Below are 72,089 nucleotides of genomic sequence, written 5' to 3'. Positions count from 1 at the left end.
CTCAGGTTTAAGAATGGAACGCAATACTAAGGCAATGAAAAACTTAGCCCAGACAGTGGGAAAATTATATATACTTCTGTATCAAATGTTACGTCTGGTTGGATCAGGTCCTCTTGCCCAATCCATTGATAACCTATATGGGCAGGCAGGTCGGGTTGGGTTAACCCAAGACTGATCCATTCACTTCAAGTGTCCCATTTCTAGATTTCTAGGTTGGCCTGAACCCACCTCAAAAGGCAGGTAGGGCTATTTGACCTGTGGGTTGACAACCTCCGTATCAGATTCTTGTCCCTAAAGCAGATCCTTCTTCCACATAATCACAATTTTATAAGTTATGAAAGAGTAAACAGCCAACATTTGATATTAGGTGTCAGAAAGAACAGCTTACTGACACAAATCGACTAGAGAGTTGGGTGCCTACCAAAATCAGAATTAAGTTTAATACACAAATGGACTGCGAGTAACACACCATGAGCGTCTCAAAGTGAGATCTAATCCATCCATCGGGTGAGCCCGACCATTTAAATGCTTTAATTTGTCCCAAACCTGACTCAAAACCTCAACCCAAAGACCCGGGGGGTACCTGAAACTGATTGGATCTGGGTCCAGGTCTTCAAGATCTAGACCCAGAGCGAAAAGGATCTGAACCTGGTTAGACTGGGTATGGGTGCTATAGGACCCAACCCAAACCCAACCCATTGACAGTCCTAAATCCTAGTTCTACTAGGTCTCTTACCAAATAAAGCTTTTAAAAAATAGATGAAACATTTCAACATGAATGATCCACATTCACTGGAGAAAAGGTCACACAAAACCAATGGCTAGGATCTTCTAGTAAGAGGCCAACTAAGCATTTGCCATCAACAGTACAATCCATCATAACAACCATATGCATCGTTAAACTATGGCCCCACTTGTGCAAAATGAAAATCCAAGCATTCTGTGCAAATTGGTGATGTAGAGTATGAAACCTAAAAAGTAAAAGAAATTGCTTCCACTTTCAATTTTCAACTAGCGCACACATTACATACAAACATGAATACAGGAAACAAATAAAACATTACATAAATTGTTTGTGTAATTTGAAGTACAAAATGTATCATAATGAATATTACACATTGTACCATATATAACGGTTGGTTGGAAAAGATACAAATATCCTCAAGCTAGAAAATATCATCCAAACATCTCATCACTGTCAAATCATCATTCCACCTCCACATCTGTCTAGTGGTCATCACAGTATTTCCTAAATCAAATTTGTAAGTAAAACCTGAAAGTCAAATGCTATAATTTGTTTGCTTGAATCTATAGTAGTGGAAGCATATAGTTATTTCAAGTGTCCATTTGGATGCCTATAACTTTCTAAGTTGCAAATAAGTTCCACCTGAAAGTGAGCTCATGCTATATTGTAACTGACAGTGAAATTTCTTATCCAAACACCTGTAGACCCTTTACAACTAATAAAACTTACAGGCATCCAAATGACCCCTAAAACTAATCATGGAGAAAATATGAGTTCATAGTGCATTGGGTTGAAGTGTATGCACGTTACAATTTACAAGTAGGGCCAGCAATTGTGAGATACAAACTTTAATTGATAAGCTCTGCCATAGGTGGAAGATGGGCCAAAAACCCTACAGAACCAAGCTTCTAATCTGCCGGTCAATGTCCTACAAAATATGGAGAGGAAAAGAATATAAATATCAATTGTCTAGGGAAAAAATGGCAAGGAACTTCCGATTAGATATGGTTGGGTTATAACAAAAAGAGAACTTGTAAAATTGTAGAAATATTACTAACACCATCCAAATTTAAGCTTGGGATGTGAGATTACTATTATCATCTGACATGGGTTTCGAATGGATTGACTGCAAGCAAATCCAAATGTACTTGCTCCTCGTTGAGTTCCCTGCCGACAACAAAAATTACACTACTGCAGTTAAAGAGTTACGCATGCAATATAGGCAAATATCATATACAAGGACCAACCAAATCAATACCAAATTAAGTAAATCTGAAACAGTTGTTTGCTAAGCCCACAGGTGTGTGGAGCTGTGCACATCCACATATAGCTGCACATGCCAATATGGAAGATGTATATGAGATCCCAGCTTTCCATAATTCCATTACATGAACCAGATTGATTAGATGTTCTTGCGCAAAAAAATCAGGAAGTTTTGCTTCTCAGGTTGGAGACTATACAAAAGAAATGGATTGGCTGATATAGTTTTCTTCTAGACATCCATTTGTTTTGTACACACTGGTCCATCTGATGAAAAAGCTCTTACCTCACATGCTTATGCTATTTTGGTGCATGCGATTGGTAAGGCTCCATACAAGTGTGGTCAGCATTTAATGTAAATGTGTGGCCATTAGATGAGTGGACAGACCTGAATTCCACACAACGAAAGCCATATTGTGGTTGCACTTTGATGAACAGCTTTGATCATGCATCCATGCAAGCATTGTGGACACTCGAGCCTACCCTCTAAATAGTTGCTCAAGTCAAACATTATGGGAACTCTTTGTTATATTGAAGCACTAAAGATTGGTAAGGAAAAAAAAAATCCAAACATTCTCATTCTACAGTTTGAAAACATCATCCAATTATCTCACGCTATTCATAAATGAGGAAGCCAGAATAAGAACCATAAAATGGAACAAACTTCCACTGGATTTCTCCTTGAATACAGTTATTAATTCCCTTTCTGCAATCGCAAAGTAACAATGTTTTGAAAATCAAAACATGAACAAATCAAGTCTTCTCATTTACCTTTGTCACTCGAAAACAAACATATAATCAAAACTTATAATGCAAAAGACACGGGCAACATAAACGTTGCTATTTAGATGATAGTCTTGGCCCACTATGTAGGATCCATGTCCTTGCTGTTCACTTCAAGGCATCAGATGCTGCAATTCCAATAGATAACACACCAGAAATGAAAAAGGAAATTAACAGAAGAAGATCCAAGAAATTTTCTCAGAGTAAAATTTTCCACAGAAAGTGTGTACTTCTTCCAATGTCCTATCAAATGGGAGGCCAAGGAACTGAATTAAATTTATTTGAGATACAACAGAAATGTGATACCACTTACCTTTAGTCTGAGATACAACAGTTTGTTAAGCCATATATATGATGTGCTTAGAAAAGAACTCAAAATAGGTCTAGCTGCACAGAATTCCTAGGGCATGGGGCCCTTTTGGTGATCCTTCCATGGAGTGGACTCGCCTGGATTTTGGGCTATGGCATCAAGAAGTGGGGACCCACCTGATGGACAGCTTGGATTTTGCGCGTCTTCCATCCAGGCCTGTGTTGGCTTGCAAGGGAGCTGGGTTGCACAAGCTTGAGACTTTCCAACCTCAATGCGTCTTTATAAGCATTCAATATAAGGATTAGTGGTTGACGTCCATTTCTTGGCTCTAACAATTATGAACAAATCAAGCACACATGGTTGCATATTTTGATGATCCGGACCATCCCTTTAGAGGGACCTTTTATGGCTGGATGGTCTAAAAATCACATTGGCAATTTCATCCTTATCATCCAAATGGTGTCCCTCAAATGCGGCTAAAAGAAGAAGAAGAAGAAGAAAAAAAAAAAGGTCAATTATCAAATCCATATAGTCTAAAAACACATGATGATGAAAGAAAAGTTTCAAAGGTCAGACAAGTGCAACTTTTATCCAATGGGGCATCAATGGTATGGTCTTCCAACCATACAGCCATGTGGACTGATTCATCAATAGATAAATAATGTGCCCACACACAAAATGTTCTTTTTTGAGGTAATTCATCCAACGGTTAGCATGCATGATGTATAACAGGTATTATATGATGCTCTGTCCGAAGGATTACAGAGTACTATTTCGGTTTTCATTTTGTACAAGTGGGCCCATTGTTCAGTGACCAAAATGCTGACATTGTGTTTCCCACTATCAATAGGGCACCAAAAAGATGAAAAGGTGGCCCTATTGTACAAACTGAAAAATAAGGAAAATAGCATAGCAATAATGTAAACTAGAAGTCAAAACAGCTATGATTATAGTTGACAGTATCAATAAAGAGGAGAGATTAAAAAGCAAGTAAATCTCACCTGCTTTGCTTTGGAGAGATCATGAACTGTGTGCAGTAAACAAGGAAAGCTCGTCTTTGATTGCTAGTCACAACAACACCATATTCACATCTAATTCATGTATGTTAATGAAGGGTACATGTTGACTCTTATGCCAATCCTCTCCCGCTCTTCTTCTCGAAGCCTCACTTTCAATTGTTGAGGCATTTCCAGTGGTGTCAATTTTCAATGTAGGTCATCCAACCATACTGCTACATGAAGCCTCGCTTTCAATTGTTGAGGCATGTCCTGCAGCATCAATTTTCAATGTAGGTCATCCAACCATACCGCTACCTGGGCTAACTCATCAATAAAGAAGAAAAATGGGACTCAAATATGATCCACTCAAAACATTCATTGTTCAGCCATTTCATCCATCAGTTAACATGCATGACATTCAGGAGGTACTACGCATTGGGGTTTTCAGCTTTTGGAAGTGCTGCCATCGTTCAGGACCTAAAATGCTGATATTATGGTCCATGCACTAAAAATCTGAAAAAGGGGCCCAACTTGTACAAACTGGAAAAAAAAAATAATAAAATAAAATAGCATAGCAATAAAGAAACTCGGAATTTAAAATCGGCTATGATTGTAGTTGAAAGTATGAATGGAAAGGAGAGAAATAAGATGAAAGAAGTAAATCTCACCGGCTTTACTAGGGAGATAACCTGAATCAGTCTTCAACAAAGAATGAAAGCCTGTCTTTGATCGCCAGTCATGACAACAACAACAAATTCCACATCTCAATATTTATCTTAAGAAATAGCTTCAGCATATTTTGGTGGAAGGTGCTCCTGAGGATTTAATGGCTTGGACCAATGTGGATGGACGGTATGTGTTGAATCTTATACCAATCCTCTCCCTCATCTCTTCGAAGCCTATTTGTGAAACTATAAGACATACCAGATGTCTCCAATTTCTTGAGGGTAGTCACATGCTGCAATCCTTCTGGAAGCATCTCTAATTTTCTGGCTGAATGCATCACTAACCATAGAAGACTCGGCATCGCTCCTTCCTCAACTCTCCACTCCTCTAAATTATCCAACATTCCAATCAACAAGTACTCAAGGCGAGGAAACCCTTGCTGAGAGCAGACCATTTCCATTCCCAAGTATGAATGATACTCCAATCTGAGAACCCGTAGGTTTTTTAGTTTCTCCAGTATCATCATAGGGTCTTGCTCTAACGCAGACCCCAACAAGGTAAGCTTGGTGAGATTTGGTGAGAATTCATGAGATTCGGGTAGGTTCCCTAACCTTCCCTCCAAATGCAGCTTAAACAAATGCAACAAATTTAAAATTGGCGGAAATGGGATTAGATCTTCACCTGTTAGCCTCAGAGACTGGAGGTGGTCCAATTTGGGAATAGAGTTGATCAGTCCCTCTCCATGCCTACTTGAATCTACTTTGTCTATTTTTAGTGTCCTAAGATTAATGAGCTTTTGCGAGTAATTCTTTATCCAGTCGCCTGCCGGAATATCTATTAGAGTTTGTAGGTTGCTTGGAAGGCTGAGTTCATCCGCAGTCTGCTCGCCTAGTGTAGACCCTTCACATGTAAATGCCCCCCACCTTACACGTACATGCCTTAGCTGTTGCATGTTCCAAATATCAATAGGAATGTGGACTGGATATCGGCCGCCAATATAAAAATGTACAAATAGTGTTTGCAAGTTGCATAGATTAGCCATCGACGATGGTAGGCTTTGTTCTGTTTCATTCACCACTAGCGCCATTTCAAGGTATCTCAAGTGGATAAGTGTACCTATTTCCTGTGGAACGTTTTCTGCCTTTATCCATGTGCCACGACTGAGATATAACACCCTAAGCAATTGAAAGCCTCCAAAAATTAACTTCCGTTGATTTTGTGGAAGAAATTGCTCTGAGCTGAACCAAATAATAGAACGAATGTTCTGAGGGAAGTGATTTAAAGAAGAATTCACGGAGTCGCCATGATGCATAGCAATTCGACGTGCTTTACAAGGAGAGAGATATCTTGCGCCCCCAGTGTTGACGTTGAGAAAATTTTCTTCCTTGGCTTTTAAGAGTGAGAGATCTCGAAGAAGATCGTGGATGCCACAACTTTTAATTCCCCCGATGGAACCGCTTTCCACCATCTGAATTAGGCTTCTCTAGATGAGCTCCTCTAGGCAATCTTCTCCTACTTCCTCCAATGTTTTGGCCCCTTTTGAATGTACAAATCCTTTTGCAACCCATAACCGAATAAACTCCTAAATAGAGAAAGCATGGCTTCAAGTAATAGGGTAGATCTTCATAGCTTAAAGCTAATATCCTTGAAATTTGTGCTTGGCCTTCAACAGATGGCTAACAAAGGCTTTTCAATACCTTCTCCCACTGACTTGGGAGCCTTGCTTTCCTCGATAAGAGCCCTCCAACGACCACAACTGCGAGAGGTAGACCGTGACATTTTACCACAATCTCCTTTCTCAGACCGTCTAAATCTTGGGGGCAACTGCTATTGTGAGACCCGACCTGAGTTCGCATGTGTGCATGTGTGTGTGTGAGTATACATTTCGTTTATTTGGGTCCCGCGGTCCTACCGGTCAAATTCCAGCGACCTGCGACCTTCGGGTAGTGTTTGCGGTCATCCTTAAGTTCGGTCACATAGACCCGACTCGGATCGACCCGAAAACTATGTCATTGTGATCGCATCGTCGTTGCGGTTGCAACGACACGTCTTATGTGTCCATCCGATGTATAAATCATAAGTTGTGTATATCTCATGTTATAATATATATCAAAGATGCCAAATCAAGGATGGATTAGATTATCCAATCAGTGTGGTATTTGATACTTTGGCTGTGTATGATGCTCGATACCTAACATTTGAAAATGGTACATGTGGCAAATTTTAACATAATCTAAACCGTGTTTTCGCTTCATCAAGATCTGTGTAACCTAATCAAGAGGTTGGATGGCAAGAAAAAAAAAAAAAACCATTACAATGGCCCTATGAAGTTTTTAATGGTGAGCATTTAATCGCCACTGTTTCCTTTAGTGTGGTCCACCTGAGATGCAGTCATGCAGATCTGTCTCATTTTAGACTCATGCCTTAAAATTATCTATCAAAATAAATGGACAACATTAATAAAATATTTATCATTATGATGGCCCCACATAACATTGACCCATCAATCTACAGATACAAACAAGTGACACGTGCGCACCCTATAAATCAGTACGCTTATCACTGTGTGGGGCCCATTGTGATTTATGTATTTTATCCTCCCCATCCATCCATTTTACAAGATAATTTTAAGGCTTGATCCCAAAGATGAAGCATATCCAATGCTCAAATGGACCACACCACAGGAAACAATGTGAATTGAACATGCTTACCATTGAAAATTTATTAGGGGCCACAAAAGTTTTGGATCCATATCATTTTTGTATCTTACCTTCATCCATCCCCGTGTGATCTTATGAACAACTTGGATGACAAATAAACACCACTGTGGGCCATGGTGCCTAGGAAGGTTTCAACGGTAGGAATCATTGTCCCCATTGCCTTGGCAGTGTGGTCCACCCTAGCTTTGGATCTACCTCATTTTTGGGTTCACTACCTAAAATGGTCTCGCTAATTGGATGGACCATGTGGATATAACACATACATCATGGTGGGGTCCACAGAACTTGGTGACGTCCACACACCAATTATGTTAAAAGGAAGAGCGGATTGTGTACCGAGTAACTCAATAGGTTAAGCGTGCTGTGTAAACTCTGTGGGTCCACCATAATTTATGTATTTTATGCACTCCGTCCAACCATTTTAATAGATAAATTTTGGGCTTGAGCGTAGAAATGAACCATATCCAAACCTCAAGTGGAACACATAATGGGAAATAGTGTGAATTGAACATCTACTGTTGAAAATTTCTTGGGGGCCACGGAAGTTTTGGATCAAGCTTGTATTTGTGTTTTCCCTTCATCCATGTCTGTATGATCTCATGAACAGGTTGGATGACAAATAAACATCACTGTGGGCCCAAGAAATGTTTCAATGGTGGAAGTTATTATTCCAACTGTTTCCAATGGTATGGTCCACTTGATCTTTGGGTATGCTTAAATTTTGGTCTCAACCCCTAAAATAATATGAAAAAACGGATGGACGGCGTGGATGGACTAGATGCATTCACGGTGGGCCTACTAGAGTTTACTCTATACGATTAGAGCGTATAACTCAGTAGGCAATGTGCTTTCCGCGTAAAAACCGGACGCGGATTAGATACTGCCGTAGGGACACTCGCTACACGTCATCAAGTTCTGTGGACCCTACTAGGATGTACATGTTGTATCCACAACGTCCATTCATTTGGAGATATTATTTTAAGGCATTACCTAGAGAATGAGGCAGATCCAAAGCTTTAGTGGACCCCACCACACAAAACTGCGGGAAGATTGATGTACACCGTTGAAACCTTCCTAGGGACCACCGTAACGTTTATTTTCCATCCAATCTGTTCATAATGTCACAAAGACATGAATGAAGAGGAAAAACAAATTTCATATTGATCCAAAACTTCTGTGACCCAAAAACGTGTTTTAATGGTAGACGTTCAATTTCCCACTGCTTTTTGCAGTGTGGTCCACTTGATAGTTAGATCTGTCTTATTTTTCTTCTAACTCCTTACGACGAGCTCGCCAAATGGATTAACAGTCTGGATATAACACATACCTCATCATCAGACCCACTTAACTTGCTGACGTCAAGACAGCAAGTATACAGCTGGTGTAAGGTACACCAGCCAACCACGTCCTCATATCAAGCCCAAAAAAAAAAGAAAAAAAAAAAGAGGAAGAAAACCCTGAAATGTCGTTCGCGAGGGATTCTTGCCGAAGAAAGGGGGTTTTTGAGGGAGGGTTTCGAAACCCTATATTATTCCCAAATCGCGAGGAAATTCCTAAAATCGCTGATTTTTCGCCAAAATTTCAAGCTTCAAATGGAAAAGGGAAAGGGGATTTTGCAGTTTTTCTTACCTCTTTGCAATGTTCGAAAATCGACAGGAGGCATTCTTCGGAGCTGTGAGTTTCGATTAACCAAGTACGCTATCACTCTCACGTATTTACAAAAACAGTGAAATCAAAGCGATTTTTTTATTTTTTCCCCCTTATTTTTACCTATTTATCGAAAAAATGGGTTGTTGGCTGCGTGGTTGGTGGTTACGGTCGATATTCTCGGTGATAATCCAAAATTATCGACAATATCTCCGATTTTTCGCCGATAATAGGGAGAAATGAAAAATTGGGGTTTCGGTATCGCTAGACTAGCGACACCGATATTATCGCCGATAATATCGACATTTCGTCGACAATTTGAACACTGGTCCTTGATCATGATCGCATGGCCCACCTAGGAGTGGTGTGCATGTTTTCCTAGATGGTCTCATCCCTGATGCACAAGTTTCAACACACACTGCCCAACACCACCCAAAATTCCATAACCTACACTACCCACCACCCACATGCCTACTAACCTATTAAACCTACAACTTTGGTTATAACTCCCTACTTGCAATCATCTCCCCTCTCTAACCAAGGTAAGAAAGTAATGATTACTTAGCTTAAAAGAGGTTTCTCTCTCTTTCTCTCTCATTTCTCTCTCTCTTCTCTTCTTCCCTAGCAACTTCCCTCCATTATTCCAGCCCTATTTCCTCTCTAATCCTCTAAATCTAACCATCTAAATCCAATCTCACCCATTCATATGGATCCCTTGGTGCACTAGGAGCTAGGAGGTCCAAGTTTGGAGCAATCTAAGGTGGGTGTACTCCTAGGATTTAGGATTTCTATTTTCATGTTCTTAGATATCTTTTTTATGGGAAGTGTATGACTCACCAATCAATGATGGAGATCCTACATCATCCCTTTGTTGTTGACCTATTTGATGCATGCATGCCCATGCATGGGGTTTTCCCTCTATGGGCCCCCATTATGGAGGATTACTTGGATTCCATGGCATGACAGGTCATCTAGACCTTAGAATCATGGTTGGGATAGCATCCCAACCATTGATCTTGAATCTAGGACATGCATGTGGTGGATCTTTGTTGTAACATATGAATAGAAGGAATGTATGGTGTGATTGATGAAGGGGAGGGCCTCAATGTGGCGGAGCCCCTTTTCTTGTGGCCGATTCTTTATTTTTTTTTTTAATGATAGAAGTCTGATCTTGCATGTGTGGCCCACCTGCAGGCCAACAAAAATCCAGACCAACCATGGAGCTTGGATGCCCATAGCAGTCCATCCTTAGACATGTGGTCCCAAAATCCGCCAAAACGGGACACATGCAAGGGGTATTTGATGATGGGGAAGGTCTGGATATTTGTGGGGCTCACTGGGGTGGTCCACCACACAAATTCCTAGGGTTAAATCCCATTGAAAACAATGTTTATATTTTAATTCTTTCTATTACTTGTTGCTGTCCAAATCTGTCTGGACAGATTTTTGGGCCGACTTGAGGCCAGGATTTGGGGCTTTTGGTGGGGAATTGTATACCAAGTAAAATAGAATTTTTTAATATGGGTATTCCACCTATAAGCATGCCAAATTCTAGCCCCAATTGACCTCATTTGGGTCCCCAAAAGGGTGGGCTAATATGGATACTTGCTAGGTTTTCTGCTGTAATTCCAGCAAAGTTGTAATTTGGAAATGTAAAATTTTAAAATAGTTTCTAATCAGGTGGGCCACTTTGGTGGACCTCACCTTATACTACATATATGAGAGAATATTTAAATTTAATTTCCTCAATTTTTGGACATCCAGGGCCGACCCCATTGGATGCTCAACCATAATCTATCCAGAATTATGCACTTAGTAGAAATTCTGCACAGATTGTAATTCTGAATTTAAATAAAATACTTATACTACCTCAAAAATTCTAAAATTTTGCAGAGATGTGACCCACCCATGGTAAGACCTACCTGCAAAATTTTAGGGCCAATGAACCCAATTTTGGCATCCAAAAGGGTGGGCCAACATAGTGGGTTGCCAGAAATTCCTGCTGTGCAGTCCAGCAGCATAGTTCTATAAAAACAAAATTTAAAAAATATTTTCTCAGAACGTGGGTCATATTTCTAGGTCACACCTTTTGTAATCTTGATGATGGACCTTGCGCCCAAATTTCAGGAATTTTAGAGGCCTAGAACCCACCCATTTGGATGACCCAAATTCAGGACAGTGGACAGCTATTTTTCCAGCAACATTCCACCCTGGACAAGTTGGAATTCTGAAATTTATTAAAATACTTTTGGGTGTCTAAAAATTATGAAAATTTACAAAGAGGTGCCCTACCCATGGTGAGACCCAACTACAAATATTTGGATCCATTAGACCCCTATGCACACCGTGGTAAGGGCCGGACTGTCCCACCATGTTGGGACGTCCAGGTCAATCCGATTTTCTGGATAGACCGTTTTATTTAAATTAATTAAAACAAATATAGGTATCTAAAAATCCTAAAATTTTGTGGGGGCATGTCCCACCCATGAAAGTGTCACCCTATAAAATTTCAAAGCTATCAGGCCCTTGTACTGTTGGTGGTGCGGCCTGGAGTGGCTCATCAGGCAGGGACGCCCAGGCTGGGGCGTCCAGCCTACCTTGTGGGCCCACCTAGATGTGTTGTATAACCCACCATATTGTAAGGATTTTGTAGGATAATTCATGCCTTTACACTCAAAATTTTGGATTTGATTAATGCATCATTGAGGCTCACCTTGTTTGGGCTATATGGGTATTTATATGTAACTAGATTTTGGACTCCTTGTAAGCCCAAATGGGCTGGAACCCTTTAGATAGGCCCAGTGGATTCTTGGGCTGTATTCTCCATGAAATTCTGTTGGGCTAGTGGGCTGGAATGTATGAGTGGTTGGGCCCTTGGTTGCCCACCAAAATAACTAAATTCTTGGGCTAGGTTGTAAGGCGCAACTTGCTTACCTTGAATATGATTCTCGCCCATGTGTTGGAGTAATGGGCTGCCCACTATGCCCACCACAATGTATGGACTTGGTGGCCCTTAAGTTTAGGCCCTAACCTTCCTTATGGGACCATATTATTGCATGTGGATTTGGCTGTATATTACCCCTATTGGGCCTATGAATTATGTGTAGCCTTGGGCCACTTTATCGAAGCCCAACATGTGATGTATCTATATGTATATAGCTGCCCATCTCTTTCTTATGGTGATGCTCGGGCCACGGGCCTTGATCCTTGGCAGATTATTATTAGGCCGCCTTCAGGGGACAATGGTAGTTGAATGCCCACCTTGATATGCCCCTCTAGGCCCTTGTTAAGCCCATTCTTACTTCTATGGGTGGTTAAAGGTCCACCATAAACTATTGCTAGGCCCATTCTTATTATTTAGGCCTATGCCATTATCTATCTAGTCTCGTGGGCTACCCCAGGCTATTGGGCCCCCATTGAGGTTGCATTCCTTTTGAGAAATGGTCTAAGTACCTAGACCCTATTAGTGAGGAGGGGAGAACATCTTCATTGCATTGGCATTTCTTGTTCATCTTCATGGCCCACTCCCATACGCATCATATGCATGCTTGGCTGAGATGTGATTGGTCATGGTTATGCCATTGGGCAGGATATTGTGAGGGATGGAGTTTTCCCCTCTTGAGCACGTTGGTGTTTAGGTATGATGCATGGCTGTTTGTGTGATTTGTGCATCTGACATTGTATAGTATGATCGACATTCGCCCTCGCTTCATCAGGACATTGCCTCCATAGGGATATTCGTGGATGGCTGGATGTGTGGACACTGGAAATGATGATTAAGCATACCGGGTGCATAGGATGCCCATGGGTGAAATTTCTAAAACTTTCATGGTACCAAGGATCTGCTCCAACACCGTGACTGGGTGGAAACATGAGTGCACGAGGGCCTTACACTTGTAAGCGGTGACTCCCACTGTCGTGTAGTCGGTTGGATAGGGATGTGGCCTTATCCGCCTGTGAGGGAGGGCATTATTAGGCTGAGTCTAACCAGCTCGTGAAATGGGTCTGCTACCGTCAGGCCTTGTTGGTGATTGGCTGTCCACAGGCATGTAGTGAGGTCTCTTACGCTCATTTGCCTATGCGGGTCTGTAGAGCGGTAGTCATTCGACAGTGTAATGGACCCCGGTGATTTCCTTATGACTGGAAATGTATTTAATATGTGGATTGGATATGAGCACTGGCATTACTTACATCGCATTAACATTGGCTGTGTAAGCCCCCTTCATGCACTGCCTTGGTATGGCGTCCAGTATTCATGATAAGCCTTGGTAAGGCTAGTGATATTCTCATTGAGCATGTTCTTTCCTTGTACCTCCTACTATTCTTCTGTGCACCATTAACACACACTTTCACCACCCTCTAAGCTTCTATAAGCTTATGTACGATTGATGTGTGCAGGTGATCCTACGCAGGTGTCATGGAGCTGCAGATCGTAGATTAGAGCTTAGCTTGAAGACCCAGTGTTGCTGACTTTTCTCTCTTTTCCTATTATCTGATGTTTGTCCTTTTGGGCCTGATATAAACTTGTAAAAATTTAAATTCTTAGTGGATTTTGTGATGTGTGCCCTTTGTTATTCTCAGATATACTTGCTATGATATTGGGTATGCTCGTATTAAAATGATTATACTGTTATGAAAATCCTCCTTGTAGGATCTCAGGATCGGAACCTGCCTCAGGAGCTGAGAATGGGGTACTACGGAGGCTGTTGCGGCCAGAACCGGCCATCGGGTTCCTTGTGAGTCCGGTTACCGAGTCTGGGGCATGACAAGAGTTGGTATTAGAGTATAGCAAGTAATTCTGAAATGACTCAGGATAACATCACATATCTGCCAAGAACATAGGATAAGTAGTGTTCTGAGATTCTTCCCTTCACTCCGTATTGAGCCTATAATTGTCCTGATTCCTTGCATCGTCATTATTTTGTAGACGATGTCACGTGGACGCGCCCGTGGTCGTGGTGCCCGTGGACGAGGCACCCGAGGTACTCATCCTACTCGAGCACATCCTACTCCTGTTGTTGAGGATCCGATTCCAAAGGTCCCGATCCAGCCTGTTCCTCCAGTTGCTCTGGTTCCCCCACCTATTCCTCCGCCTCAGCCTGCTGCTCTGGTTACAGAGGCTCCAGTTGTTCTGGTTCCCCCACCTATTCCCCCTCCTCAGCCTGCTGTTCCAGTTATTGGGGCTCCTACTCAGCCGGCCGCAGCCGTGCCTCCGCCCGAGGCGATTGACACCCCTACCTTTCTGACAGTACCTATAGGAGTGGAGCATTTTCAGCAGTTGATACAGCTTGTTGCCACTGCATTGCAGGCCGGTCAGCATGCTACTGCCCAGGTTTCTGAGCAGTCTGATTTACCACGTGCTAGTGCGATAGCTTGAGAGTTTCGGAAGCATGATCCCCTGAGTTTTAGTGGTGACCCTGACCCCTCTGCCGCTGAGGCTTGGTGCACTGAGGTTGCGAGGATTTTTGACACTATACAGTGTCCTACGAGCCAGAAAGTATCCCTTGTGACCTATCTCCTTCAGGGTGAAGCCCGTCATTGGTGGTCATCCGTATCCAGGATGGTCGGGCCTCAGTTCGTTTGGACATGGGAGGAGTTCGTGGTCCATTTCGACCATAAGTTCATCCCTGAGCACGTTTAGATCTAGGGAGCGATCGAGTTCGAGACCCTAGTGCAGGGTGATTTGTCTGTCTCTCAGTATGAGGCCCGTTTCTTGGCCTTGTCTCAATTTACTCCTCATCTCACCAGCGATGAGAAGATGAGGGCCCGTCATTTTGTGACTAGGTTGCGTCCTGCCCTTCGTAGCCGTGTGGTAGGGCATTGTTTGAAGACGTTCGACCAGGTCACTCATCGAGCACTGGTTTATGAGGAGGACTGGGCTATGACCCAGAGATCGAGAGAGCAGAGTTCCGGTGGAGACCGGAAGAGGAGGGCACCAGCCGATAGTTCCATGCAGCACCGTCAGCAAAGGAGGGGCAGATCAGGGTTTCGGCAGCCCACGGTTCAAACAGTAGTTTCTTCCTCGTCATCAGCACCGCCAGCCGCTTCATCTTCTGGCCCCTTTTCTGGTGTTTGCTTCGGTTGTAGACAGGCTGGACATCGAAGGCGTGAGTGGCCTCTCCCCATTCAACAGCAGAGGCCACCGCAGTTGCATCCTCCTTAGCAGCAGTAGAGAGCGCAACTTCCACCCGCAGCTCCTTGGGCTCCTCCTCAGCAGCAGAGGCAGCCACGCAGACCTCCTCAGCAGAGACAGTAGCAGAAGAGACAGTAGCAGCCGTAACACCAGCAGAGAGGATATCCCTATGTCCGGTCCCTGAGTCCAGTATGTATCGCAACCCAGTAGACATAGACTCAGGACTCTCAATCTTCCGATTTGCTTCCCCTACCAGCTCACGGCCATTTTTATTCTGCGCAGCAGGCGTCAGGTCAGGACCTGTAGCCGTCTACCGGTGAAGTCGTTGAGGGTATTCTTGTGTCTGCTTACATTGCTCATGTCTTGTTTGATTCCGGCGCTTCCAATTCATTTATGGCCGAGCAGTTTTGCCGATTGACCGATATTCCATTAGAGTCGGTGTCTGAGGCCTTGGCCGTTTTGACTCCCATGGGGAAGTCTGTGGTATTGACCCGTCGCTGCCCTTCTTGCCCGGTGTTGATGGCCGAGATGTTCCTTCCTGCTGATCTGTTTGTGATGTCGATGACAAGATTCAATGTTAGTCTGGGTATGGAGTGACTTGCAGAGTATGGTACCGTCTTAGACTATGCTGCAAGGACAGTTACATTTCATATTCCAGGCTTGACAGTATTCCAGTTCGTCGCCGAGCCCAGAGTGGAGCCGTTATCTAGTCTCTTGGCTTTGGTCGTTGAAGATTCTGTGGCAGAGAGTATCGAGCAGCTGTCAGTTGTTTGTGAGTACCCGGATGTATTTCAGGAGATCTCGGGTTTGCCTCCACGTCGACAGGTGGAGTTCCAGATTGATTTGGTGCCCAACACCGTGCCTATCTCAAAGGCCCCCTGTCGGATGGCACCGTTGGAGTTGAGGGAAATGCAGGAGCAGTTGGATGAGATCTGGGAGTTAGGTTTTATTCGTCCCAGCAGTTCACCTTGGGGAGCCCTGGTATTGTTTGTGAAGAAGAAGGATGGTTCGTTGGGGCTCTGTGTGGATTATCGCGAGCTCAACAGAGTCACCATCAAGAACCGATACCCGCTTCCCTGTATTGATGATCTGTTCGATCAGTTGCAGGGTGCAAAGTATTTTTCCAAGATAGACTTGCGTTCTGGTTACCATCAAATTCGAGTCCGAGAGGAAGACATTCCGAAGACGGCTTTCCGGACACGTTATGGTCACTTTGAGTTTCTGGTCATGTCGTTCAGAGTGACTAATGCGCCCACCATATTCATGCAGCTGATGAATGAGGCTTTCTGGCCGTTCCTCGATCAGTTCGTGGTGGTATTCATTGAAGATATTCTTGTATATTCGAGGACCCGAGAGGACCATGCTGAGCACCTGCGGATTGTGCTTGAGATCCTCTGTGCCCACCAGCTGTATGCGAAGCTGGAGAAGTGCGAGTTTTGGCAGGAGGAGATGAAGTTCCTTGGTCACGTGGTGATGAGGGAGGGTGTCGCTGTGGACCCCTCGAAGGTTGATGCAGTGCGTCAGTGGAGCCAGCCCATGAACGCGTCTGAGATTCGCAGCTTCCTTGGTCTAACGGGATATTATCGACGATTTATCGAGGGTTTCTCCCGTATTGCAGCACCATTAACCCGGTTGACGCGGAAGGGCGTCGAGTTCGTCTAGAGTGACGCCTGCGAGAAGGCATTTACGGAGTTAAAGTACCACCTCACGTCCACTCATGTTCTCACTCTTCCTGACGAGAGTGAGGGTTTTGTTGTTTTCACCGATGCCTTCAGAGTTGGCTTAGGTGCTGTACTGATGCAGCACGGGAAGCCAGTGGCGTATGCCTCGCGCCAGCTCAAGGTCCATGAGCTGAACTACCCCACCCATGATTTAGAGCTCGCAACAGTTGTTTTCGCACTGAAGGTGTGGAGGCATTATCTATATGGGGTCAGGTTCGAGCTATTCTCGGATCATAAGAGCTTGAAGTATCTATTTTCGCAGTCCAAGTTGAACCTGCGACAGAGATGATGGATGGAGCTGTTGAATGACAGTGATTTTGATCTTTAACACCACCTGGGCAAGGCAAATGTGGTGGTGGACGTGCTCAGCCGTCAGCCACTGGGCCTGGTGGCACATATAATGGTTTGACAGTGGCGGATGCTCGAGAATGTTTCAGAGTTTGACTTTGAGTTAAGTCTACAGTCTTCCATTGTTCAGCTTTCGAGCTTGTCGATTCAACCCTCTTTGGTGGCTAGGGTGATCGAAGCTCAGCAGACGGACGAGTCACTTCAGGAGTACCGAGCGGAGGCCGCATCTGTGGAGCAGTAAGATTGGCAGATTCGTTCCAATGGTGGGTTGCACTTCAAAGGCTGATTGTGTGTCCCGGACGTGCCAGAGTTGCGTCATGATATAATGACCGAGGCACACCGATCGAGACTTACTATTCACCCGGGTTCTACGAAGATGTATCGTGATATGAGGAGGCAGTACTTCTGGCAGGGGATGAAGCGTCAGATTGCGAGTTTTGTAGCCAAGTGTGACACATGTCAACATGTCAAGGCCAATCATCAGAGACCCCCTGGTCCCTTATGGCCGTTGAGCGTTCCAGAGTGGAAGTGGGAGCACGTATCGATGGACTTCATTGCAGGTTTGCCGAGTACTCAGCGCAGTCACGATACCATCTGGGTTATCGTTGATCGACTGACGAAGTCGGCTCATTTCATTACAGTGCGTGCTTCCTGGTCGATGGACCGGCTTGCAAAGGTGTTCATTGAAGAGATTGTGAGATTGCACGACGTCCCAGTTTCGATCGTTTCAGACCGAGACTCCAAATTTACGTCTCAGTTTTGGAGGAGTTTTCAGTAGGCGCTGGGGGTCACTTTGCATCTCAGCACCGCTTATCATCCGCAGATGGATGGGCAGACCGAAAGGGTCAACCAGATCCTTGAGGATATGCTCAGGGCTTGTGTGATCGACTTTGTGGGCAGTTAGGATGATCATATGCACCTCGCCGAGTTCGCGTACAACAACAGCTATCAGGCAACTATTAGCATGACTCCTTTTAAGGCACTTTATGGTAGACCATGCAGATCTCCTAGTTGTTGGACTGAGGTTGGAGAGCGTTGTCTCTTAGATCCCGAGCTTGTGCTGCAGACGTCAAAGGCTATTGATGTTATCAGGCAGAGGATGCGCATAGCTCAAAGCCAGCAGAAGTGTTATGCTGATCGTCGGCGTCGACCCCTCGAGTTCGCAGCGGGGACATGATATATCTCAAAGTCTCGCCTATGAAGGGCGTGGTTCATTTTAGTGTGAAGGGCAAGCTTGCCCCGAGATTTATTGGACCTTTTAAGATTACCGAGCGCATAGGCGCTGTGGCCTATAGGCTTGCCTTACCTCTTGAGTTGTCCGTGATCCACGACGTGTTCCATGTTTCTATGTTGCGGAAGTGTGGGTCGGACACTATTCTTGTGATGGATTGGCAGCCACTTGAGGTCCGTGGGGATGTTTCTTACATTGAGCAGCCGATTCGTATTCTTGATCGGAAGGAGCAGGTCCTCAGGACCAAGGTCATTCCCTTGGTGAAGGTTCAATGGGGTCATCATTCGGAGGCCGAGGCGTCATGGGAACGCGAGGCCGAGATTAGAGAGCATTATCCCCATTTGTTTATTAATTGATATATGTAGATTGTATTACCTTCTATTTTGATGATTGCTATATGATGATGATTATGCATTTTGTTGTCTCGGTTTTATCAATTTCGGTGAGGAAATTTCTTTGTTGGTGGGGAGGATTGTGAGACCCAACCCGAGTTCGCATGTGTACATGTGTGTGTGAGTATGTATTTCGTTTATTTAGGTCTCGCGGTCCTACCAGTCAAATTCTGGCGACCTACAACCTTCGTCTAGTGTTTGCGGTCATCCTTGAGTTCGGTCATGTAGACCCGACTCGAATCGACCCAAAAACTATGCCATTGCGATCGCATCGTCGTTGCGATTGCAACGACGCATCTCATGTGTTCATCCAATGTATAGATCATAAGTTGTGTGTATCTCATGTTATAGTCCTTGATCATGATCGCATGGTCTACCTAGGAGTGATGTGCACATTTTCCTAGATGGTCCCATCCCTAATGAACAAGTTTCAACACACTACCCAACACCACCCAAAATTTCATAACCTACACTACCCACCACCCAAACACCACACACATGCCTACTAACCTATTAAACCTACAACTTTGGTTGTAACTCCCTACTTGCAATCATCTCCCCTCTCTAACCAAGGTAAGAAAGTAATGATTACTTAGCTTAAAAGAGGTTTCTCTCTCTTTCCCTCTCATTTCTCTCCCTCTTCTCTTCAACTTCCCTTCATTATTCCAGCCCATCTTCCCTCCATTCCAGCCCCATTTCCCCTTTAATCCTCTAAATCTAACCATCTAAATCCAATCTCACCCATTGATATGGATCCCTTGTTGTACTAGGAGCTAGGAGGTCTAAGTTTTGAGCAATCTAAGGTGGGTGTACTCCTACGATTTAGGTGTTCTATTTTCATGTTCTTAGATCTCTTTTTTTATGGGAAGTGTAGGACCCACCAATCAATGGTGGAGATCCTACATCATCCCTTAGTTGTGGCCAAATGGCCTATTTGATGCATGCATGCCCACGCATGGGGTTTCCCTCTATGGGCCCCCATTATGGAGGATTAATTGGATTCCATGGCATGACAGGTCATCTAAACCTTAGAATCATGGTTGGGATGACATCCCAACCATTGATCTTGAATCTAGGACATGCATGTGGTGGATCTTTGTTGTAACATATGAATAGAAGGAATGTATGGTGTGATTGATGAAGGGGAGGGCTTCAATGTGGCAAAGCTCCTCTTCTTATGGCCGATTCTTTATTTTTTTTAATGATAGAATTCTAATCTTGCATGTGTGGCCTACCTTGCAGGCCAACAAAAATCCAGACCAACCATGAAGCTTGGACACCCATAGCGGTCCATCCTTAGACATGTGGCCCCAAAATCCACCGAAATGGGACACATGCAAGGGGTATTTGATGATGGGGAAGGTCTGGACATTTGTGGGGCCCACTGGGGTGGTCCACCACATAAATTACTAGGGTTAAATCCCATCGAAAACAATGTTTATATTTTAATTCTTTCTATTACATGTTGCTGTCCAAATCTGTCTGGATAGATTTTTGGGCCGACTTGAGGCCAGGATTTGGGGCTTTGGGTGGGGAATTGTATATCAAGTGAAATATGATTTTTGAATATGGGTATCCCACGTATAAGCATGCCAAATTCTAGCCCCAATTGACCTCATTTGGGTCCCCAAAAGGGTGGGCCAATATGGGTACTTGCTGGGTTTTCTGCTGTAATTCCAACAAAGTTGTAATTTGGAAATGTAAAATTTTAAAATAGTTTCTGATCAGGTGGGCCACTTTGGTGGACCCCACCTTGTACTACATATATGAGAGAATGTTTAAATTTAATTTCCTCAATTTTTGGACATCCAGGGCCCACCCCATTGGGTGCTCAACCATGCTCTAACCAGAATTCTGCACTTAGCAGAAATTCTGGACAGATTGTAATTCCGAATTTAAATAAAATACTTACACTACCTAAAAAATTCTTGAATTTTTAGAGAGGTGCCTCACCCATGGTAGGACCTACTTGAAAAATTATAGGGCCAATGGACCCCATTTTGGCATCCAAAGGAGTGGGCCAACATAGTGGGTTGCAAAAAATTCCTGCTGTGTAGTCCAGTAGCATAGTTCCATAAAAACAAAATTTTAAAAATAATTTCTCAGAAGGTGGGTCATATTTATGGGTCCCACCTTGTTGTAAGATTGATGAGGGACCTTGGGCCCAAATTTTAGGAATTTTGGAGGCCTAGAACCCACCCATTTTGATGACCCAAATTCAGGACAGTGGACAGCTATTTTTCCAGCAACATTCCACCCTGGATAGGTTGGAATTCTGAAATTTATTAAAATACTTTTGGGTGTCTAAAATTTATGAATATTTACAGGGAAGTAGCCTACCCATGTTGGGACCCACCTACAAATTTGGGGCCATTAGACTCCTATGCACACCGTGGAAAGGGCCGGAATGGACCACCACGTTGGGGCGTCTAGGTCAGTCCAATTTTCTGGATAGACCGTTTTATTTAAATTAATTAAAATATTTTTAGACGTCTAAAAATTTCAAAATTTTATGGGAGCATGTCCCGCCCATGGTAGTGTCACTCTGTAAAATTTCAAAGCCATCGGGCCCTTGTACTGCTGGTGGTACGGCATGGAGTGGCTCATTAGGTAGGGACGCCCAAGCTGGGGTGTCCAGCCTTGGCTGACCCTCCAGCCTACCTTGTGGGCCCACCTAGATGTGCTGTATAACCCACCATATTGTGAGGATTTTGTAGGATAATTCATGCCTTTACACCCTAAATTTTAGGTTTAATTAATGCATCGTTGAGGCTCACCTTGTTTGGGCTATATGGGTATTTATATGTAACCAGATTTTTGGACTCCTTATAAGCCCAAATGGGCTGGAACCCTTTAGATAGGCCCAGTGGATTCTTGGGTTGTATTCTCCAGGTATTTTGTTGGGCTAGTGGGCTAGAATGTATGAGTGGTTGGGCCCTTAGTTACCCACCAAAATAACTAAATTCTTGGGCTAGGTTGTAAGGCCCAACTTGCTTATCTTGAATACGATTCTCGCCCATGTGTTGGAGTAATGGGCTGCCCACTATGCCCACCACAATATATGGACTTGGTGGCCTTAATGTTTGGGCCCTAACCTTCCTTATGGGCCTATATTATTGCATGTGGATTTGGCTGTATATTGCCCCTATTGGGCCTATGAATTATGTGTAGCCTTGGGCCGCTTTTTCGAGGCCTAACATTTGATATATCTATATGTATATAGCTGCCCATCTCTTTCTTATGGTAATACTCGGGCCACGGGCCTTGATCCTTGGCAGTTTATTATTAGGCCGCCTTTAGGGGACAATGGTGGTTGAATGTCCACCTTGATATGCCCCTCTACGCCCTTGTTAGGCTCATTCTTACTTCTATGGGTGGTTAAAGGTCCACCATAGAACATTGCTAGGCCTATTCTTATTATTTAAGCCCATGACATTATCTATCTAGTCTCGTGGGCTCCCCAGGCTATTGGGCCCCCATTGAGGTTGCATTCCTTTTGAGAAACGGTCCAAGTACCTAGAGCCTACTAGTGAGGAGGGGAGAACATCTTCATCGCATTGGCATTTCTTGTTCATCTTCATGGCCCACTCCCATATGCATCATATGCATGCTTTGATGAGATGTGATTGGTCATGGTTATGCCATTGGGCAGGATATTGTAAGGGATGGAGTTTTCCCCTCTTGAGCACGTTGGATGTTTAGGTATGATGCGTGGCTGTTTGTGTGATTCATGCATCTGACATTGCATAGTATGATCGACATTCGTCCTCGCTTCATCAGGGCCTTGCCTCCACAGGGATATTCGTGGGTGGTTGGACGTGTGGACACCAGAAATGATTTTTAAGCATACACTACAAGAAAAACATCATTTACTGGTGGCCAAAATCGCCCCTAAAAATCCAAAAAACTGTCGGTATAAGAATTACTGGCGGTCGGACACGTGCCGCTAAAGGGGGGTGTCGCTGTATGCTTTAGCGGCGGTCGTCCCCTTTCAGCGGCGTTTTTTATGGCCGAACTTTTAGCGGCGCTTATTATCATTTACCAGCACTTTTGTTAACTGCCGGTAAAAGCTGTTAAAGCGCCAGTAAAAGCTGCAAAACACTGGTAAATGAGAAACGCCACTAAACTGTATAAAAAAACGCCGCTAAAAGCTACGAAAAACGTAGGTAAATTTTGTAACAAACACCGGTAAAAGTTGCAACAACCGCTAATAAAAGCTGTAAGAGATTTAAAAAACGCCGTTAAAAGTGCCGATAATAGAAATTCCTACTAATTCTTTACTAATCCTTTCACACAAATTCCTATTGATTCTGACTAATTATTTCCTATAACTGCTGTCCTACAATTAAGTCTCCATCGGTCTAACTATCAAATCTCTATCTGTATAACTATCAAAACCTTATGACTAATTAACAAGAATTTGGATTACCCAATAATCCGATTTCATAAAAACTAAAATGAGAATAGAGATGAAAAGACTGAACCAAATGAGTAACCCAGCCCAAAATTCAACACTCCTATTTGGATCATTAAAGCAAGTCTTCAAACTACAAGGTAGATAGCTTCAAATGTTTTCAATTAAAAATATTTATCACTATACAAAACTTGTGTGACAAGCCCCTGTTTGGCAACAAGAGTAACAAATATCAAGTAATATGCATATATGGAACACCTATTACTCAAGGCAAAGAAATATTATTGGCAGATACCAAAAAAATTCTACCATACATGTGTGGCCCACCTAATGACTTGATGCACAACATCATGTAATTTTTAAATAGGGAGAGAAACCTGATGCACTGCTTACTCATCCATGTATAAAAGTGACTGTGGGATTAGAAAAACTCATCAAACAAAAGTTTCACTTGTATAACTGCACATTCTTATGGCTTTTCACAAGCAGACTTGGCTACATGCTGAGAAATCCATGCCACCGAAGTCCATGTCATCTCTAGCTGGGACATTCAGAAATAATCAGATATCTAGCAAAGAACAACGAATAAAAATGCAACCTGGCATACAAAAAAATACATAAAAAGGTAAGTGTTCAAGATAAAAAAGAAAAAAAAAAAAAAAAAAAAAGGGTGGACAACTTACATTTGTGTTCTTGCTCTTCATCTTCATCGACCCATTTGTCCCAGTCTACTTTCAAAAACACATGAGGCTTCCCTTCCTGCTTTAACAGCCTACTCCACCATTTCTTCTCTGCTTTTTTCACAAGGTAACATATATTCCTCATCCCAAAAGAAGGGCTTGTAGCATTTATCTCATCACTAACCACAACTCTTTCACAAAAAATCAGAATAATAACAGATCTTGGATGTGACAAGCATGAGAATCAGTCACCTATAATTTCACTAGGCCCGCTTGAAGTGGCGAGGCATAGCCAAGCTTCTTTGCAAAAGCATTAGCCTGCAATAAAAAGAATAATTCTGCTTAGTGTTTTGCATTGAAACTACACCCCAATAACTCTGCTTGCTCACCCTTTGGGGTGTGCATCTGATAGTTGGCTTGGGGGTCAATATTAGGTGGAATCATGCTTGCATGTGAGTGGTGTCAATGTTAGCCTCTGTCATGGCAAGTTCAGTAAAAGAGAGGGTTGATGTCCAGTGGACAGCCAACTGTAGAACTTTTGCCAATATATCATTTGACACCAAACCATGAATTGGAGAAAATTGAGATGATGATGATGACAGGAGACAAATTGCAGATACAGATGTGCACAGTCCCAACACAGATCCTATAGATATGGATTTTAGGGTACATTGCTTTGTTAAGTTACATGTTTACATACCTGAGATTCGAAAGTTCGGCTGACAAGGTTAAGACCAAAGCTTACGAGGTGCTGAAGAGGTATAACAGTGTGCTGCAACAAATGAGAACGCTGCATTACAAATCAATGCGTTCAAGAAAAGAATAGAAAAATGAAAAAAAAAAGAAAAAAAAAGCTGGAGATCAAACTGTTCACCCCAATTTCAACCACCAGCTTGAACTGTGATATCATCCCCGTGTCCATAGATTTACATGTGTTTACATATGTAATTATGGTAAAACCTAACAGTTGATATGTGTTCAACTGCAGTTTGTACAACTTTTTAGCGGTTCAAGAGACAGCTCACAATGGTTCAGACAGTTTTTGAGTTTCTAAGTGGTTTGGATCGAACTTGTGAAGCAGGCCATACACATCCACCACCTGACAAAGGGCCATAATAACTTATCTCTAAACCCACTTCATTTATACATCATACAGCCTAGCTTGCGATGAGATCAATTACAAACCACATCCAACAGAAAACTTGTAACCGCAGCAGCTACTGGCCCCATTCATCAATATTTATATTTTACATAACTAACCAAGATTGGCCACTTCTCAATGGAACCTGCAAGGGAGACATTATTAAGTGATTGCAACCATACCAAAGCTCAATCCCATAATTAATGAACCTGAATAAAAGGACACCAACTCAACTCTCGCAAGACATTGGCTCATTTGATTTTCTCAAAACAAAAACAACTAGATCTCTGGAAGAACAAATGCAACCAATATATTCAAGTACGTTGGTAGAGTAAGGGTAAAACCAAGATTGGTCACTTCTCAAGTCCACACATATAAAATCATGTTTAACTACTTCTAATGAGATCATGCGCTAAATTTACTACCCAATTGGCATAACTAACAAACATATCTATTTCTCTACTATATATAGCACGAGTAGCTTTGGACAATTTTACTAATGCAATTACTCATCTAAGAGTCGTGACTTGTGAACCTTGGGTTTTAAAAGGACATTGGAAGTAATTTTGAGCATAGAAGAGAGTATTTAGCTCATTGGCACAGTTTTGTTTTTTTTTTTTTGGGGGGGGGGGGGTGGTTAGTACACACCCCACTGTCAGTACACACTCCACTGTTAGCCACCCCCACAAGCATCATAACACTTATCATAGAGATCCGCTGTGGTGAATATTATTTTCAGAAATAAGGTTGCTTACATGAATTAAGATTTTCATATTGTACGCCTCATTGAGACAACTAGCCCTTCATCAGATTGTAGGCCTCATTGAGACAACCAGCCCACCCAAGGAGATCAACCATGCTAATGCTCAACCCTTCTTTGTCTAGAATCTGGAATCTGGATTGCTTTGAAAACTATTATTTCCTATCATATGTAATTACCAAATGCTTGACTAAACAAACTTGGTGAAATTCAAGACCAATGAATTATGACACAAAACTCAAATTTCCAATGATTTGGAGATCTCCTGCAAACATAACTATAAGCATGAAAAGTTACCGTAAGGATGCAGAAAAAGCGATCTCTGATATCGTCACCTTTAAGTAGCCCACTTTGCTACAACTGTGAAATATAATGGGCATAAGATGCATCATTCATACCAGGAAGTTCACAAATCCGACACCATTCAGCGAACAGATGAAAAACCTGCAGCATTTTAATGGACATCATTGAGAAAAGCAACAAATATCTATCTACCAGCTGCTTAGTGATTGTGCCCATAACAGATCATTTTGCAAATTAATGGACTGATTATATCTTTTCCCTATATCAAGCACCAAAATTTTCATGTGTGGCATGATGAACTTCTTTAACAGTTTAGGATGTGTTTTTTTTTTTTTTTGGCTACCAGCGAAAACATCTAGTTTATCAAAACATTTAGAAATCGGGTCATATGCGTACCTTTACTCCCTCAAACTACAAAACAGAACCTAAAACTAAAACACAACAATCTGACAAATCTCAATAATGTATTTACTTAACTCCATGGAACCTAAAATGACATCAACCATTCTGCGACATTTTCTGTTCTCCATAGCGGTGCTGGGAATAATCAAAGCTTAAGGGTTGCTGATAGAAGGGCGCCTGAAAAACAGCTTGTCTGAAACGCTCACAGGATTGTGCATACATCATAGCAGGGCTCGGCCAGTGAAGATAGACAGGATCCCTTGGAGGCTGGTTCGATCCAACGGTACAGAAGGGGTTCATGACTGTATTCGAGGGCCTGTAGTTCATGGAAGCTTGGGTCCCTTGCAACTGACCCAACTGGGGATAACCAGTTTTATATTGAACAAAAGGGGGATGGAGCATGGTAAATGGACCTGAGCTGAAATTTTGATTGTGCGTGAGGCTCCTAGCATACCTATAGCTTACACAAGAGTTCTACATTGAAATCCTATACTAGTAGTGCTATTTTCAAGTAAACTTGGCACATTCAAATAGTTGGCAAGACAAGAAGGGCTCATTTCCATTCCTTAGTTGTGATTTAGATTATGCTTACAAGGTGGATTGGTTGTGCTGGAAAAAAAAAATCACTAAAACTAGAACTAGATTTTGGGTCTCCCAAATGGGACTCAAATGATGTTTGGTTCCATAAGGGTAATTTTCAAATTTTCCATAATCAGGCCAGCTCTAGTAATTTATAATTGTGGGAATCCAGAGTCTTAAGGATTAAGAAATTCTAATTGTGTCCGTCTCTCAATCGGATTAGAATCAAGATCGTTTACAGTCTAGAACGATGCATCTAAATGCACAAGTTAGCTGAATTGCAAACTCGATGCGTCCCATCTAATCAGGAGGAAGAATGAAGATTAGTGATGATTACTAGCATTCAAATGAGGAAGTAGCCTATTATGTTCAATCAAAGTCAGGAGGCTGGTTCCTTTACAACAATCATAGAAAATTTCTTGCAACTAGTTACATATGGGGCCTGTCATGCTATTTGTATGGAAACCAATCATCTAGCAGGCTCACCTACCATTAAAATGGGGCAACACAAAAATCAAGCCAATCCAAGCATCAGATGGGCCACACAATAGAAAACAATGAATAACCTCCAAAAACATCAAATTCAAAAATTGACTCACCTGATGATTAGATCACCTAATTTTGAGTTTTCCCATCCTCACTCGTGGGGTGATCTGGCTGGACCGATTGATGTGTAAATACTGGCAAGGAATTCTCCTAAAAGACAACCTCAATGTAGTGCTAACAAAAAACAACAAATTCATCATATCCACATTATTTAGAATGATAATGTCAATTCAATTCTTCTTTTTTTTCCATTTGTCATTAGAAACAACCATGGCAGAGGGAGACCAAGAACTCTATTCTCTCAGCAACACATGCTGGAGTGTATAGTAATGCTGGTTTTTAAATAGTGTTTGGCCATGTTTGGATGGACTAGTGATGACGAATAGAGTTTAATCAAAGGGAAAATGACCCAAAAAGTAGTTTTGGTGCATTTTCTTATTTTGCAATTCAATTCAATAGTGCATCTAAGTAGAAAGTTCTTAAGGTAGTTGCTTTATGATGTCACTAAGCAGTTCTGTTTAAATGGGCGTAGAGCTGTGCTAATATTTGGATTGAATGCACTCATTGGGAGAAAGAAGGCAAATCAAGATCCAAAAGATACTCTTTACATAGGCAATTGGAACCCATCAAACACTCGTGCTTTCATGCAGTACATCCTCTCAAAGGGGCAAAAGATCGACTCATGGGAATTCGGTAATCATAATCACAATCTCAGCTCTTAAATTGAACAGCTCATGTCTTAATTTTTTAAAATTAAGTTCTCTCTACTTTCGCCTGTCTTCCTCACTATGATTCCGCTTCCAAAACTATCTATGCCATTGTCTGCTACAGTTGATTATAGGCAATAGTGTTGGGCAAGATACGAAGTTGGAAAATGTGGGAACTTGAATAGAAGCTAATCGGGGTTCTGCATGACCCTTTGAATATCCAACTCCATCCGCAGAACAACAGGCAAGTCACCGCGTATGAGAACAATAGGCAGTTCAATATGGCCATTGAGTTATGTCCCATTTGCATATATCATCACCAGCATTATATCTTCTGTTGTAGGCAGAAGGATTATTTTACAGCTAAAGTGAACTTCATTTTCTATTTTAAAGCAATGAACACAATAAAGAACTTCATTATGTGAAGTGTAGAACGTGAGGGAGAACTTCGATGTGCGTCCATTAGCATTCAAAGAAAAACATTGCCTAGCAATTGTCTTACAATATTACAAGTTACTATGACAGTCAAATGAAAATGGTACGTACCAAACTTCAACAAAATCAGGATGCAACAATTTAATCATGCATAGACACTTATGACCATTCATTTCCAAAGTTACCACATATTAGATGCAATAAAGGAAATAAAGTATGAAACATGGATTCGCTTGTGTATGACAGTTACACTTATACACTTAAGCATATGGGTACATGGGAAAGTGTCAACTAATTAGACAGAGAAATATCGTATAAAAGATATTTAAGGAACATTCAAACCCAGCTTATGTACATTCCTAACCTGCTCAAATTTGAAACCCCGCTCAAACTCTAACTATTATTTATAAGACATTTTAACCATCATATTCATAACCATCATATAAAAGACATTCAAAGGACATTCAAACCATCACAATGATAACCATCATATTGCATAAGTAACCATAATGTGCTCTAAAATCACATGACTATCAGGTCTCAGAACTAGCTATAATGTACTAAACAACCATCAATTCATCATATGATATCATCAACTGCACAAATATCTGCTACAATCTTCAGAATCTCTCTTCTCAGTGGCTGCAACGTCTAAGATTGCTTTACACTCAAGCGCAATCATTACAGCCATTTCAAAACCTGCCAACAGGTAAGAAGCTATGTGAAGCATATAAAGTAAGAAAGTTATAGAGAATTAGAGTAGTAAATATAAACGAGCCCTTGAGATGAGATTGAGCAAGATCTCACCGTTGAATTAACTCTTTTATTTCTTTGTACATCTTCACAACAAAAGGTCAGGTCATCCATGTTTACGCCATAGAAACTTTGGCTCTCTAAATGCCAAATAATTTCGAATCCAAAAATCTAAAAATTGGATTTGAATTTTGAATTTCTACAGTTGAGGCCTTGGGAATTTAAAAACCCAAAATGAAAGTTACCATTTTCTAGCATTGGAGAGCCAAATTCAAAGAAACAAAAACAACCAAATGCCATTTCAGAGTCGTCTTCCAGAAAGAAAGGTAAAAAAGGAAAAGAAAAGAAAAACCCACTTGAGTTCTTCGAAATATGCCAAAATAATTATCTAAAAAGAAAAAAGAAAACTGTCAATATCCAAATAGAAGAAACAAAAGAAAACAAGACCTTCACTCGATCAGCATCAGACAATGGTCTGGCTAAGACATCTTTGTTCGAGAGTTGAGTTACAAAATCAATGACTAGAAGTGGCTAAGACATCTTTGTTCGAGACCTGATTTTCTTCCTGCTTATGAAATGGGTTGGCCTTTAGTTTAGGTTTTGAAACATTGGTTTGTATATGGTGCAGATGTTGTGTTCGTGAGTCTCAGTCACAGATCTCAAACTAGTTTGAGATCATAAGAATGTTGTCCATCTGCATTAACACCTACCCTTTGACTGGTTCCAATCAACAAACCTTCTCAAATCCTAGATTGTTTGGGACAGAGAAAGGAACAACATTAAGCAAATTCCAGTTTCATATAATGGTTGTGATTTGCACAGAGTGCATCCAATCCACTTCTTTTTGGATAACTTCCAAGCATACAAAATACATATAAATGATTGTTTAACCAATAATTGCAAAAATTATTTGCTGAAGAAAAATTAGCAGATCTTTAAAAGAATGAAAAAAGAGAGAGAGAGAGAGAGAGAGAGAGAGAGAGAGAGAGAGAGAGAGAAAGAGAAAAAAGAAAGAAAGAAAGAAAAAACTCCTGAAGAAAGGTCAAAGATATTTGCAAGCATGCACCCTACCTTGTTGTTGATCATATTGAAGGACCTCAATGTTGAAAAATGGCATCTTAACATTCAGCGGTTTGAGATTATTCTTTCCATTGATATTTTCTATAATAATAAATATTATTATTATTATTTTGATAGGTAAGCTGGTTTTGAACCTGAGACCTCAATGTTGAAAAATGACATCTCTATCATTGAGCTTAAGGCTCAAACACATCTTGCCTAGCAAGAAAAGCATCAATCACCATCAAAGCTCTCCTATAAACAAAAAATAAAAATAAGGTTGATACCTGCTATAGTTGTAATGGGTTTTCTTCCTCTACCATATAGTAATGGTCATCTATCACACTAGGATTGGATTCAGATGACTATGGTCGTGCTTTTTTATGCCATTTTCGTTTAGCTGCAACCCGAAGCCTCTCCTCTCTTCTTCTTCGATATTGGTCGTCATTGCAGCAGCTGCATGGGCTGCCATTAAGGGCCTGTTTGGATGCCTGTAAGTTGGGTAAGTGGGAAGTTACTTACAGGGAAGTCACTTACAGGTAGTGTTTGGGGGAGAAAAATCACTTGTAAGTAACTTACAACCTGTAAGTCACTTACAGGTAAATCTACCAAAAAACTGCAGGGGGATGGGGGTGGGAAGTCACTTCTCTGTAAGTCACTTACGGGCTCAACGGTTAGATTTTTAAAAAGAGGGGAAGAGGGAGAAACGCACCAAAGGGGATTGAAGGTTTCGTCTCTCCATCCCAAGCACTCTCCTCCTCCCTCTCTGCAATCTCTCTTCCCCTCCTTCACTCCCTCTCTGCAATCTCTCTCCCCCTCCTTCCCTTCCTCTCCGCAATCTCTCTCCGTCTCTGCAATCTTTTCCTGCAATTACCGCCTTCCGTCTCTTCTCTCCCTAGAACGTTAGGGTTTCATCAACCCTTTTTTTTCTCTTTAAAAACGGTAGGGTTTCATCAACCCTTTTTTAATCTTTGAAAACGGTAGTGGCTTGACGTTACACGATAAGGCACGCTCACTTATACGCACCTGCGCATGTGTGCATTTTTTCACACGTGTCATGGACCTCTAATCCGAATGGTCCATGTGATGCAGCATCCCATGAAACCGTCAGGGACTAATTTTCTCCGTGATTTAAAACTCTGGTGGGCCATAGAAAAGAGAGATACAAATCAAAGTAGGAAAATGTTTTCTTTTGTTATGGCCCACCAATGTTTTAGATCAAAGTAACAGTTGGGTCATAGGAGTTTCATGGGGTTCAGCATCACGTGGACCATTCAGATTTTGGACTCAAGTCACGCGTGATGAGTTCTCAAAAAGTTCTCAAGAGAACTCTTGCCAACCTGTCCGCAGCTGAGTAATCGGCGGGAAGGGATTGAGTGCTGGGTGATGCTTAAAATACGTGGGATCCACCATGATGTATGTATTTAATCGACATCGGTCATCCATTTTAATACTTAATTTTTTAAGCCCTGAACTTGAAAATTAGCTATATCCAAAGATCGAGTGGACCACACCACAGGAAATAGTGTGAATTGAGTGTACACCGTTGAAAATTTCTGGGGGCCCACAGAAGTTATGGATTGAGCTGATTTTTTTCCCCTCATTCAGGTGTTCATGATCTTATGAACAAGTTGGATGACAAATAAAGATCACTATGGGCACTAGAGAGGTTTCAACCGTCCAAATCAGTACTTCCATTGTTTCTTGTGATACGGTCCACTTGAGCTTTGGGTATACATTTATAGTGGGGCCAACTATATTTATTTAGTGTAATAAAAGTACACAAACAACTGGGTACACAATCTGATTGCATTACTAGTAACACGGTAGTGGGTGTTACCCCTGCCGTGGGTCCACCTTAATGATGTGTTATATATCCACTCTGCCCAACCGTTTCTCCATTGGAGATTTTAGGCCCACCTTATTTGTGTTGCCGAGTTTTTCACTTAGGAAGTTTATTCTCAATGTTTAAATTGAGTTATTACTCCATATTATTGATATTTTGAATTCGTGGGCCCACTTTTATAACTCACTTGATGATTGTTTTAGCTTAATAATTATCTCAAATATTCATCTTGATGGGCTTAAGAAAATAACATATTTGATCCCATGTTTTTTTTATATGATTATAACATTTTATAACAATTCCCTAATCTAAGTTCTGCTTGATGTGAATATACAACTTTCTACCTGTAAGTAACTTACAGGTTATCCAAACAGAAAAACTAACTTACCTGTAAGTGACTTACAACTTACATCCAAACAGGTTACCTATGAGTAACTTTCACTTGTAAGTGACTTACAGGTAAGTCACTTATAACTTAAAAGAACTTACAGGCATCCAAACAGGCCCTAATGTTGGCATAAAACCTCAAAAAAAGAAAAGAAATAGTCAACCACTGCCGGTCTTCAGTACCAGCGCCAGTAGCCTCTGGATGGTGTCCCCTATTGAAAGCCTTGTCGTTCTTTCACCGCTGTGAGTAGATGCGACCATGGTCGATGACTCCATTCAATGGGTTTTATAGAACCCTTTTCTTCTCACCTACTCTTTAATGTCCTTCACACCGGGATCAAATTCAAATGACTGTGGCCGTGCATTTTTTACGCCTGCTAAGGTTGATACCTGCCCTTTTTTATTCCCTTCATAAGAATCAAGAAATAAATCTCACCTCCGTGGTACAGAGACACGCAAGGATCTGTCATTGAGCCATAGATCTGGATTTCGGGGAGAAACCCTCTGTGATTTGGGGAAGAAACCCTCTCTTTCACTAATGGATTTTCACCAGATGGGTGATGGTTGCATAACCACAAGGAAGATAGTTGCACGACCACAGAGAGAGAGAGAGAGAGAGAGAGAGAGAGAGAGAGAGAGACAGATGGGATGCGTGGGCTGTAGGAATGAGAGGGATAGAGAGAGAGAGAGAGAGAGAGAGAGAGAGAGAGTTTTGGTAGGTTACTACAGGGGAGGAGAGAAGAGGGGAGAGGGTTTTGGTAGAAAAGAGGTGGGAGAAGAAGGCGTGATGGATTTGGGGATAGGCGTGCATTTTGGACATTTGAGGAAAGGGCGCGCATTTTGGATATGGGGAAAGGGGCTTTTGGGTTTTTTTTTTAAAAATTAAATCAACGGTGGTGGGCCGTTTTGTACACGGGCGGCCACATAAAACTGTCCCTCATTTCATCTACGGTGGCGATTTGTTGTGGCCGCCTGTGATAAAAACGCCCCTAATGACTATATTTTTTGTAGTGATACCAGGTGCATAGGATGCCCATGGGTGAAATTCTCAAAACTTCCATGGTACCAAGGATCTGCTCCAACGCTGTGACCGGGTGGAAACATGAGTGCACGAGGACTTTACACCTGTAGGCCGTGACTCCCACTGTCGTGTAGTCGGTTGGATAGGGATGTGGCCTTATCCGCCTATAAGGGAGGGCATTATTAGGCTAAGTCTGACCAGCTCGTGAAATGGGTTTGCTACCGTCAGGCCTTGTTGGTGATTGGCTGTCCACAGGCAAGTAGTGAGGTCTCTTACGCTCGTTTGACTGTCCGGGTCTGTAGAGCGGCAGTCATTCAACAGTGTAATGGACCCCGGTGATTTCCTTATGACTGGAAATGTATTTGATATGTGGATTGGATATGAGCACTGGCATTACTTGCATCGCATTAGCATTGGTTGTGTAAGCCCCCTTCATGCACTGCCTTGGTATGGTGTCCAGTACTCATTGCATGGTATTCATGATAAGCCTTGGTAAGGCTAGTGATATTCTCATTGAGCATGTTCTTTCCTTGTACCTCCTACTATTCTTCTGTGCACCATTGACGCACACTTTCACCACCCTCTAAGCTTCTATAAGCTTATGCACGATTGATGCGTACAGGTGATCCTACGTAGGTGTCATAGAGCGGCAGAGCGTAGATTAGAGCTGAGCTTGAAGACCCAGTGTTGCTGACTTTTTTCTCTTTTCCTATTATCTGATGTATGTCCTTTTGGGCCTGATGTAAATTTGTAAAAGTTCAAATTCTTAGTGGATTTTGTGATGTGTGCCCTTTGTTATTCTCAGATATAATTACTGTGATATTGGGTATACGCGTATTGAAATGATTATACTGTTATGAAAATCCTCCTTGTAGAATCGCAGGATCGGAACCTGCCTCAGGAGCCGAGAATGGGGTACTACGGAGGCTGTTGCGGCCAGAACTAGCCATCAGGTTCCTTGTGAATCCGGTTACCGATTTTGGGGCATGACAGGAGTAACCCACAGGTCCCAGGATCGGAACCTGCCTCAGGAGCCGAGAATAGAGCACTACGGAGGTTGTTGCAGCCAGAACCGGCCATCGGATTCCTTGTGAGTCCGGTTACCGAGTCTGGGGTGTGACAGCTATCTTGCTTGAAAAATATCTTTTGACAAAACAACTTCCAGCTCTCATCTGTTTTTAGAAGTTTCAGATCATGAACACAGCTCTGGATGTCTGCATGTAAAGCTACGTCTCTGTTGCGAGTGCGAGTGGTAAGTATGGCCCGACTTCCGTTATTCATGTCTGGAAAGGCAGCTGCTAAAGCATCCCATGCTTCAGTCTTCCAGATATCATCTACAACCACAAAATATCTCCTCGATTGCAAATGCAAGAAAAGCTTCTCCCTCAACCGAACAATGCTTATCTGTTCTGCAATGGGAATCATAAAGCATCTCATAATGTTAAGCAAAAGACCCCTCACATCATATTCTTGAGATACATAGATCCATGCACAACAATCAAAATGCTTTTTAACATCATCATGATTATAAACTTTCCTGGTGAGAGTAGTCTTGCCCAGACCACCCATTCCAACAACAGAAATCATGCAGCGCCGCGACTCGCCCTCGATCAACCGTGCCACCAACGTTCTCATGTCTTCTTGGAAACCAACGACCTCTGTATCTTCTAGTAGAGGAGAGGTCCACCTCTGCTCTCGCAAAATTTCGCTCATGGAACTGCTTCCTTCTCCTCCTTTGCTTAGATTCTCAATGCCATAAGTCTTTCTTCTCTTAGAGATCTCAAGAAGTTTATTCTTTATCTCTTGGATATCCTTGCCTAGCTGACGCCGAGCAATTGGTTCATCACTAAAGGGAGCGAACCTCTTGATGAAACCAACTAACCCTCTTCTCCTTCCTTGTTCTATTTTAAGGACGAAGTTGTCGATGACGTCTTCCGCATTGTAAGCAGCATCTCTGACATCCGCCACCCAATTCGTCACCCTTTCATCCTTTTGTTTTGTGTCTGCATCTTTTAAGAAGGCCCACATCGACCTCAATTCTGCTTCGACCCACTCGACCTGACCACGTACTTCGTGGAGGAAGACCCCTTCATCGACAAGGAGCTCTGCAATTTTTTCTATGACAAATGAAACAACAGCCTCAGCAATCATCTTAGCCTCTCTATTCTTCTCACAAGCAAATGCACTCAATTTGTTCAGAACTCACTGAAAAGAGAGCTGGAAATGCAAGGAGAGATGTAATCGGAACTCCGGAGTCAATTACGTTGCGATCTCGACGGTGCTGCGATATTGCGGAGAGGAAGGAGGGGAATGGATTGGTGCGGCAGGTGGGCTGAGAGAGAGAGAGAGTGCGAAGAAATTGCTTGTGAAAAGGAGTTGCTTCTTGAAAGTGAGGGAAAGTCCGTTCGAAATGATGATTTATACGAAGAAGCATCCAATGGTCGATTTAGCTACATTTGTACGAAGAGGCATCCAACGGCCGGAATTGGATGCTAGGATTGGACGCGGATTACTGACACGGATTACGTCCTACCCTCGCCGGGCTCGAGCGGAACGGGTAAGAGCTTTGAGTGGCGAACATGGTGTCTCGGTGTAGCTTTGAGTGGCCAACATGATGTATTGGTCTTATCCACACCGTCTATCCATTTTTTTATTTTTTTTATATCATTCCAGGGTATAAGCTTAAATATTAGGCAGATCCAAGGCTTATCATTGAAAACTTATTAAGGCCACAGAAGTTTTGGATGCAGCTGATATTTGTGTTTTATCTTCATCCAGGTTTACCTAACCTCGTGAGTAGGTTGGATTTCACGGTAAGCCTTAGAAAAGTTTCAATAGTGGGAATCATTATAACCGCTGCTCGCTGGGGTGTGCCCAAATAGGGCCTTAGGATCTGCTTCATTTTTTAGCTTATATCCAAAGACAAAAACAATATAGAAAAAAATGGATGAACTGTGTGATTAAGCCTGCCCCATTAGGTACTATCCCCGCCTGTTCTGAGCTCGGGAGAGGCAGATACTCTGAAGGCCACTCAGGGCTACATTGATTTACGAGTTTTATCTACCTTGTCCATCCATATTTCCATATCATTTTAGATGATTAAACTTAAAATAAGGTAGATCTAAGGCTAAAGTGGACCACACCACATGAAGTAACAGTATTAAGGACGCCCGCCATTGAAACCTTCTTAGGGTCAATTGAGTCAACTATTTTCCATCCAACTTGTTGATATGGTCAATATAATTGGATGAAGCTAAAAAACAAATTTTATTTTGATCCATAACTTCTATGGTCCCTAAGAAATTTTCAACGGTAGGAATTTAATTCCAACTGCGTAATCCATTTGGGTATTGAACATTTGTTATTTTTCGCTTCATATTATTTATTTTTGGCTTCATAATGTAAAATGATATGTAAAAATGGATGAGCAAAAAAATTTCATACTTCATAATCTAAAATGATACGTAAAAATGGATGAGCGAAAAAATTTCATACATCACAGAGCCCCTCAGTTGCCCAAGGAGCCTCTGCCTGGTACTTAATCCGCGCCCGTGATTAAGACCCATACATCACGATGGCCACTTAAAGCTCTTGTCATTCCAGCTGGAGACCAGCGGGGTAAGACACAATCGGTGTCGATCCGCGGACCTTGGCAGGAACTTCCTAGTGGGAGCGGAGTGCCCATGACCCGGACACATGGGCACATAGATACATATGGGACGTGGATTACAGGTTGAGTAGCGAGACTCGCCACTGAAGTGATGTCACCAACTTCTGTGGCCCTACCATAATGTATGGTATGTTTTGTATCCACACCATTCATCCATTTGGAGAGATCATATTAGGGCATAATCCAAAAAATGAGTCAGATCCAAAGCTCGAGTGGACCCCACCACAAAAAACAATGGGGAGAGTGATGTCCACCATTAAAATATTCTAACAGCCACAAAAGTTTTTGATCAAGCTGATATTTGTGTTTTCCCTTCTTTCATGTATGCTTTAACATATGAACAGGATGGATCTCAAATAAAAATCATGGTGGACCCACGGAAAGTTTCAACGGTGGGCATCACTCTCTCCACCGTTTTGTTTTCTATGGTAGGTCCTCTCCAGCCTTTTATCTGCCTCACTCTTGGCTGAGAAATTTACGACTGTGGAACCCACCTTTCATCCATTGGATATTCTTGAAGCAATACAAACTTAACATACACACTTAGACCTCCTTGCACGGATGACAAATTCCAGGACGAAAATACCCCTCCTTTTCACAGAAACGGACTGGGTACTCCGCCTGCCACCCTCCAATGGCAGATCGTCGGTGGTCTGTGGGCCCCACCATGATGTATGCTTTTCATCCATGCTGTCTATATATTTTTCCGGATCATTTTATGGTATGAGACAAAAAATGAGGTATATCCAAATCTTAAGTGTACCACATTACAGGAAACAGTGTTGAATGAGCATCAACCATTAGAAATCCTCCCCCATCTAAGTTGGGGCCCGCTGTGATGTTTGTGAGAAATCCTCCCCGTATAAGTTCATTCATAGGCTCACAAAGACCTGAATGAAGAGGAAAAACAAATTTCTTAATAATCCAAAACTTCTGTAACCCCTAAAAGGGTTTCAATGGTAGACGTTCAATTCCTCGCTGCCTTTTACAGTGTGGTCCACTTGATAGCTAGATCTGTCTTATTTTTCACCTCAAGCCTTAATACGAGTTCGCCAAATAGATGGACGGTTTGGATATAACACATACCTCATAATGGGACCCACAAAAATCGATGGGGATTACAAAAAAAAAAAAAAAAAACGAAAATGAAGCCAGCGAGTTGGGGTTGACCGGGCCGGGACCCGGTTGACTGGGTAAGAGCTTGGCCTATAGCTGCGGATTATAACCATAGCCATGACTGTAATGCTATGCACTTTTTCTCTTTTTTATTTTTATTTTATTTTTTACATGGAGAACATTTTCCCCCTTACATTTTTCTATAATACATAATTATGTAAATATGTATATATAAGTATATAAAAATATTTTTCTATCTTTTAATTTATTTCTTTGTCTATTTATTTAACAAGCATATCTCCTAAACTAGAGTGATTTACTTAACTTACCACATATGATTTTGGGGTAGGAGAAGCTAATTTAGCCAACCAACCTAGTTATTTTCCAACATTCCATCGGGTCGATGGTTGAAAATGCATTTCATTCAGTGCGGGTAAAACATGAAATTAGGGTTGAAAGTTGGGTGGGTTGGGTCGGGTTGGTGTTCAACCCTAACCCAACCCAAAGTTCCTGTACCTAAACCTTGACCCAACCCAACCCAATCTTGGGTTGGGAATTCTCAACCCAAGCCCAACCCAAGAGGGCTCGACGAGTTGATTGGGTTGGTCGGGTGTATACGTGCTAATATTTTCGTTATTACATTAGTTTATTATATTTCAATATAGGACTTATTTTTTGTATCTATGATTTTATTAATTATATACGTGATTATTCATCATAAAGAACTTCATTTTTTTTTCTTTTAAAAACCAAGCTAAAATATAGGACTACTCCTTTAAAAAGTCATGTAGCATAGCACGCAATCTATTTGGTAGAGAGAAATCCGGCATATCTTGTTAGCGTGAGTCCTTGGAAATGACGTGGACAAATGAGACCCGACATCACTAGTGTACCTTCTACACAAACAATCCACACTCAATTATAATTTATAAGTAACTAATATATTGATCGAGTTCGGGTTGGGTCGGGCAACCTGAGACCTCAACCCAAGCCCAACCTAAGTTTTATTCGGTTGGTGTTGTATAGCACTTCACTTAGGTAGCCCTTCGCACTTGTAGGTAGCCCTTCACGTGTCATTGAGGGCCCTTTTTACTATGTAGAGCATTCAAATTGCGGGGCAAACTAGAAAAACAGTGGGGTAAACTGAAATATGAGCGGGGCAAACTAAAAAAATAGTGGGGCAAACTGAAATATGAGCGGGGCAAACTTAAGTATGAGCGGGGCAAACTAGAAAAATAACAGGGCAAACTTAAGTATGAGCGGGGCAAACTAGAAAAACAGCGGGGCAAACTGAAATATGAGCGGGGCAAACTAGAAAAACAGCAAGGCAAATTGAATTATGAGCGGGGCAAACTAGAAAAATAGCGGGGCAAACTAAAATATGAGCGGGGCAAACTTAAGTATGAGCGGGGCAAACTAGAAAAACAGCGGGGCAAACTTAAGTATGAGCGGGGCAAACTAGAAAAATAGCGGGGCAAACTAGAAAAATAGTGGGGCAAACTGCATTATGAGTGGGGCAAACTAGAAAAACAGTAGGGCAAACTTAAGTATGAGTCTCAAGGAATTTTTCCTTTTTACAATTCAGGTAACGTTGCTACTTCCTTGTTATGGAGTTATCTGATCAATGGTCATCGTGTGGTGATCCAGACCCATTGATCTGATCTAGTCTACCATGGATGTGAATTTCCTTGAAAATCTCCCTGATTAGATGATAACAGCATCCAAATATTTATCCCAGTTTTTAAGACACGTGGTGAATTGCTGTGTTTTTCTCTTAGCCGTCTATTTGTGGGCCGCATATTGATGACCTATTGCATTCTAATTGGGGAGAGATTTTGGCCGTTTCCACCCAGACAGTTTGAACTTTGAATGGTTTTTCCCAAACATAATTTTGGTGACAAGGCCTATTTTAGTGGTCAGGTCCAGTCCAAACCAGCTCAACTGTCCAATCTGATCTGGGTTTTAAAACACTGCATACACTAATATCTTGCATGCATATTGACTATTAAGGGCATAGACATGTCAACCACTAGCACACACATGTTGACATGTAAAAACGTGTAACACAGATGACAAAAAGAGGTGTGTGTGCAGAGACTAGCACTTCAACAACATTTTATATTATCAAAACAGGAATGAATTCTCATGACTAGCAAAAGTTCAACAATTGGCTGCCTACCTGACATCAACTCTCTACCCATGTTGGGGACCAAATGACACATTGCAATCATCATTTAAATTACCTTAATGTTATTTTTTTTCATTGAATATGGTCTTAGTGACATTTTGGTATTTATTAGGAACCTACAGTTTTTTTTTTTTTTTTTTTTTTTTTTTTTTTAAAAGGGGCAATTCCATGCCCCTTTAATATCAGTCTTACTTCAGACCCTAAAATGGCATTGTGGAAGATAAAACAGGGAATAAAAAATCATATAAGATGAACAATTAGACACTAACCTCGTAAAGAAAGACGTCCCAGATTCGAAGAGCCAAGGGGAAAGGGAAAGAGTATGAGAAAACAGTTATAAACCACTGACTTGCATACATGCTTGAATTTCTCTACCCACCTTTTCCTTTAGTGCGGCCCACTTGATTCTTGGATCCTGATCAATTTTGCCCTAGAGTACTAAAATTAGCTCACAAAGTTTATAATTGCCACTGTTTAGATGGAAGGATAAATTTCGAACTGAATTTTGAAATAAAGGCAATTTGTCAAGGATGCATTGAATGACAACCCGTAAAATGAATTTCGAAATGCTTCTAAGAAAGGAAATTTTAGACAAAGTCACTTCCTTAATGCTTACCTGCAAGATTTGCCTGCGAGAAAGTCGAGCGGAGCTCCAAATAAAGTACTAACAACTTTAAAGAAGCCTGAAATAAATGAGCCCACTATATTTCCCATCGAGTCAGTGACTGTGTATGCATATAGCTGCCGGGAAATATACAATTCCAATCAAACAGGTTCACTTTCTCTTAATCATGCAGTCCTACAAGAGAGAAGAAAATACAAATTATGGCTCATGTGAAAAGACAGTCCATGAATTACTCTCTCATTGACAAATAAGCTCATTTTGAGTCCCTACATGAACAAATGCATGAAATGGAAATAGGGGCATGTCGTCACTATGAAATTAAAAAAATGGCTTCCCTCCATTTTGGTCATTGCCTATATAAATCTGGTCAAACTTGAGCATCCAAACACACATTTAAAGAATCGTGAGATTGGCTTCACTCTGACTTTTTGCTGAGAGTTTTAAAAAACAGAAACCATCAACAAAGAAAAAATGGCTTCTCTGACTTTTCCCTGAGAGCATTCTCCTTAATTTGACAAATCTCACCTGCTTGCAGAAGGAGAAAACCTTCCCAAGTTCTCATGGTCTAGATTTTTTGTATCAACACCACCAATATGGTGATTATGGTGTCCTAATACTTCCCAGTCTATCTTTTTGTTGTCTGAGCATTGAAAGGAGAAGAGATTGGTGTATGTGCGTGGGCATATGTTGGCTGAGGCACGATTTCAAGACTTCTGTTTTGAGAAATCAACACAAATTTAAGGAAACTATCCTCCAAGAAGGGAAAAAGAAACAAGAAATGATCATACTGAAGTATTCAGTGCAGCACCAAAGGAATGAGACAGAGACTCAGGTGCAAAACTAGAGTTATTCACTACATCTGAACGCCATGGGGCTAATTGATACTGAGACTCCTTTAACTTTGCCTGTAACATTGAATGTAAATACAAGGCCATATTAAAAATCTGTAAAAGGATGCTAGCTATTTGATGTGCAAGATGATAACGACAATGGAACAAAAAACAAAAATGGCCCTTAATTCAATAGTAAAATCAAAGATGCCAGCAGCCATATCACAGATAAATATTGGAACAGCTTATCAGTATCACATCATGATTTTTTTATCAGTATCACAGATAAAACAGTATCACATCCCGATATTTTTTTAAGGACTTGAAATCTACATAGTGCACCTCAGTAATGGTGAGCTTCTCCTGCAGATGCATAAACAAAACCTGCAAAAAGGAAGCGCAATATGAGAGAATACGCACTGGGCATAAATAACCACATAATTCTGTAAAACTAAGTTTTCAAACTACAAATACTTATTTGTTTTTTGGTCAAATTATGTCAATCACCAATTTGACATCAAGTACTGATCTAAGGGCTAGGATCATCAACTTGGGAGCCTTTAAGGGAATTGCTTATCTTCCATAATGCCTGGCTGGCAATTTTTGACAAAATGCTCAACAATCATTTTATTAATAGTGCAGGTACAGTAGAATTGCAATGAATTCTTTCCCAGTACCCAAACACGAGATTACATAGAATTAAATTCCTAGTACCAAAACAAGACAACATAAACAAATTCTTTAGGCACTCTTGAATTCCAGGAGCCACATGGCCCCTTCACATACAAAAATTAAGGGCCCGTTTCATAGAAGCCAAAAAGCTAGTTCAAGTCATTCTAGTTAATCATAATTACAAATTAGAAATCATGATTGTTGGTTTTTTAAGTTTTTTTTAATCCTAAAAAAGAAATATGATCTCTAACATAAAACTATGATTAACTAAAATGAGATGAGCTCGTTTTTTAGGCATCTACTAAACAAGCCCTAAGATCGTGCAAAATACAATGAAAATCCTAGATTTGGAAATCCATTGTTTGGAGAAACAGCAAACAAGACAACAAAAACACTAGATCTAAAGAAACTTAGTACGATACAAAGCGTTTCAAATTTTGTATTTTAAAATGTTTGCAGGATTCCCACCATCTCTATATCTGTGTGCATGGTGTAGTACAAGTGGATATGCTGAGTCTTACATTCAGTAACTGAATATCATGTTCAAGATGCTATCATTGCTAAAGGAGATTATGTAAATGCAACTCAATGATCAGGAACCTTAGCCCCTTGCTAAAGGATATGTGCTTAAATGGAATCTTCATATTTATGCCCTCATATTTTCCACAAATAGTAAATACTAAATCTTGATATTTATGCTCCAAATCTTTTTTTCTTTTTTTTTGTCAAGTTCAAAATCAGCACATGTAGGCTCCTTGTGGGCCTAGGTGGGGGCGTGGGCCTACATCACATGGAAGAGAATGGAGTTGGCAATTTGTAGAATCTCTACACCAAAGATCGATAAAGTTGGCATATTGTCGATAGCAAATAGGCAGGTAAAACATTACAAGCAATGAAACTACCCAACTCTTAGAATCTACCTAGGGTTGCTTTGGCTACAAAGGGAAGTAAGCCAACCAAATGCCAATGAAAACAAACTAAGAAAATAAAATTACCGTAAAAAACCACAACATTAGGCAAGGAATCATAAGAGAATATAAGGAGCAACAGGACTATACAAAACACACCAACACATGTATACTCTTGATGGTCAACAAAGCACAATCTTGATCTTATTTTCAGAATTCTACCATTCCTGTTGCAAGTAACTGAAAAGATTTCAATATTCATGAATGCATTTCGTCGGACAAATAAATGATAAGCAATGATGTTGCTTGTTGCAAATAAGATAAACATGTCACCTTTCTGCACTTTCTTGGGTACTTAATCCCTGAATATCTTTTAAAGACTACTCAAATCACTGAAAGAAGACAAGCCTAAAAGAGTAAAAAGAATAAAGCATTCCATTAGAACAAATCTTACACATTTTAAACAATCCAGGATTTAAAGAGGAGCAGTCAATGTAACCAAAAAACAATGTTGCAACAATGCAACGTTAACACAGATATGTATACCTATTTTGGACATGGACAGCATTGTTTTATTTTTATTTTTTTGGATAAGGAAATAAGTAGAAACAAGGTCCCGGAAAATCCACCACTCCCACCTGCGCTTCGACTCTGGATCGTTGTCATCATCAGCCTCATCGCCAATCCGTTGCATGTTCATAGAAATAGAAAAGTCCCCTTTTGGTGTCCTGCCTTTTATCCTCTAGCATCATGAGTCAGATTATAGCACAAACATGCCTACATTCATATCCATATTTCTAACAAAAAGCCCCTAGCATGGATTGTTTGTAATTCTAAAGAAGAACTTCAGTCAGATGATGCTAACCATCTAGCCTATGAGCTTGTAATAAAATGTATGTGGTGGAAGAAAATGACCAACATTAGTGTTACAAATAAATGAAGAGAGAACAAGTCCTCCCCAGAAATCAGCTCACACCAAACAAACACTCAAACTAGCTCCATGAAAGATGAAGCAGCAAGTGAACTGTGATATGTGGAGAGAGAGTTTCATTGAAGTGGTAAAATTGTCCTGGTTGTATTTCAAAAAAAAAAAATTAGTAGTAAAAGTTTTGAAAAGCAATAGTATAACAAGTACTAGAAACATTGAAGCAAATGAAAATTAAAACACAGGAAAAAATCACCTGGGGCATGGCTTTAAAAGTGACAAAAATCGGAGAGATCATGAAAAGTACCTGTTCGTGGAACTGATGACTTTTCAAGTTCGCCCCAAGTGACTATGCCAGGTTTCTTATTTCTAGCATTGTCTTTTTCCTTTTCTTTTCTTTTCTTTTTATTTATTTATTATTTTTACCTCACTGATATCTTCTTAAGTTTGCCCCAAGTGCCTATGCCAGATTTTATTAATTCTAACACCATCAAATTGCTTGTCTTTGGAGTTTAAAAGCAATGGACAATGAAAGAATTTTGAGTACATTTTTCAATGGATTATTCCCAGGAGTGTAATCGCAAGATTTAGTCAATGTCAAGGGGTTGCAAAAAATACATCTTCAATATAAATGGCAAACGATTGCTTAAAACATGCAGAAAGATTAAATGAATTTGCATGATGTGATGCCTTCATAAAGAAGAATTGAATTTTCAAACTAACATTTCCCATTTTGGAAGAACTAAGACGGATGGATTGGTAGAAAATTCCAAGGATCAGTACCACTTCAATTTTATTTTAAAACATGACTCATTAAACTGACAGAAACTATATGGGTAAATAGAACTCATTCGAATAACATACCTGGTCCAGGAAAAAATTGTGAAATATGAACATGAGGGAACTTGTATTCCTTAATAAGACTGATAGTCTGAGCAAAATTGTCATCCGTTTCACCTGAGAAGCATAAAGACTAACATTTTCTCAAACCAGTCCAGGATATACATGCAAAAAGTGTGCTTTCAGAGAATTCCGAAACAAAGGTTTGAAAACATTAAGCCTTTATTTCCTTCTAAAGCATTTCTTTACATGCATAATAGTGTCTATCTTTTTAATAGAAGTGGGGAAAAAAATCCATACATGCATGTAGACAATAGTCGAACTTCAACAAGGCGGCCAAAAGGCGTGAATGTCATTACCATTTATTTTGAGATAATAGAAAATTTATACTACATCTATGTGGTAACATACCAGGGAATCCAAAAATTATATCAGTTGCAATCTGCATTTCAGGTACCAGTTGATTCAAAGTATCTACCACAGTTCTGAACTCACTTACAGTGTATTCTTGATTCATTGCCTGAAATATATACCACGAATATTCTCTTAGGAGTCTATATAAAACTGGAATCATTGGTCTCCATAGATGGGTCGGATGGCAGATAAACACCATTGTCAACGTTAGGAAGGTTTCATTAGCGCACTGTTTTCTCTGATGTGGCCCACTTAAGTTTTGGATATACTTGATTTTCAGTCTCATGTCCCTAAAATGATATGGTAAAACAGATGAACATAAAAAAAAAAAAAAAAAACTATTTTTGGTGCATGGACCTGAAGCCCATACTGTCAACAGTTTACATAACTGAATAACGGGCCCACTTTAAAAAACTGAAAACTCTAGTGCATGTATCCAAGCTCCCCCTCTTTCTGCAGAGTGTGTTTGTTGGGGGACAGGCACACTTTACCAAAGACTTTCTCCATGTCCACTTTTCATGTAACAACCAATATTCTCTCTTTAGTTCCCAAGGAACTTATGAGCACTAGGACACATCAGACTTCTTTCTACATCTACCTAAATAATGATCGCTAACTAGAAACAACAGACATTGATCCATTATCCAGATTCTCTAATTAAGTTGATAAGATATGCCCCATATAGTTAGCATGGTGGTGCATATCATAATTGTTTGCAAATGTAAGTTGAGAAGAACCTGTGGTTTAAGTTTTGTAGGTAGTTATGCAGGTTATGCCCCAATGAAAGGGGGAAAAGAACTAAGGAACAGGATAAAATAATTAAATAATCCTAACAATGTGACAGGTGAAGCCAATAACAGAATACAAACGAAATCATCACCCTTAGTACTGCATGTACTAGACTGTAGGAAAAGCATGTTTATAGAAGCCACCCTACCCTGATTCATGAAATGAAGAAAACCACCAGTCCAGTAGAAATAGGAAGAGATGCAATAAATAATCGAAGGGCCTCTTATTTGAGGAGATCCATACACTTTGCCTTTAACAAGCTCAAGGTGCCATTGTCATATCATAGGGTATTTCCATAAATTCTTTTAATTCAGGCAGATTCAAGTCAATTCTTAAATTTGAAAAAAAAAAAAAAAAAAAAAAAAATCCCAAGAAGATTTCAGAAAGAAAAAAAAAGAAAAAAAAGAAAAAGAGTCAATTCTTTAACTAAAGAAGATTTCAGAAGTCGATGCTTGCAAAATACCGAATAAATCCACAACCAAACTCTAAATCAAAAGGGACTCGCAATTTTGTATTGGTTTACTAGTTAAATAGTTTTTTGGCAATGTTGCTACCAAAACACGCTGGAAGATATGTATAATTATGAACTCCACAATGAATGACACAGCATGTGCAAAAATAACCACAGCTAAAAAAAACACTCATTAAGCACCATTAGGAAACTGATGTAACTGATTATGAATGTCCATTGGTTGGTTCTGAAATGAGATGCACGTACTCTCGGCCAAGTTGAGCAATCTCAACGTTCAGCTGATTAACACGTTCCAATTTCCCTGTGAAAACGAGATTTTAGGGACCAAAAAAGAGAATACATACATCACATTAGTAGATCCAGTGCTACAAGTTATGCTGATGATGGGATATGACCTGCACCGAGATGGATGCCTCCCTTCTCAAAGTCCACATGTAGAGTACGCGCTGCCCTTTGAGCTTCTTTTGTTTGCAAAAGACCTTCTCGCTCAGCTTTTATCACCGCATTGTATAGATCATGATTTGTATTCAGAAACTGCAAGCAATGTCAGCAGTAAAATCAATCGGGAGAGGGAGATCGAGAGAGAGGGTTGAGATCGGGAGAGGGAGATCGAAAGAGAGGGAGAGGGAGATTGAGAGAGAGGGTTGAGATCGGGGGAGGGAGAGGGAGATTGAGAGAGGGAGACGGAGGCGCGGTCCGCGAAACGGAGGTTTCAGGGCTTTTGGCGTAAGAAAATAGGTAAAATCAATGGTAGTCTGCGGTACCTATAGAGTAATGTGCCTCTTGGGCCTTGTGGGGTCCACCGAGAGGTATCTAACTGAATCCATTCCGTCCGTCTGTTTTAAAATAAAATAATAAAAACTAGGAAAATCCAACACTTAATTGGGACACACCAACAAAATAGTGGAAATAACCACTTAAAATTGCAAGATGGTTCGGAACCATTTCCCATTAGAAACGTCTTAAAGTCGTTTCTAAACCAAAATTTCACCTGTTCCAGTTTGGTGATTTTGGTGTAGTGCCAAATTATGCATCTTTTAACCCAAGCAACCTCTATTTTGTGAGGAATATCATACTTAGGCCCATCCAGGCCTAAAGCGCACTTCCTAAAATATATGAATTATCATAAGATAGGACAAGCACTACATGACAAACACTCGGGACCTATTAGGTATTGTTCCCTGTTATAAGGTTGATTTCTAAGGAAATATAGTCACATAGGTACTTGATTCTTAGCTTTTAAAATAAAATTCTGATTCTCCCACTCAAATCGTCTAGCCTCAAAGGAGGAGGAACTATCTATGCTTTTTGTACTATAATAGGAGGTGTATTCTTGGCCGGAGCCAAATTTCTAACAGAGCTCGCTTGAACAATATGTGGGGCATAGTCTACTAAGGTATAACAAGTTGAGACATAGTCTGTTGATGTACAACAGGTTGAGGCATAGTTTGTCGATGGACACCGGGCATTTTTTCAGTAATAATGGGCATCATCCTATTCACACTCTTGGACTGATTAACCATCCATCTGTTCAAATCTTTGGTCTGATTCCGAGATTGCTCGACCTAGGCTTGTGAATGATCTGCAAGGTGTTGAATCTCCATTTTCATATCACGCAACCCGGCTGCCATCACCTCGAGAGGTTCAGTTCAAGATGAAGATGCCCTATCTGGGTTTGAGGAACTGGGTTCCAAGTTCTGCAACAAATCAAGTGCTCGTTGTGCCTACAATTCCTCCTCAACTAGTGGAAGTTCATGACTGGTAGAAGTATTGTGAGCACCTCTTCGACTCATGTTTTACAACACGATGAAAATTAATATGTTTCTGATAACCAAGTAGTTTTGAGTCCCTCTAGGTATGCCAAAAACTTGCTTGACACTTTTTCTGTTTGAATTTTGTGGTCACATATGGTGCATGCAGGCATGCCAAAACCAACTGTGCAACTCAATTGCAATCGAAGAACTTGACCCCAAGCGCTAATATAAGCAGATACGATGACTAAGATTATATATGGCCAAGATCTGAGCAAATAGGCCGCCTATTAAGCCACTTGCAAGTTGTTTTAGAGAATGATCAAGCAATAGTCAAATGGTGGGGTTCTTCCTCCGAAGATGGGTTCAACTCTGCCTTTCATATGAAAAGGCTCATTTTATACCTAGTTGTCGTCAAACAAGAATGAAATACTTACAATTGGTCAAGGTGCAACTGCAAGAAGTCTTTCTGAATGAAGAATGACTTATATTGAGATCGGATAATCCAACATACGAGTGTAGATTTAAATTACAACTAAGAGATTATTGTTACTCATAGGATAGAGCTAAGGCTAAAAGATTATGTTAAGGTAATATAAGAGAAATTTGACTAGATTTGTTGGATTGGTGTGAGACCTGCTTTGTTGATTTTCTTTGCTTTGTTAATTTTTCTTATTATTTATAGACTTCTCCGCTACCATGGCACATATATTTCCGTATTCTTTCATATTCTTCAATCTCTTTCTATTCCTTTAACCGTTACTCTTCTCTCAACTGCTTTTTGACTTTTGGACTTTTCAACCATGTTTTGTCATTACATAATGTGTATTACTAATTCCGTGCCAGCCATACTTCCATAAAAAGTGTTACAAATATCTTTAAAAATCTTCAACATGCTTTTATCCTTGTTATGCAACAACACCACGTGCCATTACTTAATTGGTTATTCAAGAATGGTCAAAATAAAATTAAAGTACAACCTTGTCTATCCCTTTTCTATATTAGCCCAAAATTAGGCAGATCCAACCTTCAAGTGGACCATGCCACTTATTACTCCTGTATTTGATGCAACCGAACCTTACCATTTGATGTGGTCCACTTAAATGTTGAATCTGCCTTATTTTCATGCCAATACGTTGAAATGGTTTGAAAAAAAGGGTGGATGGATGTCGTGGATAAACAGATACATCACAGTGGCCCCACACAAATAACGGTAGCTAGAGCTCGGCCGGTGTAGGACATAATCCGCTTCCTCTCGCGGCCCAGTCCTCGATCTGCCAGGGACAGATGAGGAGTTACCCGTAGACACCGACTCTCCTTAGTGGGTGTTACCCTTAATGTGGGGTCCATGCCGTCCATCCATTTGTCCACGTAATGTTAGGATGTAGTCTCAAAAATTAATCAGATCCAAATAGCAGGTGTACCACACCATAGGAAACAGTGGTGATTGAACGCCTACCATTAAAAACCTCTCGGGCTGATATTAAGCATAACCTTAATAACCTTAATGCTTATTTGCTATCCAACCCATTGATAAGGTCAACCTAAATGAAAGAAAAATATATATATATACACAAAGATCATCTTGATCCAAAGCCACGAAATGTTTTTAATAGTCATTTACTACTTTTTCCAGTGATGTGATCCACCAGATATTTGGACGTGTTTTAATTTTGGGATAATGTCGTTGAAATTGGGATGTGCGGCCTGGATATACAAAACATTGATCAAGGTAGGCTCCACATGGTAAGGGTGACTCCCACGCTAAGGCCTTACCGGTAACACCTCGTCCGCTCCCCTCTCTGCCGCTGCCATGCTGTGTTACAGGGTTGATGACGTGACCTTTTATTGCCGTGACTAGCCCCACACGGCACGTGGGGCCACCGTTATCTCTGTGAGAACTGTTCATTTGGTTTTCAGCTAATGTTAACATATGATACAAGAAATCAGGTGGATCTGAAACTCAAGTGAGTGAGTCGACTGAAACAGTGGATAAAGGCTTTTTACTTTTAAAGTTTTTTTTTCTTTTTGGTCTTGAGAATAATATTTATATGCAATTTAAATCATTCATAAAATACCTTAAACCATTCTTAGGGCCCGGTTGTCAATGCCAAAAACTTTCACTTAATATGGAATTTGGAAAATCATCGATGTTAAGCTGTGTTTATTAACATCGGATGAGGAAAGCAGTCGTTATTTTGTGGAAAGCAGTCGTTATTTTGTGCTGAAATTTTTTGGAAAGCGCTACGCAAAATTTTTTTTCTTTAATTCAATATTGCTCTGTGCAAACAAACATTTTCTTGTTTATAATAAAAACCCAACTTTTAATGTGTAACACTTTCTGGAACCACTATGATTTGTATTACATTCATACTATCTATCAACTTTTTTATATCATTCTAAAGCATGATCTCAAAAAATATGCACATCCAAAGTTCAAATCGACCACACTACAAAATATAGTGGGAATGGAATGACTATCGTTAAAACCTGCCTAAGGTCTACTGTGAGATTATTTGCCATCTAACCTCTTCATAAGGTCACACAACCTGGATGAAGTGAAAACACAAAAATGAGCTTGATGAGATCCTTATGTGGCCGTGAGAAGTTTTCAATGGTAGGCACCTAATTCCCACTATTTCCTATATTGCCTAAGTGAGCCTTAGAATTGCCTGGCTTTTGGTATTATTTTGTAAAATGATATGAAAAAATGGATGGCTGGTGTGGATAAAGCATATACATCACGATGGACCCCACATATCCCTAGACAGGACTATCTGTCTGTAGCTAGATCCTGATGGGGTAGCATGGAATCCACGCTCAGATTTGCAAGGGGAAGCGGATTCTGTGGTGGCTGGGCGGCACAAGCCAACTTCCAGTTTGTGTCGACATCACTAAGTTTTGTGGGGTTTACTATGATGTATGTGTTATATCCACATCGTTCATCTATTTGACGAGATAAGCATAGAGCATGAGGCTAAAAATGAGTCATATTAAAAGCTCAAGTGGACCAAGCCACAAAAAACTGGGAAAGATGATTCCCACTGTTGAAACATTCATAGGGTCCACCATGATGTTTATTTTCCATCCAAACTGTTCATCAAACTGTTCATAAGGTCGTGCAGACTTGGATGAAGGGAAAAACCAAATATCAGATGGGTCTAAAACTTCTGTGACCCTCAAGAAGGTTTCAATGGTAGATGTCTAATTCCCACTGCTTTCTGAACTATGGTCCACTTGAGCTTTGGATTTGTATCATTTTTGGGCTCAGCCCTTAAAACGTTCTCACCAAATGGACAAACAGCTTGGATATAACACATACATCATGTTGGGGCCCACTAAACTTGTTGACGTCAATACACATAAGAGGTCACCGAATTGGCTCCCCATACTAATTGCCTATTGACGTTGGAGCAGGCTATTGGACAGGGTGGCACCATGATGTATGTGTTTTGTCCACGCTGTCCTCCTATTTTTCCAAATCATTTTATGGCATGAGCCCAAAATTGAGACATATCCAAATCTAAAGTGGACCACACCACAAGAAAACAATGGTGATTGAGAACCCATCATTAAAACCTTTCTAGGTCTCACTATAATGTTTATTTGCCATCCACTTTGTTCATTAGATCACACGGACTTGGATGAAGGAAAAACACAAATCTCAACTTCATTCAAAACTTTTTAGGTCCCAAGAAGCTTTTAATGGTGGGCGTTCAATCACCGCTCCACGTGAGATTTGGACCTCCCTCATTTTTGGTATCATTCCCTAAAACGATATGGAAAAATGAATGGATGACATGGATAAAACACATACATGATGATGTGGGCCACACAACACCATCCAATAGCTAGGGGCTACTAACATAGTATGCAATCCGGATCCACTTAGGTGGGTAGGACTCTTGACAATGGGGCCCACCGTAATGTTTGTGACTACATCCATGTTGTTCATTCGTGTCCAAAGCTTATTCTTAGGCATGATCCAGAAAATGAAGCAGATCCAAATCTCAAATAGACCATAGTACATGAAACAATAGTAAATGACAATTAAAAATTTCTTGTGGGCCACAAAAGCTTAGGATTAAGATGATATTTGTATGGTCTCTTCGTCTAGGTCTTTTTCACCTTATCAATAGGCTGGATAGCAAATAAATATTTTGGTGGAATCCATGAAGCTTTTAATGGTGGGGATTCAATCATGATTGTTCCCCGTGAAGACGGGCAAATGTGTCAAATTAACATATTTCAGACATTTGGGACATTAGTTACAAATGGGTTGATCCAGGCTCAATACTAATTTTCTGACTTTATATTTAGACTTTAGATTTGGATTTCAGATTCAGCTTCAAACTCCGTATTTAGCAAACAGGCCCTCAATGTCATTCCTTAAATAAACTGAAAAGAACAAAAATGTTAATATGATACAAAGCTTTTGTGGCCCGTGAATATTTCAACGGTGAGTATTCAATCTCAACTAATTTCCCATGTGGCCGATTTGAGCTTTGTATCTGCCTTAATTTCAGGGTTATGCTATAAAACGAGCAGGCAAAAGATATGTCTTATAAATACTATGGTGGGCCGCACCAAGTTGGGTCGTCGCCAAAGTAAGTGGTTTACTTAAAATATGTAAATAATAGGCTTATTTTTAAAATTAGCCTAAAGTTAGCGGCTTCATTAAAAATAAATAAAAACTCAAAAGCAAAAGTTGCTGGTGAAAGAAAGGATTAGTGAGAGAAGGGTGGCTTTCATTCTGCATTAGTGAGTTTTGAACAAAGTGCATTTGCTTGTGAGAAGAAGAGAGGCTAAGATGATTGCTGAAGCCATCGTTTCCTTTGTCATAGGAAAACTTGGAGATCTCCTTGTCCGCCAAGGAGCCGCCCTCTTCGAAGTAAGTGGTCAGGTCGAGTGGCTCAAAGAAGAATTGGAGTGGATGAAGGCCTTCTTAAAAGATGCAGACGTGGAACAAAATGACGAAAGGGTGAAGAAATGGGTAGCTGCTGTAAGAGACATTGCTTACAAAGCAGAGGACGTCATCGACACCTTCATCCTTCAAATAGAACAGAGCAGGAGAAGAGGTTCAGTTGGTTACTCCCAGATCTTTACTTCCTTCGTTGATGAACCAAGTGCTCGGCATCAGCTAGGCAAGAAGATCAAAGAGATAAAGAGCGAACTTGTTCAGATCCGTCACAGAAGAAAGAGTTATGGCATTAAAAATCTCTGCAGAGGTGAAGGAAGCAATTCCATGAGGAAAAGTTTGCAAGAGCAGAGGAGAACTTCTCCTCTACTGGAAGATACAGAAGTCGTCGGTTTCCAAGATGACATAAATACCTTGGTGGCACGGTTGATTGGGGGTGACTCGCGGCGATGCGTGATTTCTATAGTCGGAATGGGTGGTCTCGGCAAGACTACTCTTGCAAGGAAAGTTTATAATCATGATGATGTTAAGAACCATTTCCATGGTCGTGCATGGATACATGTGTCTCAAGACTATGATGTGAGGGATCTTCTGCATAGCATTATGAGATGCTTTATGATTCTCACTACAGAACATCATGAGATGAACATCACTAAGTTGAAGGAGGAGCTTTTCAAGCATTTGGAGGCAAGAAGATATCTTTTGGTGTTAGATGATATGTGGAAGACCGAAGCATGGGATGATTTAGCAGCTGCTTTTCCAGATGGGAATGACGGAAGTCGAGTCCTGCTTACCACTCGGAACAAAGAAGTAGCTTCTTCTGCAGATGTCCGGAGCAGTCTTCATGAGCTGAAACTTCTAGGTGAAGATGAAAGCTGGAAATTATTTTGTAAGAGGACATTCTTAGAGCAATATAGCAGTTTCCCCACAAATTTAGAGGTGTTTGGAAGGAAGATTGTGGCAAAATGTCACGGTCTACCTCTTGCAGTCGTTGTCATTGGAGGCCTGTTATCAAGGAAAGCAAGGCTCCCACGTGAATGGGAGAAAGTACTGAATAGCCTTAGCAGGCAATTTGTTGAAGACGAATTAAAAATTGGGAGAATATTAGCTTTAAGCTATGAAGATCTACCCCATCACTTGAAGTTATGCTTTTTATATCTTGGAGTTTTTCCCGAAGACTCTGAAATCTCTGCCAAGAAGTTGATTCAGTTGTGGGTTGCAGAAGGATTTGTACAATCAAGAGGGGCTGAAACATTTGAGGAAGCTGCAGAAGATTGTCTGGTGGAGCTAAACCAGAGAAGTCTGATTCAAATAGTGAAAGGAAGTTCCATGGGGGGAGTTAAAAGCTGTCGCATCCATGATCTTCTTCGAGATCTCTCCATCTCAAAAGCCCGGGCTGAAAATTTTCTCAATGGGGACACAAATTCTCTCTCTCCATGTAAAGCACGTCGACTTTTTGTGCATCATGGCATCAGTAAGTACACTTCCTTAAACCAATCCAATCCATGCCTTCGTTCCATCCTGTCTCTCAGCCTAGACAGAGAAGAAATTGGAAAGAATCAGCTGGATCTTCTTTACAGACGATTTCATTTGCTTAATGTTTTACATTTACACGGAATACGTGTCGATGAGTTTCCAACTGAAATAGGTACACTCATACACTTGAGATACCTTGGTCTTACGGGATGCGTGACCCGTCTGAGAAGACTCCCATCATCAATAGCCAATCTTTGCAATTTACAAACACTAGAGGTAGATAGTCCTAATAAAATGGATATCCCTAGTGAAATTTGGAAGATGCAGCAGTTAAGGCATGTTCGTGTACCAGGAAGAATCAAAGGTGAAGGGCCTAAAGCAGGGGAGCTCAGTTGTTCGAGTAACCTACAGACTCTAACAAGCATCGATGCCGACGACTGGATACAGGATTGCTTGGGAGAGCTGATTAATCTTAGGAAACTAAAAATAGAGAGAATAGATTTCAGTATACATCGAAAGAGATTGTTCGACTCTATTCCCAAATTAGTCCAACTCCAGTCTCTGACGTTACATGGTTACCGTTACGGTCTAATCCCACTTCCACTAATTTCAAATCTGTTGCATCTGTATAAGCTGTGTTTGCGTGGAGGGTTAGCGAGGCTACCAGAGTTTCATGAATTCTCACCAAATCTCACAAAGCTTACCTTGGAATTCTCCTGCTTAGTGCAAGACCCAATGATGACACTGGAGAAACTAAAAAACCTTCGGATTCTCAGATTGCTTGAGCTTTCATACTTGGGAAGGCAAATGGTCTGCTCTTCGCAAGGGTTTCCTCAGCTTGAGTCCTTGGATGTTCATAACTTACTTAATTTAGAGGGGTGGAGAGTTGAGGAAGGAGCCATGTCGAGTCTTTTACATCTAAATTTCTTTTGTTGCCGACGATTGAAGACTGACTTTCGTTCTGCAATGTAAAGCCGGTGAGATTTATTACTTCTTTCATTTTATTTCTCTCCTTTTCATTCATACTTTCAACTATACTTGTGGCCATTTTAAATTCTTAGTTTCTTTCTTGCTGTGCTATTATTATTATTTTCTTTAAAAACTAAAAATTCCATTGTGTAAAATGTCATGCATGCTAACTGTTGGATGAAATGGCTCAACAAGAAATGTTTTGTATGGATCATATTTATTTGTCCCATTTCTTTCTCTATGGATGAGTTGGCCCACGTGGTGATATGGTTGGATGACCTAAAATTGAAAATTGATGTTGCAGGACATGCCTCAACAATTGAAAGTGAGGCTTCGAGAAAGAGAGGAAGAGGATTGGCATAAGATTCAACACGTACCCTCCACTAACATACACGAATAAGATGTGGATATGGTGTTCTTGTGACTAGCAAATACGTGATCTCTCCAAAGCAAAGCGGGTGAGATTTGCTTCTTGTTGTTCTCTCTCTTCTTTATTGATGTTGTCAACAATAATCATTGCCATTTTAACTTCTAGTTTCGTTATCGCTATGTTATTGTCCTAATTTTTCAGTTTCTACAAGCAGGGCTACTGTTCGTATTTTTGGTGCACTGTTCATAGTGCGGGCCACAATGTCAGCATTTTGGGTCACTGAACAATGGGCCCACTTGTACAAACTGAAAATCAAAATAGTACTCTGTAATCCTTTGGACAGAACATTGCGTGATAACTGCTGTACGTCATGCATACCAACTATTGGATGAATTACCTCAAAAAACAGAACGTTTTGTGTGGATCTCACTTGTGAACCCATTCTTTCTCTATCAATGAAGAGGCCCACATGGCTGTATGGTTGGAAGACCATACCATTGATGCCCCATTGCATAAAAGTAGCACTGTTGTGACCATTGAAACTTTTCTTTCATCCTTATGTGTTTTTACACCATATAGATTTGATAAACTTCGGCCATTTTTTCTTGTAACCCTGTTTGAGGGACACCATTCGGATGATAAGGATGCAATTGCCAATGTGATTTTTAGACCGTCCAGCCACACAAGGGTCAAGGGTCCACCGGTGGGATGTTTCAAATCTTCAAAATATGCAATCGTGTGTACTTGCCTTATGCATAATTGTTTGAGCCAAGAATGGACCTCAACAACTAATCATCATTATATCAAATGCTTAGAGAGATGCATTGAGGTTGGAAAGTCTCGAGCTTGTGCAAGCCAACATAGGCATGTATGGAAGATGTGCAACATCCAAGCTGTCCATCAGGTGGGTCCCCACTTGTTGATGCCACAACCTAAAAATCAGGTGAGTCAATTCCATGGAAGGATCACCGAAAGCAGGGACCCCACACCCCAGGAATTCTGTGGAGCAAGACTCATTTTGGAGTTCCTCAATTCTAAGCACATCATATGACTTCAAAAGTTGCCGTATCTGATGTAGAGAGGGTCGCGGACAGTTACATGACCAAGATGGATCAGAAAAGGCCCGGTCAATGACAAAAGTGATCCGGACCGTCGGACCTTAAGTCAGGCATATCTCACAATCCGGAATGAGTTATCGGACGTGAAATATATGATTTTGGGGTAGAACGAGCTACTTTAGCCAACCAACCCGGCTATGCCAGATTGCCTGAGCCGGATTTGCGAAATACCACCGGATCGATGGTCGTTTCCCTATTTTAATTCCGTTTTTACTATAAATAGTAAGTTTTAGTTTGATTACAACTCTTCATCCGTTGGGCTTTAGGAGTTGCACCCAACGTGAAAAGATCTTAGAAAAATTAGGAGAACAACTTGGTGAAGCCAAATAGGACACTTACTATTTTTAGCGGAAAACCTTGAGCACTAGTAGACATCACAACCGTCTATAAATAGTAAGTTTACTATTTATAGTAAGTCACGAATTCTAGGAGTTTTAGTTGTAGTTTGAATCTGATTTCTTTCACATTGCTTGATATCCTTGTTTAAAGGGTTGTGAACTCGTTTTTATTTCATTCATTATTCAATTTCAAATTTATTAGAATTTATTTCTATTTTCTTGCTTTCTTTCCTCGTGGATTTGAGAAGTCTTTATGAGGAGTCTAGAGAAGTTCCGTGAATTCGGAATAATTATCTTCCTGAGGAAGACAGTGCTCGACCTCACGTCCTCCCCTGCGTCAGTATCTTAGACTATTGTTTGGAGTATCCTGATATTATCGAAATATCCCTGATATTATCTATATCTCTAGCTTGGCAATATCGCTAACACTAGTAGCAATAGCAATAACACTAGTAGTCTAAAAAATCCCAAGTACTGTCGATGTATTGCTAAGTATGGCCAATATTTTTGACTGTGTAAATTCCACATGTTGCTTGTATTGCCAGTGTATCCGTGATATTTTTATAATATTGCCAATATATCGATATCGCCAAAAATATTTTTATTTAAAAAAATTCATGTAATGTTTTTTATGGGTGCATGGTTGTACGCAGTGTTTAAAGACAACAATATGATTATATTGCGATATTATCATTATCACAACATGGGCAATATCAAAACCACAATCTTTCGTTTCATTTCCAGTTATCGAGGATTTCTCCATAAAATATCATGTGTTGTCAGTATTTTGAAATATTGATGAATGTTTGGATATATGGTTAGATGGATAGATGGATAAAGAGGATGAATGAGATGGTTGAACTGGTTTCTTATGATAGCAAATGCGATGGATAAAAGGGATGAATGAGATGGTTGAACTGGTTTCTTATGATAGCAAATGCTTTTAGGACCCATTAAATGAAAACTTATTATGTATACATTCTTTTTGTAATTTTTTATTTCTAAACATTCAAATGTGTATTTTACATTTCCTGAAGTTTCACTGAAAAATCCACTATTTTCCCATGTTTCCCTTTCGTATATTTCTAGTTATTGATATTATTTGAAATATCGATATTGCTTCCATATCTCTAGCCATCGAAACTTGCAGCAATGCTGTTACTTGGAACATTGTCTCAGACTAAAGTGATATCACATTTTTGTTGTATCTCAAATAAATTTAATTCATTTCCTTGGCCTCCCCTTTTATATGAAATTGAAACAATTACACACTTTCCATGGAAAATTACACTCTGAGAAAAGCTTACAGATTTTCTTCTTTTCATTTCTGATGTGTCTTTATCTATTGGAATTGCAGTATTTGATGCCTTGAAGTGGACAACAAGGGCATGGATCCTACATAGTGGGCCAAGTTTATCATCTAAATAGCAACGCTTATTTTGCCTATGTCTTCAGCATCATAAGTTTTGATTATATATTTGAAACGAAGGTAAATGAGAAGACTTTTTGTTCAAGTTTTGATTTTCAAAACATTGGTATTATGTGATTGTAGAAAGGGAATTAATAACTGTGACTTTGTTTGAGGAGAAATCCACTGAAAGTTTGTTCTATTTTATGGTTCCTATTTTGGCTACCTCATTTTTGAATAGCATAAGATATTTGGTTGATGTTTTCAAACTGTAGAATGAGAATGTTTGGATTTTTTTACCCCTTACCAATCTTCAGTGCTTCAATATAACAAAGAGTTACCGTAATGTTTGACTTGTATTAATGTATTAATCTTTGGATGTAAGATGCTTATTTAAAGTGGGAGCAACTATTTATAGTGTAGGCTCGGGGGTCCAAAATGCTTACATGGATGCAAAGCTGCTCATCAGGTGCAAGCCACTATATGGCTTTCCTTGTGCAGAATTTAGGTCTGTCCACTCATCTGATGGCCACACATTTACATTAAATGCTGACTGTCCACTTCTTCTGCATAGGTTTGGCTCCCCAGATCTATGACTAACCTGATTCTTGGACCCAAAGCATAAGTTTTGGGTGAGGTTAGTTAACTTTTAAAAAAAATTTAAAAAATAAATGGGTGAGGTTAGCAAAGACCACCTTGTGTGGAGCCTTGCCAACCACATGCACCAAAATAGCATAAGAGTGTAAGGTAAGAGTTTTCCATCAGATGGACCACTGTCTACAAAATAAATGGATGTCTAGAAGAGAACTGTATCAGCCATCCATTTCTTTTGTATATTGTCTCCAACCGAGAAGCAAAACTGCCTGATTTTTGCACAAGAACATCCAATCAATTTGGTTCATCTAATGGAATTATGGAAAGCTGGGATCTCATGTACATCTTTCATATTGTCATGTGCTGTTAGATGTGGGACGGGCACAGCTCCACACACCTGTGGGCTTAAGAAATAACTGTTTCAGGTTTACTTAATTTGGTATTGATATGTTCAATCCTTGTATATGATATTTTCCTTTACAGCATGTGCAACTCTTTAACTGTGGTAGCGTAATTTTTGTCATTGGTAGAGAACTCTTCAAGGAGCCAGTACATTTGGATTTGCTTGCAGTCAATCCATTCTTTGAAACGCCATATTAGTTCAGAATAGTAATTTCACATCCCAAGCTTAAATTTGGATTGTGTTAGTAATATTTCTATAATTTTACAAGTTCTCTTTTTGTTATGACCCAACCAAATCTAATCAGAAGTTCATTGCCATCCAATTTTTGGCCATCTTTTTTCCTTGACAATTAATATTTATATTCATTTCCTATCTGTCTTTGTAGGACATTGACCGTCAGATTAGAAGCTTCATTCTGTAAAGTTTTTGGCACATCTGCCATCTATGGCAAAGCTTATCAAATTAAAGTTTTTATCCCACAACTGCTAGCCCTACTTTTGTAAGTTGTAAGTTTATCGCGACACTTCAACCTAATGCACTAGGAACTTCTGTTTTCTTGATGATTAGTTTTAGGGGTTGGTCCGGTGTTTGGATAAGAAATTTCACCGTCAGTTACAATATAGCATAAGGTTACTTTCAGATGGAAGTCATTTGCAAATTAAAAAGTTACAGGTATCCAAACACCCAATTGAAATAACTATATGCTTCGACTACTTTTATCGATTCAAGCAAACAAATTCTAGCATTTGACTTCAGGTTTTACTTACAAATTTGATTTAGGAAATATTGTGATGACCACTAGACAGATGTGGAGAATGGTGGAATGGTGATTCAATAGTGATGAGATGTTTGGATGATATTTTCTAGCTGAGGATATCTGTATCTTTTGCAACCAATCATTCAATATGGTAAAATGTGCTAATATTCATTATGATATGTTCTCTACTTCAAATTACACAAATAATATCTATGTAATGTTTGATTATTTTCATGTATGCATGTCTGCATGTAATGCCCTAGTTAAAAATTGAAATGAGAAGCAGTTTCTTTTTATTTTCTAGGTTTCATACTCTACATCACTAATTTGCAGAGTGTGCTTTGGATTTTCATCTTGCATAAGTGGGGCCCATGGTTCAGGGATGTATATGGTTGTTATGATGGATCCTACTGTTGATAGAAAATGCATAGCTGGCCCCTTGCTAGAAGATCCTAGCCATTGGCTTTCTATGGCCTTTTCTTCGTTGAACGTGGATTGTTGGTGTTGAAAGGTTCCATCCGTTTTCTCAAGGTTTGGTTTGGGAAGGGACCCAATAGAACTGGGATTTAGGGCTGTCAACGGGTCAAGTTTGGGTTGGGTCCTACTGTACCCCATACCCAAGCTAACCAGGTTCAGGCACTTTCAAGCTTGGGTCTAGATCTCAAAGACCCAGACCTGGATCCAATCAGTGTCAGGTACCCACTGGGTCTTTGGGTTGAGGTTTCGAGTTGGGTTTGAGACAAATTAGCACATTTAAATGGCTGGGTCCACACAATGGATGGATTAGATCTCACACAAATACGCCACTTTGAGACGCTCATGGTGTGTAAATAGGTTCTATTATATGTGTGTGGCTTATGAAACACCATTTCTTTTGCTAGAAATGTGACATTTGAAGTGAATATATTGGGCTTGGGTTAACCCTAGCTGACCTGCCTGCACATATAGGTTATCAATGGGTTGGGCCAGAGGACCCGACTCAACTAGACGAAATTCAAAACAAAAGCACGAAGTAAAGTGTGATTTATTTATTATTATTTTTTACATATGTATGTATCCACTGTCTAAGCTGGATTGTTCATGGCCTAGTATTGTATGCCATTCTTAAACCTGAATTGGGTTGTGGTGGGTTAGGTTGTGTCCGTCAGCCGAACCCATTTACAATTAGATGGGTTAGGTCGGGTTGGGTTTGATCGTGCTTGATGATTTTTTTAAGTGGGTCTGGTTGTGTCAGAGGGTGAAAGGTCGTGTGAGGGTCATGGTTGCGCAAGATTTCTTGACCCTTCTTGACCCATTTATCAAAATGGATTGGGTTTGGGTTGACCCTGACCGGATCTGAACCCAACCCATTACTACTCCTAAATAGAAAAAATAGTCTAGGAATTCAAATTGCACGTATGGTAAATTTCGGTTGAAATGAGTAAAGCTAAAAATTGGTTTGCATTAGTAACATTTTTACAAGTCTACAACTCTTATTGGGTCCTGAACAACCAATTATCTAAACCGCACATCTATTGCGACCCTGTAATTGGATTGGTGGTTTGCAAATATATGCTGAAAACAGAACATGCCCTCTCTTCTCCTTAACTATTCAATCACAAGCCGCAGTTTGAACAGTTAGCATCGTATGATCAGTGCGATTTTTGGCAACATGACCCGTTGGGTGTTGGCTTTCCAAGGCTGTCAATTCTGGCAATCAACAACAATAGGCATCATATGGTGGAGTCTGCTACGCATGTGTAGATCCACTGCAAAGCTTTCTACCCTACGCTTAACAGAAAACACAAGTTGTGGGGCCCGCCAGAATGTGTGCATGACATCCAACTCTTCCATAAACTGGCCCTTGTCATGTTCTACTTGGCACCCAAAAGTAGAGCTGGGCACGGGACAACTCGACTCAACTAACTTGACTTGTTCGGACCTGACTTGATCTGAACCAAATGGGTGAGTCGGTCCGAATCAAGTAGACTTCACCTAATCCGAACTTAAACCAAATCGAGTTCAAGTTACCCAATAATCAACCCGAAACTTGATCCAGTCAGACTCGACTCGATTCGAAACTGACTCGACTCGGTTTCGAGTATATATATATAATAAAAAATCCCAACCTGATCCCAAACTCTCTCTTCCTCCCTCATCCTCCTCTTCCAATCCCGGCAACCACCCTCCCCTCTCTTTCTCCTCTCCACTCCCTCCCACCGACATCACCACCTCTCTCTCTCTCTCTCTCTCTCTCTCTCTCTCTCTCTCTCTCTCTCTCTCAATACAAATCGGTGCCAACTCTAACCGACTCGGTACTTTTTACCGGGTCGAACTCGGTCCGATTTAGTCCAGGCCAGACTCGGATTCAGATCAGTTTAGGCATGATAGACTCATACCGAGTCAAGTCAAGTTCGAGAAAGACCTATTTCAAAACCGGATCGAGTCGGGTCAGCCCTAACTCAGTCCGACTCGACTCGATGCCCAGCTCTACCCAAAAGTCGGGCCAGCTCAAAAACTTAGGTGGGCCATACCATTTAAAGTCAAGCCTCAAATCTCTAAAATCACATGGTGCTACAAACCTAAGCTTCGGAATGATCTTCCATTGGGGTCGTCCATCCTCCTGGGGTTTATATTCTGAATGGATTGGGTAGCATATAAATGTCAAGGTGGGCCAATAAAAATCTAAAAGCTAATTATTCCCCAGAATTTGGCCTACCTGAGTTTCGAATCAACCTGATTTCTAAGTTCCCAGGAGAACATGTGGTGTGCACGTGATGGGCGATGGATGTCATGCACACATCATGAACGACATAAGGTACAATGTACTTCATAAATTTTCGTGAAGTGCACATCACAATATCCCCACCAATGTATGGTACTTGTACACGATGATCATGACCATTGATCCGGTCATCATGTTGATAGGCCAAGGTGATCGAACATTGGAGTCCGTCCAACCATTGCCTGCTAATGGGCAGTTTACCATATATATATAGCAGAGGGACATTCATTGGAAAAAGAAAACTCACAATGGATCATGCGAACAAGGTTGCTTGCCATTGCAGTCTTTAAGCTATGGCCCATCCTCGAATTGGCTTACTTGATTAATGCTTGTGTCACACTCCGCTATTTTTAGGCGCGATGATGAGGATTATAATTATTTGTATTAATGAGCATATATTTCAAAGCACACAATCCGAAAATAAATAAATAGATAGATAAATAATGTTCAATGAATAAGTTTAGCAATAGCTCAATTAGTCTCCAACACTTATTCTGAAAATCAAATGGATAAATCAAGTAAATAAATCAAATAAATATTCTAAACTATCGGTAGATTTTCATTTTGGCTTAGATATGACTGTAACGAGACTCACAGTACCTGGTGGTGGGATCTTGGGGGTATACTTTGAAGACACGAGTCTGCAAGCGGCTCCCTTTGTCGACTTAATCTTTTTAATCTGAATGCCGCCTGGATCAAATTGATGAGCCGTCTTGCAAGGTGCCCTCATTTTATTTTTATTAGGGAATTGTCAAATGACCTATCTAAAGGGTGACGCCTCCCTCTATGGAGACTAAGAAGTTGAAATCTCTTTGAAACCCTGAATGATTAGTATCAGAACAATCCACATGAGGTAATGTTTAGCAAGTAATACTATATCATGAGTTATTTATCAAGTAGAAAATGCATATACCACATGTAATCACACATCTCATAGTGAAGGAATATAAACTAATTTAATTTTCTCACTGAAACAACATTTCAACAATTTAAAACTATATTTTTTTATAGACTTTTAAGGTCTACTCCATTCATGTCACACCCCGAAATTCAGATACAGAGTGTGAACCCTCAAACCCAAGTTTTAGCTCACAACTCGTATACTAAGTATACTTAAACTAGTAGATATGCTTACACAAATTTGCCTAGCTAGTAGTTCTACCATATATCTAAGTTTCATTTATACTCAACAGCATTTTATAATACCATCCATTCTAATCATCAATTATGAACATAGTTAAGGATCCTCCCATTTGGGGTCTTATGAAATGAAATAAACATTTGTCCAACAACTTAAAAGAAATAATTAACAATCTAGGAACATCAAATATAATTAAAGTAATAATCATGGTTGGTATAGGGTATGAACTTCTTCCTCTGTCAAGTAGGGCCACGTGTCTCTTAAGTCTTTTTCCGGCTCAATCACATACTCCTGTTCTTGAGCCACCGGCTCACCCTCAATCACATCTATACAATTTTACATCAATATCGGATAAACTGGACATGCTTAGTGAGAAGTCCCGACATGGTTCTTCACATCAAATTAGAATAGAATAACAATCACACAGAATATAAGTTAAGAAAGAAAATTTAAATATTATGCAATACATAAATGCATCAATGCATCAAGTGAGAATCCGTCCACTTGCTTAAGTTGAAAACCCGTCAACCCGTATCTACCTCTCGGTTGGCTTTTACAATTTACTAAGCATATGTAAGGCCCGCATCTACTCATTGACTAGGCTTCTACTAGTATAATGGGCTTTTGGTAACGATTCTACCAAGTATACCATGCGGAAAGATCCCCTAGAAATTTAGCACGTGTTGTGCATGCAAATGATAGATGCACAAAGTAGTAGTCGTGAATCATGCATTGTATAGATTATTCTGATTTTCAAATTTGAATCAACAATCACATACTATTTAGTAATATCATTATATCATTTAATTCATGTCCAATTAGTAATTCAACATATATGTTGCATCAATACAGTAACTCAGATAATTGATTATACTAACACATTAATCAAATCATATTATTATTACTATATTAAAATAGAAATCACATGTTCATCCAAATCAAATAAGAGTACATGACAACTACATTAGGATAAGTATACAACATATCAAATAATCAATCTATTTTAACTTGATGGAGGGGAAACACATTGGGATCACTCACCTTGATAAGGTAAAGATGATTCTGTGAACCAATGATTTAATTTGAATTAGGATTTCCTAAAATCATATAAATGAAAATTATTTTTTTTTTTTAATCTTACTAGTTCACATCATGGGGCCCACCTTTGATTGATCTAAATCCATTTAATATGTCTCATTTAAATGAATTCATAAATTAGAAAATAATATTTCAAACATTAAGGTGTTGTTAGAATTTACCCCTTGGAATTTCTGCAAATTTGGGTTGTTTTCAGTAAGAATCCTGAAAGCTAAATTTTCTGAAAGTTCAGGCGGCATTAATATTCTGAAATATTATACTAGAACCCATTGACTTTGCGGAAAATTCTATTTTAAAGCTGAAATTCTGAATTTTTATATAGTTTATGATAATTTACATGAATTTTTGGAGATTTATTTGCTTTGATAATTTAAGGTTCGAATTATCTTTGATAGATGGATCAAAGTCAATCATTGATTATCACTTGATTATTTTTAAGGGACAATCGATGATCATCTTGATCTGACTATCCATACCTTAGTTATAATTTTTAATGATCACATTGATTGGTCAATGCGGCTTACTAAATGGTTAGATTGATCATCAAATCTAGATGGCATCATCATCTGATATACGGATTTTGATAGTCGATCGTGATCAAGTCAGATCTCAACCATATAATGGTTCCACATAATGAATCAACATATGATTCATTATCTACAATTTCTTTAGATCGATGCAGCCCATCCAATGATTCGATCAGTCTAGAATTTAAGATTTTAATTTATTTTAATCTTAAGAATCTAATGAATGGTGATGATTTAATAACGCATTCATATTATGTCATATTATTCTCTATGCCAAGTTGTAACTTGCACAGAGAATTACTCTTTTGGTTTTAATTCAATTTCTTTAGATTAAGAAAGAATCTTGGTAGATTGATGATCGGTATGGTCCATTGAGGTTTCAAATTGGTCTGATTATTAAAAATATTATATAATTGAGTCTTAGAACACTCATAAACTGTGCAAATCATATTTATCGTTGTCCATTATGGAAAAATTTTCATCTTTTGCACATCAGCCTTAAAGCCATGCGCATCAGTGTACGTTTCCACATGGATAGATTAGACCTACACAACAAATGTTTGATTTATCCAATCCGTCCAATGTGTACATCAATGCCAAATTTACTACTGTAGAAAGAAAAGAAAAAAAAAACATTACTCTAACCTGAATAGATGAATTAAAAAAATAAAAAAACTCTCCTTTCCACTCTCCCTTTCATTTTTTTTCTACGAGTTTCTTTCTTTAGTTCTTTGAGTTTTAGTAGGATTCTTGCTCTCACACACTCTCTTTTTAATGAAGAGAATTCATTAAGAGAATACCAGATACGGGGATGATTTTGAATAAAGAGATATAAGATGAAGGATGGTGGATTTCTTTCTCACTCAAAATTAAAATTAAAAATTAAAAATTAAAAATTTAAAGTTTATTTTAAAAAAAAAAAATATGGGTGTTACATTCTACCCTCCTTAAAATAAAATCTCGTCCTCGAGATTTGAAAACTAGCATGTCAAATTTAGTTTTTTCTAATTTTAATGGCGTTGATCATGCTGATATTATCGATAGCTACATACACTGGATTGGTCTCTTAGTTTTTCTAGTGATGAATTTATAAATATGTAAAAAAAAAAATTAGAAACTAAGGTTTACAGAAGATTCAAAATTTTAGACAGTGAGGGTTGTCTAGAAACAAACGATTTTTTTTTTTAATCATAAAAAAACTAATTGAAAATTTATGAATTTATATATATATATATATATATATATATATATATATATATATATATATATATATATATATATATATATGTATGTATGTATGTATGTATGTATGTATGTATGTATGTATGTATGTATGTATGTATGTATGTATGTATGTATATATTACTTTTAAACTCAATTTATCAATATACGAACTAGCCTTTGAATCACCTCAATTGGACTTGTACTTAATTAGAATGATTTCCTGAAATCAGGTGATTTCCATTATCTACCAAAATGTGATGAGCAGAAATTCTTAAAATATTATGGGGTCCATATTTGCATTTCTAATAAGTTCAGATCATATTTCAATAAACTTACAAAGGGAACCTAAATTTTTATTTTTTTAATTTTTTTAAAAGTAAAGAAAAAATTCATTAAGTATGTGCTTATGATCCTATACGATGGAAATATTGGAATTTAGTACAGATTTATGGGTTTTTTTTTTTACTTAATAATTTTTTTTTAAAAAAAAAACTTAAACAAAATACATTAAATAAACATATTAATTTAACCAAAGGTAATAATCAAAATTAAAAACTCTGTTAGTTGAACCGACATGACATCGATTTGGACAAACTGATTATCCGTTTGATGATTACTGTTTTTATCACATTTTCTAGTACTTTGAGATTTCATATTAGTTTCAAAACTTTTATGAATATTTTATTATAAGTTCATTGTGTCTTTGTAAAATTTTACGTTATTCCGTTCATTATAGAAAAATTAAAAATTCTCATAGTCAAAATTGTCCAAAACGGATGAATTCTAACTAATTTGCACTAACTCCCCGAATCAATATAGTGTCTATCAGTTAAGATTTTTTAATTATTTTTATTTAAATTTATACTTATCTATCTTTGATTAGGATTTTGAATCATCTTTATCGGAGTTGTATTTTAATAGTTATGAGTTTTTGAATTCTAATAATTTCTGTTGTCCATTGTTGTCCAGCAAGACACTATTACTTATATTACCTTAAAATTCAACTAAGTCCAAATTCATATTTTGAAATTATATATATTCCAAGTAAATTTAGTTTCCACATTAAAATCATCAATAAGAAATCCTAGGTTGGGTTTCTAAATTTTACACATCACAACAATCAATGATCTTATGTATTGCATCTTTCGAAATGACCAGCGAAAATTTTCAAATTTAGACTGACAGACACATCATCATTTATGAAATTTTAACCTTTAAACCATAAATTAGAATTACTTAAAATTTAGAACATGGTAACTGACTCTCTAGTGGATTTTTATTTTATTTTATATATATATATATATAAAGGTTTAGATCAAAATCATTACATTTACTTAGGTTTTCATCTATGCTAAGGAGGAAAAATCATGTCGTCTAACAGTCATTTTTATCATCACAACATACTATTTTAATTTTTATAATTTTTATACAAGTTGGATTATCATAAAATTTTATGGGGTTGTCCAAGGGTATGTACATGACTTGTAGAAAAATTCAGAAATTTTTTGAAAAACAATTTGATTAAGTTTGATTAGGGACACTAAACTGATCCAGATTTTCAGTGTACAATGTGAAAAATTGTTAGAATATTAAAAACACCTTCCTCGGACCTTGAAATTTTGGGAAGACGTTGTCCTAAACCTAAAAAAGGTTCTAATGAGTTTAATATTTTAAATTATTTTTTTTTACCAAGCAATGGATGCCTAAATTAGGGTCTCTAATTTTAGGGAACCTACCAATCATTTTCCAACCATAACCCACATGTCATTTAATTAAAAAAAAAAAAAAAAATCTTTGATACCATTCTATCACGCCCTGAAATTTGGATATAGAGTATGCACCCTCAAACCCAATTTCGGCTCATGACTCAGTAGATTAATTTGATGCTCTTGTGCAAAAATCAGGCAATTTTGCTTCTCAGGTCGAAGACTATATAAAAGAAATGGATTGGCTGATACAATTTTCTTCTAGACATCCATTTGTTTTGTATACACTGGTTCATTTGATGAAAAGCTCTAACGTCACACGCTTATGCTATTTTGGTGCATGTGATTGGTAAAGCTCCACACAAGTGTGGTCTTTGCTAACCTCACCCAAAACTTTTTTTTTTTCAAAAGTTAACCTCCCCCAAACTAGACCGAACTTAACTTGGTCGGGATTCGGATCAGGGTGGATCTACTCGATCTGAATCTGACCCTGGCATTCGGTTCGAGTCGAGTCAGATCCACCGGATCGAGTCGGGTCCTGCCCAGCTCTATGTAAAACTACTCCTAAAACTTCTTACTTCACATGATGTGCCCTGTTGGATATTTGACCAGGTTGTTTTTTGTATTTTTACTTCATCCAAGTGAGTTATACTTGATTAATGGATTTGATGAAAGATAAACACCATAGTAGCCCAAAACACAAAACTTATCGTTTGTATGCCATCTCCATTGTTCCCTATGGTGTGGCCCACCTGAGCTGTGAATCTATTTGATTCTTTGCTTCGGATCCTAGAATCGAGGGCAGAACCCGGTGGGTGGAGGGGATTTTACATATTCAACATGCTGGGGCAAGCAAAACTGTGTTTTTTAAAATATAAATCCGGTGCTGCAACTTGCAAGGACTCACACCCAGGTTCATAGCTCAACTGGCAGACTGAGTGGGATACCTCGTTTCAACACAAGCTAACCCCCAAAAAAAAAAAAAAAAACTTGCAAGGACTCAGGTATTGTAACCTGAAGGATTCCTGTCGGGAGGTTTGCCCCAATTCGTCCTGACATGCTACAATAATAGGTATTGTAACCTGAAAGGATTCCGGTCGGGAGGCTTGCCCCAATTCGTCCTGACATGCTACAATAATCCAATTGAGGATTATTGTAACCGTTGGATTTGGTGTATTTTTAATGATTCAAACTGTTTATTTGATAGGTTTCTCCTTTGATGGGGGTACCAAAAAAAAAATCCCAACTCATGGATAGTTTTGACAATCTGAACCATCAATCAAATCCCCAACCTGATAAGATCCTTTACATCTCGTCTCTTGTCCACCATTAAGGTGGGCTGGATACTGTGGCATACAAACCATTATAGGTGGTTTCATCATTTTCAGAAAAAAGTAATGTGTGCGAATGAAAATTGATGAAAAGGTGGTAAAAATAAGGTTAAGTTCAAGAATATGGGTTGACTTCTAAAATTTATTGTTTTGGGTGATTTTGTCTTATCAGGTAAAAGAAAATTCCTGAAATTAATTGACGTGACAGCGGATGGTCCGTTGTTTAAACTTAAGTAAAAACTAAGGTTTTCAAACTTTTGATTTGTAGCCTTCAGATTGATAGTAAGAGAACAAAGAGTTAAATGGTTCCTACTAAAGAGAAAGGCAAGAATTGATGGTTAGGATGGGCATATTAGTAAGGTTTTTGAATGACGGGTCATCTCAATAATTAAGTTGCTGCAAGCAATTTTACAGTAGGGAAAAGATGTTATGAAATGAACTCGTGTGGACTGCACTGTACGCTTTAGAAATGCATATGGTGTTCCCAAGGGTTGTTCAGGAAGGTCAACAGGAGGATGGGCCATAACCCAAAGACTGTTCACACGATCGATTGTGAGTTTTCTCTTTTTAATGAACGTTCCTCTGACGATTTTGTGTTGTTGCCGTGGGTTTTGTTTTTTTTTTTTTTTTTTAAACTGGTCATTTGCAGCCAATGGTTGGATGGACTCCATCGTTGGATCACTTGAACTATGAACATGATAAACCATCCAATCAATGGTCGTGGTTATTGTGTACAAGTGTCATGCACATGGTGGGGATA

General features: G+C 39.8%; 2 protein-coding genes and 3 long non-coding RNA genes across 7 annotated transcripts; 2 read left to right on the top strand and 3 right to left on the bottom strand.

Annotated features, from left to right (window-relative positions):
• Window positions 1-1,145: 1,145 nt before the first annotated feature.
• Window positions 1,146-5,078, bottom strand: LOC131258236 (uncharacterized). 3 transcript variants are annotated; one of them, XR_009178005.1, is made up of 5 exons: window positions 4,765-5,078; window positions 4,100-4,366; window positions 3,102-3,375; window positions 1,806-2,916; window positions 1,146-1,673 (listed from the first exon to the last, which is right to left on the bottom strand). It is a non-coding gene; the product is annotated as an uncharacterized LOC131258236 (long non-coding RNA). The 3 variants fall into 3 exon arrangements; XR_009178003.1 differs by having other exon boundaries at window positions 1,806-3,375; XR_009178004.1 differs by having other exon boundaries at window positions 1,147-1,673; window positions 2,394-3,375.
• A 21,672-nt stretch (window positions 5,079-26,750) lies between these two features.
• On the bottom strand, window positions 26,751-36,138 carry LOC131217463 (putative disease resistance protein At1g50180). Its single transcript, XM_058212400.1, has 2 exons — window positions 35,092-36,138; window positions 26,751-27,011 (listed from the first exon to the last, which is right to left on the bottom strand). The coding sequence occupies exons 1-2, from the start codon at window positions 36,136-36,138 to the stop codon at window positions 26,751-26,753; spliced, it is 1,308 nt and encodes a 435-aa protein (XP_058068383.1).
• A 4,988-nt stretch (window positions 36,139-41,126) lies between these two features.
• LOC131258239 (uncharacterized) lies at window positions 41,127-48,115 on the bottom strand. The gene is made up of 8 exons (XR_009178009.1): window positions 47,832-48,115; window positions 47,617-47,737; window positions 44,543-45,878; window positions 44,330-44,404; window positions 42,759-42,800; window positions 42,395-42,491; window positions 42,112-42,299; window positions 41,127-42,017 (listed from the first exon to the last, which is right to left on the bottom strand). It is a non-coding gene; the product is annotated as an uncharacterized LOC131258239 (long non-coding RNA).
• Window positions 48,116-53,997: 5,882 nt separating this feature from the next.
• On the top strand, window positions 53,998-56,553 carry LOC131217462 (disease resistance protein RPP13-like). Its single transcript, XM_058212399.1, has one exon. It carries the CDS (start codon window positions 53,998-54,000, stop codon window positions 56,551-56,553), a length of 2,556 nt encoding a protein of 851 aa, XP_058068382.1.
• A 250-nt stretch (window positions 56,554-56,803) lies between these two features.
• Window positions 56,804-59,808, top strand: LOC131258241 (uncharacterized). Its single transcript, XR_009178011.1, has 3 exons — window positions 56,804-57,008; window positions 57,740-57,824; window positions 59,734-59,808. It is a non-coding gene; the product is annotated as an uncharacterized LOC131258241 (long non-coding RNA).
• The last annotated feature ends 12,281 nt before the right edge of the window (window positions 59,809-72,089 follow it).

The sequence above is a fragment of the Magnolia sinica genome, chromosome 10, assembly GCF_029962835.1.
Source record: "Magnolia sinica isolate HGM2019 chromosome 10, MsV1, whole genome shotgun sequence".
NCBI lineage: Eukaryota > Viridiplantae > Streptophyta > Magnoliopsida > Magnoliales > Magnoliaceae > Magnolia > Magnolia sinica.
The sequence above is the reverse complement of the archived record's forward strand: the minus strand, read 5'-3'. Positions and strand labels throughout refer to the sequence as shown.

Excerpts from the sequence above, each read along its gene's own strand:
- LOC131217462 (XM_058212399.1), top strand. The coding sequence starts at position 53,998 with ATGATTGCTGAAGCCATCGTTTCCTTTGTCATAGGAAAACTTGGAGAT.
- LOC131217463 (XM_058212400.1), bottom strand. The coding sequence starts at position 36,138 with ATGATTGCTGAGGCTGTTGTTTCATTTGTCATAGAAAAAATTGCAGAG. Across the intron at positions 27,012-35,091 it reads GCTGTCACACCCCAGACTCG|TTGGGTCAGTTGCAAGGGAC; the intron begins GTAACCGGACTC and ends GGTTATCCCCAG.